This window comes from Gouania willdenowi, chromosome 6 (assembly GCF_900634775.1).
Source record: "Gouania willdenowi chromosome 6, fGouWil2.1, whole genome shotgun sequence".
NCBI lineage: Eukaryota > Metazoa > Chordata > Actinopteri > Blenniiformes > Gobiesocidae > Gouania > Gouania willdenowi.
The window spans coordinates 12,683,372-12,755,460 of NC_041049.1; the positions used below are offsets into that span (position 1 = coordinate 12,683,372).

At 38.9% G+C, this 72,089-nt stretch overlaps 2 protein-coding genes across 2 annotated transcripts; one reads left to right on the forward strand and one right to left on the reverse strand.

Moving 5' to 3' along the window:
* The first annotated feature begins 3,674 nt into the window (after positions 1–3,674).
* LOC114465683 (uncharacterized) lies at positions 3,675–10,034 on the forward strand. Its single transcript, XM_028450849.1, has 10 exons — positions 3,675–3,935; positions 5,575–5,658; positions 6,817–6,936; positions 7,026–7,100; positions 7,279–7,395; positions 7,484–7,576; positions 8,271–8,303; positions 8,383–8,454; positions 9,169–9,237; positions 9,330–10,034. Exons 1-10 carry the CDS (start codon positions 3,843–3,845, stop codon positions 9,849–9,851), a joined length of 1,278 nt encoding a protein of 425 aa, XP_028306650.1. The 5' UTR covers positions 3,675–3,842; the 3' UTR covers positions 9,852–10,034.
* Positions 10,035–12,405: 2,371 nt separating this feature from the next.
* On the reverse strand, positions 12,406–45,369 carry LOC114465680 (uncharacterized). Its single transcript, XM_028450841.1, has 24 exons — positions 45,213–45,369; positions 36,095–36,297; positions 31,256–31,360; positions 31,061–31,156; positions 29,435–29,545; positions 26,327–26,450; positions 25,771–26,197; positions 23,795–23,862; positions 23,472–23,715; positions 23,212–23,378; positions 21,611–21,833; positions 21,396–21,532; positions 21,192–21,283; positions 20,893–21,050; positions 20,672–20,823; positions 18,389–18,641; positions 17,724–17,833; positions 17,398–17,632; positions 17,179–17,318; positions 16,848–17,097; positions 15,686–15,858; positions 14,295–14,550; positions 14,096–14,202; positions 12,406–13,022 (listed from the first exon to the last, which is right to left on the reverse strand). Exons 1-24 carry the CDS (start codon positions 45,250–45,252, stop codon positions 13,015–13,017), a joined length of 3,879 nt encoding a protein of 1,292 aa, XP_028306642.1. The 5' UTR covers positions 45,253–45,369; the 3' UTR covers positions 12,406–13,014.
* Positions 45,370–72,089: the final 26,720 nt, after the last annotated feature.

Genomic DNA, 72,089 nt, shown 5'->3' on the forward strand with positions numbered 1-72,089 from the left:
CTCCCTTCATTTCTTATCTTTTCACATGTTTTTTTCCCCTCCACTCTCTCTCTCTCTCTCTCTCTCTTTCAGGAATGTGCTGTTCAGAGGCAGCTGAGTGGAGGAATGTTGCTATAACAAGCCCATACACAACCCCTAGGTAGGGAGGCTCCCACGTACACACACACACATACATGTACACACACACACACACACACACACAGAGTGAAATATTCCCACAATCATTCCCTTCATGCCGCTTGATCTTTGACTCTCGCCCTCGCTGCTAAAGGATAAACTCCTTCCATCCAACTCCTTTTGACTCTCACACACACACGTGTGTGTACTTGTAACGCATGAATGTGCATCAGATGCGAGGCTCTGCTGTTGGGGCGCCTGATGTGTAAAAGTGACTGGACGTGAACCTGCCTGTTGCAGTGATGCAATAGGTGAAAAAGTCCTCCATCGGGGTGGAGAAGAGACTCAGTGAGATGTTGTTGTGCAATCGCACCAAAAATAGTCACAATAAAAGATAAATCTGATGACTAAAGATGCTTCATTCCTATACGTGTGATGCTGATGTCTTCCTCATTGATGTGACACACCCCTGGGTGCTGCTGGGTGGTAGTAAATCAGCCCCAGTACAGCAGTCATGGGGAGAGGGATCAGTAAAGGCTATGAACACAATGACAAACATTTACTGCCCACACAGCCATGAAACCATTGCCTGACTCAAGACTTTGTTTTACATCATCATCACCTTCCGACCACATCATGAAGAAAAACCTGATAATAGATCAAAGAAACAATATTTGGTTTACATTCAGTGTCTGAATCTTTACAAATATCCCCAATGTCATATAGCATGGTTCCAGAAGTATTATTTATCAATTATTTAATCCAGGGGTTCTCAATCTTGGGGTCCGGACCCCATTTGGGGTCGCGAGACAATCATTTAACCAACGTTTATTATCATTGTCATTCAGAAAAAGAACAACAATTAAACTTTGTTGAATACAACAGTGTGTGGTATGTTGTAGAGTGCATAAATACCGGTGCAGATGCCCTTAGTAAATACCCACTGTGTAAACATGGCACAGCAACAATATATAGTTGTTTAAGGCACAAAAACAGTGACATTCTCTCTTGGCAGCAGCAAAGAGGCATCAATAAAACAGCTTAAACAGAGAATATGGTCAGAATTTGACATAGATGTAATTAACACTGGGAGGGGGTCGCCAGATGCCTTCAAGAAACTGAGAACATAGATTTTTTTTTAACAATTTGAGAGCATTTTTGCTTTTTTTAAACTGTTTCTGCAACTACACCAAACTTGTCATATTTTGCACATTTTTTTTTTTTCATTGTCAAGACATTTTCAGCACTTGCAAAACCCTCTCCACCAATTTTCACACCTAATGTCGCATACTTTGACCCATTATTGTCATTTTTAACCTTTTTTCACCATATTTAATGCTTTTTTTTTTTTTTTTTTCCTTTTTTTGCCAATTTAACTACATTCACAATCAGTCATGCCCATTATTTGCCAATTAAAACTAATTCCTACTTTTAAACCAATATTGACACTTTGAACCCTTTTTACCACTTTTTTTTCGGTCTGTTTTTGGCCACTCTAAATGAATCAATTTCTGTGTTTTTTTAAAAAATCCCATTTCATCACATTTTCCACCATTTTCGGTCACTTTTAACCCAATTTATTTCTGAAAAAAACAATGAATTACATCTTTAAGATGACTATATACTATGGCCCAAAAAATATATAAACTTTCTGCATAACAGTGGATATTATTCAGATAAATCAATAAATAAATGTGGCGATCACAGATTCATAGAACAATGGACCATCATTTTGCTGACTTTATGGATGGGCCTCAAAAATCTCTGACTGTTCTTCAATATTCAACATGCATCAGAACTAACATTTGAAATGCAGACAGAAATCACACCTGCATTCAGTCGACATACATTCTTAATCTGTAACCACCACTATTACTCACTATGTGACACAATGGCAAAGACCCACACGGTGACCCTAAAAAGCAGACATGGCTGCTGTATTTGCCCATGGGTTGATATCTCTTCAGATTTTCACCACTGACCCACATGCTCTGTCCAATAATAATCAATTTTGGGATCTTGAGTTGCACGTTTGAATATGTAAAAGTCGATATTGAAAGTGGAAGTCTGTTATATCCATAACCTCAAGAAGCCTTGCATGAATTTATATAAACACACACATAAATAAATCAATAAAATTGAAGTCATATTTAAAATTTGAATAAAAATACAAAATAAACAAATTAAACCAAGTAAAACACTTAAACAAAATAAAAAATATGTTTTTATACTTTGATAAAATACATAAAAGTACATATATTAAACAAACGTAGGATTTATTCAAGGCCAATACCACTGGCACTAGACACAGGAGTTTTTCTTTCATTTCTTTTTTTAGGTCAACTGGCGCCATCAAGCGGGAGATAAGATGCATGTCACCCTAAACATGATCTTCTACACAGAACAGCCTGAGCCACCATATTATATATTATTATAATAATAATCAGAAAAGTGTTTTTTTTTTCTTTGCACTCAAAAAAACTTTATTAATGCTTTTCTTAAATATGTGATCAGCAAATTTTACGATACGGAGTTTTGAAGATTAATCATCACAATTTTTACGTTTTTCCAAAAAAAAAATTCATAACAAAAAAAAAAAAAAAAAAGGAAAAAAAAAAAAAAAAAAACAACATTTTGTTGGGCCCTGAAAATGTTTCATGTTTCTAAAGAGAACCACTTCACAGTAATTAAAGCTCTTATTTTGAAATGCCGCATCAGATTTGGGTGTGACATCCTGGGATGATCTGGTATTAGTAATGGACTTTATTTTGGTAAATGGACTTGATTTTATATAGCGCTTTATCACCACACTGAAGCAGTCTCAAAGCGCTTTACATATCAGCTCATTCACCCAATCACTCTCACATTCACACACCAGTGGGACAAGACTGCCATGCAAGGCGCTAGTCGACCACTGGGAGCAACTTGTGGTTCAGTGTCTTGCCCAAGGACACTTCGACACATAGTCAGGTACTGGGATCGAACCCCCAACCTCTCGATCAGAAGACGACCCTCTACCACCTGATCCACGGTCGTGAAAGGATGGGTTAATGTTAATAATTAATAATGACGTTTAGATTATTATTATTATTATTATTATTATTATTATTATTATTATTATTATTATTATTATTATTGTCAGATAAAGGGTCTTTTTAAACTTACTACAATGCTCTATCATAGATAAAATAAATGTCTTTTAAGGTAAGAAAATATGACATTTAATATAAATATTTCAAATACAAGATACAAATTAAAATTTAAATATCACCTGAACTGATTTAGAAATGTTTTAGTTATTATTATTATTATTATTATTATTAGTGTTAATCTATGAATGAAACTGTGATATGCTACTCATCTTACACATTTAAAATAAACATTTTCTTATAGTATGTATTATTCTTAAGGAATTATTTTTTGAATCTGAAAATGTTTCGTGTGTTTAAAATGCTTTTATTTTCTTGGTGATAAATGCCGTTATTTGGGAAGTGACGATTTTCTGTTACCGTAATGCTAGTAGTAAAATAACGGTGCTGCTTTGCTTTAATGCTGGCTTTATAGCAGCCAGACATCTCATCTGTTTGTCTCTTTGTCCTCTGGTTTTACAATTACATTAACGGAGGAAGTGGCCCTGCCTTCTGTGGGCGGTTCATTAGTTTATTACAGTTTATTATGCTGTTGACTTCTGGTCAAACACAGCAGAAATAAAGCCCAGCTGAGACATGGCAGCAGAAACAGAGAGTAGCCCGAAAACTGTTCTTACGAAGCCTGACAGCCTGGTGTGGAGTTCAACAGCTGTAGTGACATTTCATCTGGTAAGATTACGACACTATTTCATATATTTTATAAAAATATATGTCTACTAACCCTAACCCAGTGGATGCAGAGAGCCTAGTTGTTCTGGTTCAAAGGGAGTTCTTTCTACCCACTGTAGCTGAAGCTTGTTCATGTGAAATTGTTAGCGGTTTTTTTTTTTTCTTAACAATTTAATATTTTGTGATGAGCTTTACAAGATGTACGGACAACAAACACAACCAGAAAAAAAAAATAAAAATATCTACGTCATAATTGTCTTAAATCATATATATATATATATATATATATATATATATATATATATATATATATATATATATATATATATAAATGCCAATGCATCCTCGCTAATAATAAAATGCTGTTGAAATTGACTCTGTTTGAAACATATATAAAATAAAATAAAATAAAATCACAAAAAGTTTATCTCCTTCCTTATTATGTAATAAAGTTATTAAATGAGGTTTATTACCCTTCTTTCCTTTGTCTGCACATGCTGTCGAATGTCAACACTACAAGAAGTGCAATCTTTTAGCAATGCATGTTTTGTTATTGCAATTAAATAAATGCATTTATTTTATTGCATAATTGTGACCATCAACAGCCCTCGCTAAGGAAGAAACACTTTATTATATGGAGGATGTTAAAAGAGAGGGCAGTGTTACACCTGGGTGAGGGGGAAGGGAACAGGGAGGAGGGAGTCGGGGTAGGAAATGAAAGGGGTGGGGAAGAGTTGACTGTTTTAAAGTGAGAGTGGTATGGAACACTCGTATGGACTGATCATTGGTTCACGGCTCAACTGGTCTGGAACACTGGTATGAACGATCCTTCTGTCCTATTCTGTTTGTCCCTCTGTTCACTAACCACAACCAGTCAAAGCAGATGGCTGCCACCTCTGAACCTGGTTCTGCTGCAGATTTCTTCTTATAAAAAAGTGGGAGTTTTTTCTTCCCACTGTCGCTAAATGCTTGTTCATGTGGATCTTGTTGGGTTCTTTCTTTCTTACTATGGACTCAATGTTTTTTGTTAAGCTAACCTACAAAGTGAACACAGGCGACCCAACCGAACACAGTCACAAACTGTTTGCTTCTTACCTAAATGAACAACGCCTGTATAGTATTACAACTAAATTATGGCTCCTACAAACACTGTTATAAAATAACTGTTCAATAGTTTGCCTTCATTTGTTTGCGACAGTTTAACCCAGTTTAGTCTTTCAGCTTTGACAGGGGAAATCACTTATATAATCACTAATATTTAGTCATTTATTTAACCAAAGATGATCTGTTTGAAGGTAAAATATATGATCTGTTTTTATCTGGAGAGCAACTCAAAGCAAATTCTTAAAATGATGCTCATTGTGGGTTTTTAAGGCAATTTTATGTGTTTTATTGTGCTGAATGTGTTTTATTGTGGTGAATGTGTTTTATTGTGCTGAATGTGTTTTATTGTGGTGAATGTGTTGCTGTTGTGACCGTATCAAAAAAAGTATTTAATATGCTATGCTATTCTGTCGTATTCTATTCTATTAACAGGAAACAATGTGTAAACATGAGGAAGTGGAATGATTGACGGTGTTTCCAACAGTTCAGTGTCCTCTATGCTCAGCTTCTCCATAACAGTATCATGTCTCTGTAGATCTTCTGTGTGCTGGTGATCGCATTAACTGCAACAGGACTCATCTTGAATGACCGGAACCTTGAGTGCGAGGCCAGCGTTGAGGTAAAACTGCTCAAACTCATCATGACCACATCACGTGAGCAACAATACACAATAATACAAGGGACTATGGATGCAAACTAACAGTCTTTCTTAAAGGTCCTCAGCATGAGGTAAGTAAAATATACCAACAAGCCAACTGCAAAGCATTCTGCGTTCTTATCCCAGATAGCATTGCAGACTTATGTTGTTCTTTTGACCCATCCAAAATAGAATTGAGCCAAAATCACTCCACATTTGATGCTGCAAATGTAGGTTAGTTATTTTGAAACCTATTTGGGCCAATTTTGGCGGAATTGTTGCAAGTTAGCGTCGACTAATACCTGGATCTGGATTTGAACCAATAGGCAAGGCAAGGCAAATTTATTTGTATAGCGCATTTCATACACAAGGCTTTACATGATTAAAAAGTGCAACAGACAACAGCTTAAAATCAATAAGAACATTAAAGTTGGCAGCAAAACTTTTAAAATGATCAGTAAAAACATTTAAAATCATCAACAAACATCACCAACAACATGACTAAGAGTCTCCCTCTCAATCATACTCAGTAGAGAAAAAAAGTGCCTTTAACTTTGATTTAAAAATCTTCATATCGGATGCTGACTTCAGCTCTGCTGGCAGTTTGTTCCACTTCTTTGCAGCATAACAACTAAAAGCAGCATCACCATGTTTACTGTGAACTCTGGGCTCCACTATCTGACCTGTGTCCATAGATCTGAGAGACCTGCTGGGTTCATACCTGACTATTTATACACCAGCAGCAGAACTTTAAAGTCTATTTTGAGGCTGACTGAGAGCAAGTGGTACCTTATATTTGAACCAATAGTGGCCCATATTTAAGGAACCATATCTATTTGCTCTGTCCTTGGCTGACTTTTGGCACTGTAATGGATTAGTTGGGGCCAGGTTTTGGCAAACAGCGCCCAAGTAGGCCCAAATTCCATGTGGAATGTGGGCCAGGTGAACTTGTCAGGTGTGGGCCCACTGGGTCAGATATGGACCAGAAGAATCTTTCTATCTGGGAAGGCTTTCCAGTCTTCCACTGTCTTTAACTCCAGTTGATGAGGAAAGTTTCACTTGATGCCATCATCTGTCAGTGTTCATATCCTAATGGCTGATGCGTGTTTATTAATGTGAGTATGAACCTCCTTGGTGTAGTTTGCCTCCTGGCAGAAGCTCCAGATCACACTGGTGTCCTCATGGGCTGGGTTGATATTTCTCGCTTGCATTTTGGTGCTGCTTGAGTGTTGGCGAAGGAACGGCCACACCATAAAAATGGTAAGGAGCTATGCTAAAGCTGTGTGAGCTTTGATTTAGCCTTCGCTCACCACAGACTAACCTTTTTTTTGCGTGTGGGGATTTCATAGATCGCAGGTGTGACCTGCGTGCTCACAGTCATCATGGTTTCTTCTTTGATTTACCTCCATAAAGCAGAGACTAAGGTGGGTTAATCACACATTATGGCAAAGATCACGTCTAATACTAGAGCAGGGGCGTCAAACTTGTTTTAACTCAGGATGTAGTTAGAATAAACTTGGAGAATTGTTCCCAGGAAGAGCATTAAGTGTGGCTTGAAATCGTTTCTGTTTGGATAAAAGTTTTAATTTTTTTGGCCTCCAGGAGATTCAACATTTCAGAGAGCGATACTTGACTTTCCTTCCTCACATGAGAAGAACAAAATACGTGAGAAACGCCACCTGCAGCCTCCTAACCAATGTCTACAGCTGGCAGACACAGGTAGAAAGCCTGTCACAGCTCCATAATGAAATGATGAAATTCACAGACTCACCTGGAGTTGATGTGTCTTTGTTCATGCTGTCTCCAGTTCCAGTGTTGCGGTCTTGAAAGCCACCAGGACTGGAATTCATTCATTCCAGACTCCTGTTTGTGTAACCGAGGGAGGAGCGAATCTGGATGTGTCAGTCAACCTTTTTTTTTTTTAATTATTATTTAAAACAGTAGTTCGCAACCTTTTCAGCCCAAGACCCCCAAAATGAAGGTGCCGGAAATACAATGGGTTAAAAGTGACCAAAAATGGTGGAAAAGGTGGCTAAAAACAATCATAAAAAGTGGTAAAAAGGTGAAAAGTATAGTTCAAATTGGCAAATAATAGGCATGACAATTCGTGAATGTGGTTAAATTGGCAAAAATAAGCATGAGATTTGGTGAAAACAGGTTAAAAGTGACAATAACAGGTCAACATGTGACATAAGGTGGAAACGTGGTGGAAAAGGTTTATAAGTGCTGAAAATGTTTTGAAAGTGGATAAAATGTGCAGAAAAGGCATTGGATGTTGATGGAGAAGTGGCGGAAATGGGAGAAATGTAGCAAAAATGCATTAAAAGGAGGAAAAATATGGCAAGAAAAAGTGATGAAAATAGGTTAAAATGTGGCAAGTTTGATGTCGTTGCAAAAAAAAAGGGTAAAAATGAGCAAAAATTTGCTGAAAAAAAAAGAGGTTTCTTAAATGTGACCCCCTCCCAGTATCTCGCGACCCCAAATGGGGTTGAGGAGATTGAGAACCCCTGATTTAAAAGAGAAGGAATTAAACAGTATGACATTATATGACGTAGTTTTCTATGATTGCAAAATATTTGTTCTTTGTGTTTCAGGTTGAATTTAAACACAGCCTGGTTTATGAAAAGGTATGATTAGAGCATAGAGTTTACCTACAGTATGTGATGCTTTTATCTTTCATTTGAAAGACTGTGTTTGTGTGCACAGCCTTGTCTCCCCACAGTTATAGATCTCCTCAAAACACACAACTACCCATTTTGGATCATCATGATAGTTTGGGTAATAACTATTTCATAATTTCTTTTGAATACAGTATTTATTGTGTTATTTTAGTTCAGTGAGCAGTTTGTTCACACTTTGTTATGGGGTGTCGAATGTAAAAACATATTTTGAAGCTAATTTTTCTTTCATTTGAGACAAATTCAAGTAAAACAGCATGTTCTATATCATTGATAAAAATGTGTAAACTTGAAAAATAAATATAAATGTAAATGTTGAATGTAAATGTTAAATATAAATGTAAAAGTTAAATATAAATGTAAAAGTTAAATATAAATGTAAAAGTTAAATATAAATGTAAAAGTTAAATATAAATGTAAAAGTTAAATATACATTTTAAATGTAAAAGATTTAACATTTATATTTGACATTTATATTTAACATATACATTTATATTTATTCACGTGTACAGTAAACAATCTTAACAATGATATAGAACATGCTGTCTCAAATGAAAGAAAAATTAGCTAAATGTCCAAAATATGTCAGCTATGAAAAAGTGACCACATTTTTACATTCAGCACCCCATACCCATACTTTGTCGGACAGTTTTTGAGCTAATTGTGTTAAAAAGTAAAAAAAATTTTAAAGTAAAAATTGAAATTGAAAATGAATGAAATATCTCCCAACCTCACATTTAAATCATTTTTTTAGTTAAAAAAAAAAAAAAAAATCATTTAAATCTATTCAAAGAACATTGTTTGCTTTGTTCAGGTTAGCATCGTGAGTTCCCCTCTGGCTATCACCTGTCTGACTCTCGCAGGGCTAATAATTTGGAGTTTTGTAAGTACTTTAACATTAATGGTCAAATATAAGTAACTTTTGTAGAGAATATTAGCTAACCCTAAAAAATCTGTTTTTTTGTGTGTTCTCAGTTTTTCTGTATGTCCTGGTTAATGGAAGACCAGATTGTTTGGTGCAAGACTTGTTGGAGAAAGAAAAGAGTTCCCGTGGTTTTCATCAGAAAGGAAAATAACAACCAAGCATTGAGCAGGAAGCAGAGCAGCAGAGATGCTTCAGGAGAACACACAAATACTGAGCAGGAGGAGGAGGAACAGAACACAGAGGACAAACCTGGTGTCAACCCGGTGAAGATGATTACTCTGCCACAGCTGAGTAGGCTACAGGAGGGGCTGGACCCACCTCCGGTCCTACACAGGGTACAGAACGGGCCCTGCATGTGTATTCTCCCCCCATCCACCAAAATCAAAGACTTCTACACAGTCTGGATCGAGGAGGGATCCCCATTACTGCCTGGAGACGCCATCTTAGTTGATGCTCACATTCCTATGAAAAATTGTTTCTGGGATAAAGGGCATCGTTATTATGACGTCAACGACATCGTTTGGCCAAAAGAGCCAGAAAAATCTGAGAAATCTGAAAAATCTGAAGTTTGAATGTCAACACTCACTGATTCCCAAATCGTTTTCTATTGCACCTCTCTGTGAAGAATGAAAAAACACTATTTTAAGTTTTATACATAAGGCTGATATTATGCTGTCATTATTATAACATGACACCTGTCATTAGCATCAGTAAGGTGTCATGAAGGCTGTAATTAAGTGCTGTTCGTTACACTAACCCCTAACCCTTCGTTACCCTAACCCTTTGTTACCCTAACCCCTAACCCTTTGTTACCCTAACCCTTTGTTACCCTAACCCCTAACCCTTCGTTACCCTAACCCTTTGTTACCCTAACCCCTAACCCTTCGTTACCCTAACCCACGGGCGACCGTGGCTCAGGTGGTCGTGGGTCGTCTTCTGATCGAGAGGTTGGGGGTTCAATCCCAGTACCTGACTATGTGTCGAAGTGTCCTTGGGCAAGACACTGAACCCCAAGTTGCTCCCAGTGGTTGAGTAGCGCCTTGCATGTGTCCTGTCCCACTGGTGTGTGAATGTGAGAGTGATTGGGTGAATGAGCTGATATGTAAAGCGCTTTGAGACTGCTTCAGTGTGGTGATAAAGCGCTATATAAAATCAAGTCCATTTACCATTTAACCCTTCGTTACCCTAACCCCTAACCCTTTGTTACCCTAACCCCTAACCCTTCGTTACCCTAACCCCAACCCTTTGTTACCCTAACCCTTCGTTTTTTTAAGAACCCTAACCTAACCGTCCCTCCCAAACCTAACCCCTTTCCTAACCCACTTTCCTAATCCTAACCCTAACCCTACCCCCCCTTATTTTTTTAAAACTTCCCCTCCCTACACCTATCCCTAACCCTTACCCTACCCCCTTTTCCTAACCCTAACTTCCCCTCCCTACACCTAACCTTAACCCTTACCCCACCCCCCCCTTTTTCCTGACCCTAACTTCCCCTCCCTAAACCTAATCCCAACCCCTTTCCTAACCCTAAACCCTCCCTCCCATACCCAATCCTACCCCTTACCCTGACCCTAACCATTTCCTACCTTAGTATTTTTTAACGTTCTTTTATCTAATATTTTATGAATTTTTTAGCAAGTTTTTAGAGGTTCCTATCACTGATTTATGAATTTTTTCCCCTTTTTTTACTATGATAATCAGGTTTCTGTGTTTGGACCACGCCCCCTGGTGCTCCTAATTCCCATGGGGATCCATGCCTCCTTTTATGTCCTTTTTATGGGTGTCTGTATGTTTTATTAATTTACTATTTTATTTCTTTTAAAAAAAATTTTTTTTTTACAAAAAAATGATAAAAAGGATATCTTATCGGGGGGGGGGGGGGGGGGGTTACTTTTAAGAACCCTAACCTTCGTTACCCTAACCCCTAACCCTTTGTTACACTAATCCCTAACCCCTAACCCTTAACCGGGGTTGGGGTCAATTTTATTTTTTAGTTATAATTATGTTTTCAATTACCCATGTTCAATTACAATTCAATTACTATTACAGTGACCAGTTTTTTTTTTACAATTACAAATAAATTAGAATACATTTTTATCCTCAAAGTCAATTACAATGGCCTTCTCAATTACAAAGTTCAATTACAATTACTAAGCCTGAAATAAATAACAAAAACAGCCTCTGGTCTGGTCCCAGTGGGAGTAGAACATATAATCTACTTTGACTTTAGTGCAACTTAACTGAGGTATATGCCTAGAACAACAAATAAATGCAGAAAGTTAGTACTTTCTTTTTAGATTTCTTTGAAAAAACTCAAGCTGGTCAACATGCCCACTGCCCAGCATGTTGACCAGCTGAAGAAAAAAATCGGTATGAATGCATTTTGAATCGATCCGATGTAATATAGCGATATATCGCTGAATCGATTTTTTTCAACACCCCTAGTGGATTTGTTTGAACTGGCTTGTTTTTGCAGCTGAAGCCATCTAGTATGGGACTGGAGCTTTGTGAAAAACACTTTGCTTACACATGGGAAGTAGGATTTCCTCAGAAGAAGAAGAAGAAGAAGAAAATTAAAGTTAGCAACGGGTTCGCAGCATCTGATCACCAGGCACATTAGTTTTTCTTTTTTGTTTACATGCATGGCTGAAATGTTCCTATGCTGATCATTTTACAGCTTTAGTTACAGTAAAAAATGATGAGATCAGATTGTCTGTTTGGGCTCAGGAAAAGATATGACGCTGGGAATTGTCTTTAAAAGTACACAACCTTGACTGGGAAACGAAGCACTGTTTACTTAACCTTATTAGTGCATCGGGAGCAGGACACTTGGCTGTTTACATAAAGGCAAAGAGCCATATGTGCTCCACAGTGAGCCAGAAGACTTTACCATATTTAGACATCTCATAGAAACCAGTGTCACCCTCACAGGAACACACAAAACCTGTTTGCCTGTGTTGCATTCATCCCTAATATTCTGCTTTGAGTAAATCATTTACAGGCCATGTCATTTTATTTTGAAAATACTTTTCCCACGCGTGAGTTTACAGTCTAGTTTTGACCCAATAATTCTCAAGTATGACGAACCTCGTGTTTAAATTATCTTTATTAATATTTAAAAATTCAAACTTTCATGGCACAACCGCGCTTCAATACAGATTGAAGTACACACATTTAAAAACTGAACACAGATTATTTGTAATGCACATGTAAATAACTTAAATAAATTAAAAAAGGAAAAAAAACAAAACAAAAGTGCTAACTGAACCTGTGTACAAAATAGGATGTTTAAATTTACATACAAGTGGAAAAAAAAATAATGTAAAAGTTTACCAAGTAAGACACAAATTAAAGCATAAATCTAATGTAAGGTGAGGTTATAGATAGACACCCAACATATGGTCCCATTTGCATGTGCTTTAAATTACTGACATAAAATATCAAACAATTACACAGTTTTTGGACTTCCACCGGTGTTAAGGATTCACCTTTTTCCTCTGATGCCGGATTGGAAATCATGGCTCTGTTACAAATAACTAAAAGACACTGGGGTTGAAAGACACACATGCACGCACGCAATGGCACACACTCACAACAGTCTGGAGTTGTACACGGAGGGGAACGGAAATGTGAGTGAGCCTCGACAGGTGCGTTCCTGTCTGGTGTAAACAGCTGAACAGCGACGTCCGTTCTTGTCCTCGCTCTGTCCGTTGGTCTTTGTCCCACTGGATCGTCTTATGACTCTGCGGAAAACAGAAAATGTTACATCATGAAAAAAATTAAAACGTTGGAGGCAAATCTTCTCAACCTTCGGGTCCGGACCCCATTTGGTGTTGTGAGAATAATATTTTTTCCCACAATTAGAGCCCATTTTTGCTTATTTTTACCATTTTTCTGCAACTACACCAAACTTGCCGTATTTTAACCTATCTACACCATTTTTCCTTGCCATATTTTTGCTCCTTTTAATGCATTTTTGGTACATTACTCCCATTTCTGACACTTCTCCATCAATTTTTAAAGCCTTCCCTCCACATTTTTTCACTTTGAAGACATTTTCAGCACGTATAAACCTTTTTCACTACTTTTCCTACCAATTGTTGCAATACGTTGACCCATTATTGTCACTTTTAACCTATTTTCACCACATTTCCTGCTAATTTTTGCCAGTGCATGATTTGTCATACCCATTATTTGCCAGTTTAAACTAAATGTTCCTACTTTTTAAATTACATTACCCTAAATTTACTATGAAATTTACTTTGATCTCCTGACATGCTTCGACTGCCAACTGTCAGTCTTCCTCAGAGGCATCTACTGATTCGTAAGGAAAGCGTCAAAACTTTTCTTATGAAGGACTCTTGAAAGCGAGGAGTAGATTTTCATGAGTAAGGAAGCCTAACAAAGTAACCAAGAAATGAGAAACAAATTAGATGATAGATCATATTTTTTGTGCGTATTTTACAGCTGATTTATCATAAGAGATGCTAACAGAAAGCTAACACAAGAGGAAGGTTAAGTTTTATGGGGTTATTTATTAAAGGCTCAGTAATTGTAATTATTTGGATTTCAACTTTAGTAATTGAGAATGTAATTGTTATTGACTTTCATCAGAAAAATTATAATAGTAATTTAAATTGTAATTCGAAACAATGCCCGTCACCATAATCATAAAAGAGTTGGAATTGAACATGGATAATTAAACACATAATTGTACTTAAAAAAATGTAATTGACCCCAACCCTGACAGACACTATATTTACAAAAACAGGTCAACAATCACATCAAATCAATAAAAATGACCGTTTGTACTTACCAATGACTTTTGCTGTATCATCAGCCAGAGCGTCTGAGTTCAGGACATATTTGTTGCCAAAAATCTGCACCATTTGTTCAAAAAACTTGCACTCCTGCTTCTCCCCTCTGCAAACATGAAAACCAGAATGTTCAACCAAAACATGACAGTAGGGACAGTTTGGATACACACTGTGAGGGAGCGTAAACGCTCAGCTTACCTTCTGCCTTCCAGGAAGTTCTTAAAGTTGGCCCTCAGTCTCTTGATGCGGCTCTGACACTGCTCTGGGGAGCGCATGTAGCCCTGGCTGGTCATGGCCTGAGAGATCTGGAGGAAGATGTGTTTGTTCTTCGTGCAGCCTTTCAGGTCCTCCTGGATCTCCTTGCTGCCCCAGATGCTGAGGAGGGCCTCGGTTTCCCCGTCACTCCAAGGCATTTTTGGGTTGTCAGACATCACCCATGAGTTAGCGGGGGCCGCTGTCAGCACAGATCACACATTATAACTACATTTATAACAAGAAGACATAGGTCAAGTAAGAAAAACAGCAGGAAAGTAAGAACGCTACGCGCAAACGACACTATGTTACCAAACCCGACCACAAGTTCTAAATATCTGTCCGAACCCGAGTCGTCTGGTGCCGTCGAGTCCCATTGGGCTTTAGTCGGGTACCCATCCTCTAGTCCCAGCATCAGCTGTGCTCCGGTCCTAAAGAGTTGATGCGTGCTGCCGCGGCAGCTTGGCTGAAAGCTGCAGTTACACTAACCACTGTGGTATCATAACCTTGCCTGCAAGATGGATTCTGGTGTTTGTGAACACCAGAATCCATCTTGTACAATTCCTGCCTTTGCCTTTCGAATCTGAACTGAAACAGTTAGAACCAATCATGAGGCAGTGTTGTGGTTTGGGGCGGGATATCCGGGTGTGACGAAGGCTGAAGCGCCGACGCAAAACTGGCGCATACGCAGTTACGGGAAGATGAACTAGCTGGGCTACCGCTACTAGCACAGCTCCGAATCAAAATAGAAAGATGTTGACGCAGGGGGATAGTTAACGTGCACTTAACGCACATGATGCTCATGTTGCAAAAGCCACTCAACGACATAATGACCTCAGCATTACTATCCCAAAAGAACATTTTCACCAGCGATGTGGAGAACTTGAGTTAGAGGGAGGGCTACACATTAATCTGGCTCTTGCCTGGTAAGTGGTGTCACTATAGAGTCTGATTTCTAGATCCTGCCCTATGCTCTTTTACATTTCCTTATTTTATGTTGTAGTGCTTTGCTTATTTGTCTTGAATCATATTTTGGGTATTATATGTATATATGTGTTTATCTACAGTATATATCCTATGTATGTCAAAGGTCTTATTTCATATATTAGCCTTGGCAATAAAATCCTATAACTGCTGCTCTGACTGAATAGATAATAAACTTTAATTACTGCAGTGCCTTTATAAATGATGTCATTAGGACTCTCCTCTAATGAGAAAAAGTAGTACCTAATACCCAACTGTGTAGAGTCGTGTAGAGCCATACCAGTACTGCGGATAGGAAATACGCCATAAATCAATGACACAAAGTGAGATGAATCTGAAGGTTCCTTCCTTACTGTTTGTTTGTGTGTTTATCTTTGTCCATGAAGTGTCGGCTGCTGTCCTCTGACTGTGTTCAGGCTCACAGTCGTCCATCTCCTCTGTCTGTGACGTGTCGGCCACTGTCTCGTTCACGCTCAGCTTCTTACTGAAGATTTTTTCCATGTCGTTGAAGAATTTGAAATCTTCTCTAGAATAAAACAAACGTGTTTTTAAAAAGTAGCACATTTGAGCCAAATAAAATAAATATATTAAAAAAAACGACTAAAAAAAACAACAACCGTTGGATGAATGTGTTAATAAAATCTAAATTCTTACATTTTTACGTCATTATAACTTTAAAAACTGATTTTAATACATTTTGACACAACGATAGACCTTGCGCCAATACATTTTGAAGGGGATCTGGATCAATATGTTGATTCTGGATCAGTTTCAAATAGTAAAGTATTACCGTCTCTCATCAATGGCGAAATTTCAAAAATTCCTATCTTTGTTCGTAATTAAATTTGACTCAGTTATGTTGAGTTGGTTCCTCATTTACCCCACTGCGTTTCATCCAGATAGGATGCAGATTTTGCATTTTATTCTGATTTTCTTTTTTTTAAATGGGGGGGCAGGCATACATTTAGACCTACTATATCATTATTGATGGGGAAAGAAATGTCTTCAAAGCCTTTTAAAGTGTAATTATGGTACCATGATTAGAATCACTGATCTAGATAAGTGCAAAGAGGATATTTGGTGCTTGGCGGAGGTTTGAGCTCTCTTTTAACTCTCCTATATTATCCCCATTCAATGTTTGTCATTCAAAAAAAATACTTGATTTAATTTTTTTCTTCTTCATATTTCATGACTTTTCCTAATTCAATGGGTACGATTGATGAAGCATCAAATTATCATGATGATACTTTTTCAATGTGCTGAACACATATTGCACACATTGGTGTTCCTCTGGGGTCAATTTGACTCCAAGCTTTTTTTTTAGCTGTGTAAAAAATATCTGTCTGTGTGCGACCTTACATCCCTACACCTGCGGGTGCAGAGCTGATAACATGACGTGTGTCCACTCACATCTGTGTGTGTATGTGTGTGATATCATCACAACAACCAATAGGGTTCATACTTTTGTGGTCATTAAAGAGGTCACAAAGGCACCACACGTGTGTGTTGGCTTACTTTTCGTGGAGAAATCCGTGTTTAAGGCGCTTGATTCTAGTGTAGCATTGCTCCGACGTCCTTATAAATCCGTGTTCGTTCATCTTCTCTGAGATGTAGAAAAAAACGTGTCGGTTCTTTAAGCAGCCCTTCAGGGTGAGCTGGACGTTGTCTTCACCCCAGATGTCGAGCAGCGTGCGCGTCTCCTGCACGGACCAGGGCGTTTTCCTGCTGGTGTCCATCAGCAGGTGGCTGGTCGAGGGCTGCTCGTCTGAAAAGAAGGGAAAACATTTTCGGTCACTTTTTATCAAGCTACTCTTCACAGATCTGGGGTTGGACATGTTTCACCTACACATGACAGGTTCTTCATCCAAAATGGGTTCTATGGAAGCATTAGTGAGGGTGTTCTCTGCCTCGACAACTGATGATTCATCACCAAGCACCGGGGCTAGAAGAGTGAAATACCGATAGGTGGCAGGCCGGCCCCCAGTTCTAGAAAAACAATCAAGAAAACCATGAAAAAAGTCACAGATATCACTTGACTTATGATCTACTTGTTTATTTAACATACTTCCGGTTATTGCAGAAGCGCCGGTAGCCCTTTTTTAGCCTTTTAACCCGACATTGGCACTGCTCAGCTGTCCTCATGAAGCCCAATGTGGCCATTTTTTCGGATATCTCGGCGAAAATGTGCCCGTTGTGGACGCTGGTTTTCAGGTTCAGCTGCACATCGTCAGCAGCCCAAAGCTCGATCAGAGTGGCTGTTTCTGGATCAGTCCATGCTGTGTTGAAACCGTTGACACTACCTGGGAAAGCACAGGGAAACTGCATGCTTAGTGCTCAGTGAAGCCTCGTCTGCTACAGCTGTGAGGGAAAAAAGAGAGAGAGGCACTTCACCTTGGTCCAGTTGTTCTTCTCTATCCTCCTCTTCATCAACAAAAACGGTCTCTGGTCCCAGTATTCGTTCCAGCTGGTAGTAGAACTTATAATCTACTTTTCTCCCACATCTGTAAAAAGCATATTGTATTTGAGGCAGGGTTGGGGTCAATTACACTTTTCAGTTCCAATTTTATCTTCAATTACCCATGTTCAATAACAATTCAGTTACTTTTACAGTGATCGGCTTTTTTCCCCAATTACAATTAAATTACAATTATCTTTTTATCCCCTGAAAGTCAATTACAATTAAGTTCTCAATTACCAAAGTTCAATTACAATCAATCACAATTACTGAGTCTGAATTAAATGATCCCATAAAAATCTAACCTTCCTCTTGTGTTAGCTTTCTGTTAGCATCTCTTATCCTAAATCAAAACAAAAAATACACCAAAAAAAAAGCATCTATCATCTAATTTGTTCATCATCCCAAGTTTTGCATTAAGTTAAATTATAATTGACAGATTTTATTGAATATTTATGCCAATTACAATTACAAGGTCAATTATCTAAAAAATAATACAATTATATATATATGCAAGTACAATTATAATTGACCCCAACCCAGATTTAAGGTATTTTAGGGTAAAACAAACAAAAAATCTAAAAAGAAAGATCATTCTCACTGCTTTCTGTCGTAGCATTGGCGAAAGTTGACCCTTAGGGACTTCACTTTCCAGCGACATTGCTCCGAGGTTTTGGAGAAGCCGAGGCTGTGCATCCGGTCGGATATCTCAGCATAAATGTGTCCGTTGTGGACGAAGCCCCTCAGTGCCTTCTGGACATCTTCTTCGCCCCAGATTCCAATGAGGGCCACGGTTTCCTCATCTGACCACAAACTGGAAGTAGTTCTTCCAACGGGCAGGCTGACCTCTTCATCTGACAATAGACACTACATTTCAGCCATGCAGGTCTGAGTGAGGTACTTGATTAAAGCTTAGCACTGAAGTAACACATTTCTATGGATGGTAACACAATTATTTAATATTTAGGCTTTTAAAGTACACAAAGGCACTGAATTTGTGTCGCTGCCTCAAATCCACATCATAAAAAGATGATAAAGATGTAAAAAAACAACTTTGTCATTATTTGAACTAATGTTACAAGACTAATGGGACTAATTTGGATAGAAAGAGTGAAAGAAATAAGCCTTATCATATTTATTCCAGTCTCTAAATTAAAGTAAATAATAATCAGGTAACAATACGAGAGAAACATAGGAACCTCTAACCTCACCTTTTTGAGTTGGTAGAAGGATGTGAATATTAAACCTCAATGGTCAGTCAAACTTTCCCTGTATGTTTACCCTAACTTTAACCATTTGGAGTCATCTTATGCCTGTTAATGGGGAACTCAGGTTCCCAAGGACTGACTCCCATTATAATCCAACCTTTATGAGCTCCAAATGGTCTTTAAAAATGCGATTGATTTGCAGTGGTTTGTGCATTGACTTTGGCTCTCTAGAACAAATGGAATAGAACATTCTAGCCCTATCCCTTAACACTATCCCTAACCCTTTACTTGACAACCCTTACTCCTAACCCTAACTGTATTACTTACCCATAACCCAAACATAAGTTTAGCCTTAAACACCATGTAAAGCAAATTCTGACATTTTCTTCTAAACACATTAATTAGGTCATAAATGTATTCCTTAAAACATGTACAAAGCCATTCAATCATTTAGAATGTAATTGTGGAGCTAGGCTTCACAAACTCTGTGTTCTGGATTTAATGGGCGGGTCAAAAATCAGGGACGAGTTACGTAACGGAGCCCTCATTAGCATAAACCCGTCCCTACTGCTGAAGCACACCAAACACCGCAGCCTCCAGCGGGCGCAATTTGGCCCCCAGCCAAAAACAAATCACATATTCGGACTCAGGGGACTAAAACGCGTCTGCTTGTGTTACATCCATGAGCACTTTTATACACCGCATATATGTTTTTCTTCTCTAGCGGGCCAGGTTCTGACTCTACCCGGGAGGGATGAACATATTCAGACTCGGGCGGAGCAGACCTTTACGTTGACACCTCGTTTGGCCCGATCCCAGCACTTTTGGAAGCACTATCAATGCTGTCACACCACCACGCTTTCACATTGCTCTCTCCCATAGACACTATACAAGGAGGCGCCCTTCCTGCGCGTGGGCGTGGTTCCAGTGCCTCTAACTGAAACGCCCCCAGCATTTCCGAGCAGAGCAGTGCTTGTTTTTCCATGATTTTGAGACCTAATTTTATATACTTAGCGATTTTTTTCATCTTTCAAATTTGGCTCAGTGGTCAATGACATATGTTTATGTGGTGTGACAAACTCATAGCACAAATTTGTTTCTGCTTTACACGGACTTTAAAGTTCAGTATTCAACACTGTATCCGATTGGGGCCACTAAAAGATGCAGAGACGTTGAACCGGCTCCCCGTCCAGTCGATACCAATATCCACAATATCTTTTCTTACACCAAAAACAACAATAGGATTATTCATATCTTAACAGGTCAGACAATTTATATTTTTTCTTATTAATACCAGTTCTGTCTTCCATATGTTTACATTGGATTGTTCAAAAAGTCCCCAAGACAACTTTTTCTTGATCTATGGGACACGAGAAGGGATAGGACAGAGCTCTTGGTTGTTATCCTGTTGCCAGTTAATATTTAGTAGTCCCCCAACTTAACCCTCTCGCTTTAACACTCTGTCTCTTACCCAAACCAAACCAAGCAGTTTTGGGACTTAGTTTCTCTCCAATTGAGCATTTGCACCCTCCATCTTACAAATAAGGCACAGAAAATTAAAGAAAACATTTTCAGCTCAAATATAACAATCCAGTTTATACAACACTTTGACTTCATCAGTGTTCAGTCTATACACATACTCTGAGGCCTGGACAGGTCACGGTGTATGTGTTTACCCTTGTCTGGTCCCGATTCGGCTTCTCCGTTGGAGTCTTCTGACACTTCGATTGACTCGGTAATAACAGTAGAGGATGATGACGGCTGCTTTTCCAGAATCTGCTCCAGCAGGTCGTAGAACTTAAAGTCCACTCTGTCAGTCCCTGATGAGCTGCAGGTGTTAGAGTGTTAGAGGGAGGTAATATTACCAAAGCAGGTTAATACAAAGCAGAGGGTTCACCTCATGTTCTCCTGACATTGGCGATAGCTGGACTTTAGTCGTTTGATCCGGGTGTGGCACTGCTCTGAACTGCGGAAGTATCCGTTAGCCTCCAGTTTCTCAGAGATCTCAGTGAAAATGTGGCCATTGTGTGGGTAAAGTCTGAGGCACTGTTGGACCTAAACATCACATCATAAAGAACAGCTTTACATCAAAAATCATCAGGATTCACATAATCAAGTGGAATTATGAAAAAAGAAAGAGCAGGTTTTATTATCAGATGAAGTGGGTGTGAAGCACAGGTTGCATGCTGAATATACCTGTGGGTCTCCCCACAGCTCCAGAAGAATGATCGTCTCTTTGTCCGACCAAGGGAATTTCCTCCTGTCCTCATGGGCAGCAGCAGCAGAATCTGAAAAACATGAACATTAGCCGAGCCAGATAACTTCTTACTCTTCCAGGAGACAATCACCTTCTATCAAACGTTCAGTGATCATATGCCATTGAAAACAAAGGGATTTTACCGAGGTCCTGATGACTGTAGACATCCTCAGGCTCCTGGTTTACTTCATTCACTTCTGGCACTGATGGGAAGTCCTTCACTAAAATTCTCCCCAGTTGGTTGTAAAACTTGCATTCAACTCGTTCCTCTCCTCTCAGGCTGCAAAACAGACATTACCAATATGTTTGATAGTTTGAAAATATCTTCTGTGATTCATTCTGCTGTAATTATGCATACTTGTTCTGGTAGCACTGCCTGAAGTTGGTCTTCAGCCTTTTCAGCCGAGTCTGGCATTGCTCAGCTGTTCTGGTGAATCCCTGCACAGCCATCTTGCCTGAAATGAGGGAATAACTGTGTCCGGTTCGGTGCGCTCCTCTCAACTCTTGTTGCATCTTGTCTTCGGCCCATATTTTAATGAGGGCAAGAGTCTCCAAGTCTGTCCATGGAACACTTCGAGTTCCTTCGACAGAAAAAGACATCAGTGGAAGATTTTGTTTTTTTGATTGGATTGCCTTATGCCATTAAACAAATGTCTGCTACTGTTAATTATAGGCTGCTGCTTTCCCTTCAATATAACAACGTTCCAGTGTGCACTTTGACATGTGTCACTCGAAAAAAGATCATGTGAAAGGGAAAAGTGATGCCTTTAAAAGGAAAAGTAGCCAACATTCAACAAACATGGAGTGGAAATCACCCGTTTCATGACGATACGATAAGATATCGATTCTACGATAATCTACTGAGAACTTTCCCACATCATGGGCATGAATGTGTGTGTGTGTATGTGTGACCTATTAATCACACCTGCCAAAGTATAACTGATATTTCCCACCTTGTGGAGGGCACGGTGTTTCCGCAAGGACATAGGTAGTTCATGCAAACTAAGGGAAGAGCAAACATATAAAAGCTTGCATGGCAGCCTATTATGCAAATAATTCCTCATTGTGCTCTGTGTGTATTGCAATCTGCACGGTCTCTCTCTCTCTTGAAATTGTCCTCTAGGAAAAGTTTACTGTCAATGAGGTTTTGGAACAGCTCTTTCACAGTGAAAGTGACGTACAGTAGAATGTGCCTGAGACAGAGGATTGTGTTGAGGAGCACCTTGATTTTAAAATCTTCTCATCTGATGAGAATGAATGTTGACCCTCCAGCAGACACAATCCCTTCTAAAAATGGAAAGACCAACATCAATCAATATGGTTCATTCTGTGAGAGTCATGAATGTGCAACCCAAATTAGAAAAGATTTGAATGAAATATTTTTAAGATACACTAACTCTAAAACTGAAAGTTTGACCTGATGGTGGCGCTGCAGGAAAGGAAGATTTACATGAAAACTATTCAAGTTAAATTCATTCTAATGTTAAGGCCTGATGGTGGCGCTAGAGAAAGGTCAAGGTTTCATTATCAAGGGGTTATTTATGGATTCAAAAGATAAACTAAATGCCTGACAAAAACTTGGTCAACAATTTTCTGAAATCCTTTTCTGGAGGCAAATAATCCTAGGGTCAGATTGACCGCAAGGGAAAAATGTTTTTTTTTAACAAAAATAAAAGACATGTGCCTTGTTTCACTGATGATGTTGATTGATTGTTTTAGTTTCCATTGATTTGAGTGAATTGTGGATTAACTATTCGATATGTTGTTCCAGATTGAATGTTACACCCCAACAGCTACACTGGAATGAAGTGTGGCCAAAAGATTTTAAGAATGATTGTGCTGATTGAGTTACTGGAGCAGAAGTTACTGTACATAAGATCAAGAACCACAAACATAAACATGTAGGATTCTGCTTTGATGATTTTAAAGGTACACAATCCATCACTTTCTGCAGCTCACCTGTTTCTGGCTGCTCGGTGTGACCAATAATCTGCAAGTCGTCGTCATCGTCCTGCGACTCCTCTTCCTCTACATTATAGGCGACGTCAGGGGTGGATGAGGAAGCTGAGGAGTCGAGGATCTGCTGCAGCTGAGTGTATATCTTCCGTTCTATCCTGGAGTTCCCTCTGGTGGTAAAACAGGATCAAAACAATCAGCTTCAGATATATGTTCTCACATTCTTAGCATGATTGTCAGAAACAGTGGCAGGGACAGGATACTTGTTGTGTCGGAGGCCAGTCTTCAGTCGTTTGATCCTGGTCTGGCACTGCTCCACTGTCCTCATGTGGCCTCTCTCGGACATTTTCTGTGCGATCTGAGTGAATATGTGACGGTTTTTCAAGCAGCCTTTCAAAGCTCGTTGCATAGAGTCCTTCCCCCAAATGTTCAGCAGATCCAGGGTCTCGTCATCTGTCCAGGGAACTTTAGTGTCCGAGGCTGCAGGGAGGGGGAGCTCCTGAGAGTCTGAGATGAGAGGAGGAAGCCTTAATGTAATATTTGGAAAAACAAACAACTGTGTGAATAAAACAGTGGCTGTACGCACCTGTGTATTCTCCCCATATGGAGATCAGAGGAGATTCATTGGAATTCTCATCGTCCAATGAGGAATCCCTGTAGAGGGTGGAGAACCAATAGATGTTTTAAAAATATATTATAGATGCTGCGCAGCAATGGTCAGGGCCAGGCAGTTTTAGGAAATTTTGAGCAACAAATAGTATAGAAAGATGGAAAGGAGGCATTCTAATGTGTATTTTACATCAGTTAAGGCTTGAACTCACAATTTCTGGCAAAAAAGACAACGCTCTATGTCACTGAGTTAAGATAGTAAGAGACAACTCTGTGGTACATATGTTTAAAACTTCTCCTCGCCCATTACAGGAGATCTACAGCTTTAATGATTAGTTAATAAATCAATAAGTCAAACATAATTAATTCACAACTACTTCATGATGTAACCTCCTCTATGCAACTGAGCTAATTAGCACATGGAAATGTCACCTGTAGCTTCACTAACTGACTAAGCCAGTCACCTGTGTGCAAGACAGCAGCTGTTAGCGTTTAAAGGCAGATTTCAACGGCTGTCAAAAACTCCATCATTAATACAAAATTGTACAAATTGCATATAGAGAGCATGGAGATGTTAGTAATTTGTTTTTAACAATGATTAACTCATTGAGTGCCATTCATGTCAACAGACGTTATTTGGTTTAGTAACGTAGCGTGCTATTCACGCTTTAAGACGTGAATTGTGTTTTTCGGCTGGGGTTGCTAGGAGACAGTGTGATGAAGGTCTCCCGTGAATATCTAACTTGTACCATGATGTAGTGACCAACTGGTGACATGTACAGTAGGTGGTAGCAGAGCACCTTTGGATGAGAGATCACCAGTGTTGGGCAGAGCTCAGAGGAAGAGGAAAGGAGTTTACGAGACAGAGAAAATGGCGCTACGAGAGTTGATGCTGAAGCTCCCAGCAGCTCACACTCGACCAGAGCATGTGTAGAACTAAGTGGACTATTGAGAGTGTGGCGATGGTGAGATAAAACGATAAAAACAGGGCAAGCTGTGACACTCGGCATGTCTGGGAGAAGGAAGAAGTTGCGTATGTGGAGAATGACGGGGGAGAGACTTGGAGGAACGCCAAAATACAGTAAGCAAACCATTAAACTCTGACATAGATAATAAAATAATAATCATTTTGCCATCAAAAGCCCGGTCTCAGTGTTGTTTTTGTAGTTTTATAGAAGGAAACTAATGTTGAGGTGTCCCTAAAACAAAACAAAAAAAACATGTTCAAAGTCACTAATAGGTTTTTTCAGAAAAAGCCATTTTTCTCAGCTTTTTGTCACAAACTGGCGATTTGTGTGAAACTTGTCTCTATTCAACTGCTGATTACGGAAGAACAAAACAAGCTAGAAACAAAATTATTCTTTCTGATGAAAGTAGAGAGTCTAATCTTTCAGAATCTGGTTTCAGATGACATAGTACAAAATATTCTGTGGGTTATTAAAAATCAGTCAAAATGCTCTAAAACGGCTGGCACTGAGGGGGGTAGAAATTCTGAAAATGGCTGGCACTGAATGAGTTAATTGGCTCCATTAATGAAAAACTGATGTTTAATAATGACATTTTTGCACTGACTCCAATTGTACACATGAAAGCAAAATTCAAAATGTGGTAAAAAAATACAAATAAAAACATTTTTGAGATAAAACTCTGATATTTCCCAAACATCAACAATGACTAAACATTTTGTAATATTTTAAATTGAACATTTAAAATGTAGTATGTATGCAAGTATGTTTACACCATACTGTATACAGTAAAACATTTTACTGCACTGCAACTATTTTACTACAATAATTAATATACTTACATTGATGGGATTCTACATGTAGTAATGCCTAAATGTTAACCAAGTCAAATAATTAATTAATTCATTCATTCATTACCTGTAAAAAACTAATAAATAAATAATGATAAACTATTAAAATAATAACATCATTGCTCAGATGATCTTACACAAAAGCCGAGGCCTCCTGCGTTTTCTTCGATGGAAAATCAACGCCTCCGCTTAGTTTCCTCTTCCTCACGGCCCATTCTGCCCTCAAGCTTCTGCTGCTCTCACAGGAGTCAGTATCTGCGTTCTCATTGGACGTGGTGAGGTCGATGGTGTCGTTGATTGGCTTGTGTACGCGGTTTCCCTCCTGAGCAGTGTTGCCAGGCTCCTTTGTGTCCTTGAGGTTTAGCCTGATGGCCTCAGAGCTCCTTCTGCTGGATCTATCCAGGCTACTGGTTCTTATGGGAGCACTCAGAGGCCTCTGGCGCTCTGAGGAGGCGGAGTCTTTGTGAGGAGGCGAGCAGGAGGCAGAGCCCATGACAGCTTTGACCCCGAGAGGCAGCGACAGGGAGGAGAGGATGCAGTCTTCCATCGGTAACAAACCAGGGTCTACAGTCAAGCAAAGAGGTGGAGAAGCATGGTGGAGCTTGGATTTACATTCTGCTGTCTTTGAAATGAAGATAATATTTAAAGGAAGAGGAATACAATGCGTTTAGTTTTGAAAAGCCATTGAAATACCTTTTTCCTGGAAGTGACCAAGGTTTCTGTGGTATTCCAGCGCTGACTTCATGTTCTCTGGTGGGAAAAGGCTTTGTAAACACTCCTGCAAGAACGACGGAGCATCTCCGAGCAGCATTGCCAACTGTAAAGAGAGACAAGGGCCAGACTGTGAATAATTCTACTGCATACAACCAACAAGTACATCTTTTTAGTGACTGAAGATGATTTATTCAGATAAAGTTGTAGAAACCTCATGCTGGGCCTCAAGGTACAGTATATTACAGTATAAACACTGACAACCGACCCAGTGAAATCAGTGCAACGTCACAAAACCATTTGATTCCCATCAAATATTTATTGAATAAATGAATGTAACCATTAAAGCAGTGTTTTTCAACTCTGGGGTTGTGACCCCATGTGTGGTCGCCTGGAATTGAAATGGAGTCACCTGAAATGTCTTTTAATTGATAAAAAAAAAGAAAAATACTGATTAAAATTACATTTTTAAATTATTTTTATTTTATTGTATTTATTATTTTCTTTTTCAAATAAAAACATTACACACAATCTCAAACAACTGTATTCTATATCAACAACAAAAAAATAAATAAAAAAATGGGGAAACCAGGCACTCCAAAATTGAAAAAATCTAAAATGAGGAAGAGGATACTAAATTACCTTTATTATAACGGCCAAATTGGTAACAAACAAACATTTGTGGTTGTTGTCACACCTATATGGAGACATCGGCTTATTAAAAGTAGTCATATGAAGCAAGCAAGGTGAAAGGGGAGCGTATTCTATACTTTAATAAAATGTAAATAACTAAATCAAAATATCCTTCTTTGGATATGTAGCAAACTGTAAAACAAACATTATCCAAATTAATTCTAGTGAAAAAAATGTCTCAAGCCTTGCCAGTAGTTTGTAATAAAAAATGGGGTCACGATCCAGAGGTTGGGAACCACTGTATTAAAGTATAGTTTCATATTGCTTGACATGCTGATCATTAATAATAAACATCACTTAGTATTTTAACTACCTAAGTAAGCCTAAGGGGCAGATTCACTAAAGGTTTAGGGGTATTAAAATGTGTGCAAATGTCACTCCACATGCTAAGCACAAACTCCTGGGAATCAGGACTGCGCATCTTCAGAGCGTCACAACGTGCCCCCAATCCATTTAGTGCGTTCCCCTCTAATGAATATGTAAAGTTGACGGATCGCATAAGGGGCGCAAAAAAATGGGAGGAGGACATGCAAATAAATTTATGCAGTGGGTGCAATTCCATTCATCAAATCTGGAACTGTTTGGGGTGATTGTTTTTGCACTGGAAAATAGTACGACTGACAAGCAGGTGCAAACACAGTAAATGTTGACACAAAACACAACGGAGATGGAAAAAACGGCTCCAGTTAACCTTTCTACTATAAGAAAATAATTCAAATAAAACAATAGTCAATATTAACATACACTGAATGAGAAAATAATGTGTGACGCACCGCCACTCGTGGAGTCTGGTGTGGCTGTGGTGGAGAGAGGATGCTGTGCATGGAGATCCATAGATGTCGCTATGGACACACCGCTCTAGTGATGTTTTGACCATCAAACTCTCGTGACGCGGTGATGGAAAGAGCATCAGGCTAGAATCAGCTGATCAGAGGCTTAATTTACGCAGTGATGGCACAATGTTCACTGAGTGTGGTGACACAGCGCTACTAAGGAGCTCAGACCTGCTGGATGATGGTCAGTAGATCATCTTCAAATGGTGCAGACTGACTGACAGAGTGTTTTGCTGTATTAACTCAGATCAATGGCAGATCAAATGGACGGTTTCTGTCCAAATCTGCCTATTTTTCATGGACTAATCAGAGCAAAGTTACAGGACCTGATGGAGAAGCCACATTAAATTAGGGAGAAAAAATATCATTAGGTTTTAAAGTTGTTAAAAAAAAAAATGAAAAAAAATTTTGTTTAGTTTTCTACACTATGAAATGTTTGTGCAGCAGACAGAGAAGTCCACCCACCTCCAATTTAACTTCCTCAAATGTCATTGTGTGCTTCTGTGCACTCATTGAATGAGAAAAATGCTAATTTAAATAGGGCGGTCTCCACCACTTCTGCATGTGCGCTAATCATTGCTGCAATCTTAGTGAATTCCTCACAGTAAAACAGCTTCATCAAAGGATTTAGGGACACTACTGGTTTACCACCCTTTATTTCAGATCTTAGTGAGTATATATATATATATATATATATATATATATATATATATATATATATATATATATATATATACAGTACACAATAATAGGGTAACTAAATACACAATATAAACATAATATTGTGATTAATTTAAAAGCCAACTAATAAAGCTAAGTTGAACTTTATCCACGCCTTGTCTATGAACATTTATTTTAACACCTGCACAATGTATACAATTAAAAAAAGCCATATTTTACATTATGAGTTACAATTAAAAAAAGATAAAGACAACATGGATCATGTGTAATAAGCAGTGAGGGAAAAAAAGACCTGTAAATACATCTGATATGTCTCTGCCAGGCTCTCTTGTGTATTTTACTGCTGTTCTTTTTTAACACATCAATCGATTTTACCAGTGGGTTATCATTTTAATGCATAACCTCACTCTACATTCTGTTGTATGTGTTGGTCTGAATGCTTTTCTTTAAGATCAGATTTTATTGTATCATAAGGTTTTAAGTGAATGCGATTTAATTCCTCTCTGCGATCACAACTAATGGAGCTCTGTTAAAGTGTTTCTATTTCAAAGCTAAAACGGGTCAGGAGGAGGAGGAGGAGGAGGAGGAGGAGCCCTATGACAGCATCCTTGAAACCCTTCACTCTCCATCAGTGCTGCAGACAGCTGAGCCCAGCAGCTGAGCTCAGGCTGTAAACACTGTTATGGTTAGAAGAATAAAACCAGAGCAGAAACAAAGAGTGTGTAGCAGATTCCATTTGTCATGTTAAAAAAACCACACAGGAAAAAAAAGCTGACGTGCAACAGAAATTTTTTTAGGTGTCACTACATCTCTTACAGGGCCTGTTCCTGACTATTTACTGCTACTGCATGTTTTACTGGGATGGATGAGAGAAATGGGTCACCTGTGTGAAGTCGGGAACAGGCATCAGATCCTCCAGCCTTGATATGAACTCCCAAACCAGCATCTCCAGTGCAGCGTCATACTTGGAGCCAAAATAAACAGGGAAGATCTCCTACAAGAGAGACAGAAGCACAGGAGGATCAATGATTATAAGACATAGAGAGGTGAAAAAGCCCCAAAGTTGGGGTCCAAAATAAAAATGAAGAAGTCACATAAAGAAAATATTTTTTATGTCCCAAGAAAGAGTAGACACGTAACAAAACACAGTTGGTGCATAAACTGCTCCAACTGCTTACATACTGTATAAATTACACAAGTTCTTTTAAAGATGCTCCACTGACGTACAGCAGGTACTCTGGCTATGATCATGTGTCAAGTGGGATAAGTTATACAGAAGTTATGTGAATGCAATGCCATTCATAGAAACCAGGGTTTAAAATCTTAATAGTTACCTTTTTTTTTTTTACTCTTTTTCAGTGTTACCAAATTGGGTGGGTTTTGATTGTTTCACAAGCAACATGTATTTTAGAATAACTTAACCCCCTACTATTGTTATGGGGGTCAATTTGACTCCATTCAATCTTTATCATTCAAAAAAACATTAGTTGACTTTACTTCTTTTGCTCCATATTTCATGACTTTTCCTAATTTGATGGGTACAATTGATTAAGCATAAAAATATCGTGATGATATTTTTTCAATGTGCTGAACACATATTGTATGCATTAGTGTTCCTCTGTTTTAGCTGTGTAAAACTTGCCGGTCTGTGTGTGACCTTACATCCCCACAGAAAACGTTTACCGTCAATTAGGTTTTGGAACAGCTCTTTCACAGTAAAAATGACGTAGAGGAGAATGTGTCTGAGACAGAGGACTTTATAGTGAATAACCCAAAATATGTTCCAAAAAAGAGACACAAATAAGTAAATAATTAGGTTTATGAAAGGAAAAGGGAGGGGGGGGGGGGGGGTCATTAACATCAATCAATATGGTTAATCATGTGAGTGTCATGAATGTGTACCCCAAATTAAAAAGGATTTGGATGAAAGCTATTCAAGACAAAATAATTCTAATTTAAAAGTTCGGCCTGGTAGTGGCGCTAGAGAACAGGTCAAGGTTTCATTATTAAGGGGTTACTTATGTATTCCACAAATACAGAAAGTGCCTGACATAAAAACTAACAATTTTCTGAAAATCATTTTCTGGAGGCAAATATCAGATTGACCCTAGGTGTAAGTGTGAGGATAATAGGAGGGTTAAACAGCTGCCATATTTACAGTGGTAATGTTACGATAACATGTGTGCACAGAACTTTATCAAGTTGAACATTTAATTGTTTAAAAATTGTTTACCAAACACAAAAAAATAAAAAGGAAACCAATCATTAGATAGGAGACAATGTTTCTCCTTTCCAAATGATACATTTGCAGTAACCCGTAAAACAGTTGAAAACTTTACATCTGACTGTGGCAGCATCAAACCAGGTGACCTGTGTCTGTCTCCATCTGATTGGAGACAGGCACAGGATGGACGTGTGGTGAATGTGAGCGACTCCTCTGCTCATACTCAGACAGCTGCAGCCATAACAGCCTCCCACACATAGAAAAACACACTGAGATGTGTCTCACCTGGAAAAAATACTTTCTTTCCAAAGGATCCTCCAACAGTGAATGGACCAGCTCCACAAAGTTCACCTCAGACTCCTCCACCTGGTTGATGGTCATCTGACAAACACATGTTACATCACGGTTAGTGCTTTTCCTCAAATCTACAGATTAAACAACAACAACAACAATAAAAAAACAGTTGTCAGTGGGACTTACATCGTGATCCTTGGCTGAGCTGACAGGAGCTTTGATCCGGTCCAGATGTGGCTGAATGGTCTGCATGTCCACTGGGTGCTCCCCTCGACACATCTCTAAAACCAGCTGGTGGAGCCCGGGGGGGGGAAAAAAACAAAAAACAACAACACAAGAGGTTTAGAATTAATTTCAGTAGACGTCAGGAACAGAAACTGAGCTTTATTTTCTTAACTTCATAAAAAAAATATCTTAATTAATGCAATTCCTTCAACTTTTAAGACTCAACTCAAGACTTAAGGTATATGACAAAGCTTATAGATAAGGCTGTGCTCTTTTCTAGTTCTGCTGTTATCAGTTAAAGGCAAGGCAAATGTATTTGTATAGCGCATTTTATACACCAGGCAACTCAATGTGCTTTACATGATCAAAAAGTGCAACAGAAAACATTCAACAGCTTAAAAATCAATGAGAACAGCAAAAATATTTAAAATCATCAACAAACACATTACATCAACATCATGACAAAAAATCTCTCTCTCAATTATACGCAGTAGAGAAAATGAGTGCCTTTAACTTTGATGTAAACATTTTGACATTAGATGCTGACTTCAGCTCTGCTAGCAGTTTGTTCCACTTCTTTGCAGCATAACAACTAAAAGCAGCATCACTATGTTGACTGTGCACTCTGGGCTCCACTATCTGACCTGTGTCCATAGATCTGAGAGACCTGCTGGGTTCATACCTGACTAACATCAAGTTTCTCTCTTGCAGTTGATGCTTTGCTTTCCCTTTCTCTCGTCTCAGGTTTTGACACTGGGACATCAGCATTTTACAGGGGTAATACAATTTAAAAAGTAGGAACAATTAGCAAATAAGGGGACGACAAATTGTGAATGTGGTTAAACTGGCAAAAATAAGCTTCAAGATGGCGCCGCGGATGGCTGCTGTGGTGTGTTGGTGCGCACTTTTTGGTCTTGTTTTTGTCGTAAAATCCGCAACTGGCTGCTCTTATTCCAGAGAAGAGCTCTTGAACGTCAGGGCAACAATCCCCAAAGATTTATTTCCCACTTTCATCGCTTCGTCTGTGGATTTACTGGACATTTTACTCAAAGGTGCGCTCACCTTTGCTCATGCAGTGAAGCGCCGGAGGAGAGGAAAAAGAGCTGGTGCGCTTGTGCGCCTCCGCCAGCGCGGCCGACGCACACCGTTACCGGGGATATTCCTCTCTAACGTGCGCTCACTGTGTAACAAAGTGGACGAACTCCAGCAGCTGTTGGGTAGAAACAGAGACTTCTTCTCATCTTCTGTTCTGTGCTTCACGGAAACGTGGCTGTGTGGAGCGGTACCGGACTCTGCACTGCAGTTGGCCGGCTTCCAACTTCACAGAGCGGACCGAGACGCGGAGCAACTGGTGTAACGACGTGACAGTGATCTTTCAGCACTGCTCTCCTCACCTGGAATCCTTGATTATCAACAGCAAACCCTTCTAATCTCCCCGTGAGTTCGCTTCATTCATCCTGGTTGGTGTGTACATCCCACCGTCAGCTGATGTGCGCGAGGCACAGCGCACACTCGCCGACCAGATCCTGTGCGTGGAGCGGACCTACCCGGACTCTTTTATCATTGTGCTTGGTGACTTTAATAAAGGGGACCTCTCACACCAGCTCCCCAAATATAGACAATTAATTAAATGTCCGACCAGAGAGGAGAAGACACTGGATCACTGTTACACCACACTAAGCAGTGCTTATCACGCCGTTTCCCGTGCTGCACTGGGCCTATCGGACCATTTGATGGTCCACCTGATTCCTTCATACAGACAGAGGCTGAAGCTCTGTAAACCTGTGGTGAAGGAATCTAAACAGTGGACCAGTGAAGCAGTGGAGAAACTCCCGGAGTGTTTGGACTGTACTGACTGGGATGTTTTCAGGTCTGCGAACAGTTCTCTGGATGAGTTTACAGACGCTGTGACGTCCTACATCAGCTTCTGTGAGGACAGCTGCATTCCATCAAAGACCAGGGTGAGTTATAACAATGACAAACCCTGGTTCACAGCTAAGCTCAGAGGGCTGAGGGCAGACAAAGATGTCGCTTTCAGGAGTGGAGACAGAGCCAGGTACAGAGAGTCGAAGTACACGTTTGGAAAGGAGGTGAGAAATGCCAAACGTTTGTACTCAGAGAAGCTACAACATCAGTTCTCTGCGAATGACTCGGCTTCTGTCTGGAGAGGGCTCAGGCAAATTACAAACTACAAGCCCAGAGCCCCTGCTGCTGCTAACGACCTCTGCCTGGCCAACAGTCTGAATAACTTCTATTGTAGATTTGACAGACAATGGGACAGACCTGACTCCAACCCCCCTCACACCTCTGACGAGCCTCACTCCAACACCTTCACCCCCCACATCAAAGCTACAGTCTCACCACAGCTGCTTACAGAGGCTCTCTCCCCTATCTTCCCCCCCTCCTCCCCCCTCCCACAGAGACACCTTTCTCCATCAAAGAGAGAGATGTAAATAGACTTTTCAGGAGACAAAACCCCCGTAAGGCTTGTGGACCGGACTCTGTCTCTCCTTCCACCTTAAAGCACTGTGCTAATCAGCTGTCTCCAGTGTTCAGACATTTTTAACACCTCACTGGAGACATGCACCGTACCAGCCTGTTTTAAGGCCTCCACCATCGTTCCTGTCCCTAAAAAGCTGAGGATCACAGGACTTAATGACTACAGACCCGTCGCTCTGACATCTGTGGTCATAAAGTCCTTTGAACGCCTCATGCTCTTCCACATCAAGGACATCACCGACCCCCACCAGTTTGCCTATAGATCCAACAAGTCTGTAGATGATGCTGTAAACCTGGCTCTCCACTTTATCCTCCAGCACCTGGACTCCCCAGGCTAATACGTCAGGATCCTGTTTGTGGACTTCAGCTCTGCTTTCAACACTATAATCCCAGCTCTCCTTCAGGACAAGCTTTCCCAGCTGAACGTGCCAGACTCCACCTGCAAGTGGATCACAGACTTCCTGTCTGACAGGAAGCAGCACGTGAAGCTGGGAAAAACCATCTCTGCTCCCCGGACCATCAGCTCTGGATCTCCTCAGGGCTGTGTTCTTTCTCCTCTGCTCTTCTCCCTGTACACCAACAGCTGCACCTCCTCTCACCAGTCGGTCAAACTCCTGAAGTTTGCAGACGACACGACCATCATCGGTCTCATCTCTGATGGAGACGAGTCTGACTACAGGTGGGAGACAGACCGGCTGGTGTCCTGGTGCAGCCAGAACAACCTGGAGCTCAACGCTTTAAAGACAGTGGAGATGATAGCAGACTTCAGGAAGAACCCAGCCCCCCTCACCCCCCTCACCCTGGGAGACTCTACAGTGAGCTCTGTGGAGTATTTCTGCTTCCTGGGGACCATCATCACTCAGGACCTCTTATCAAAAAAGCCCAGCAGAAGATGCACTTCCTGCGGCAGCTGAAGAAGTTCAGTCTGCCAACAAAGATGATGGTGAACTTCTACAGCTCCATCATCCAGTCCATCCTCTGCTCCTCCAGACACAAAAACAGCTTCTTTCCCTCTGCCACCATCCACATGAACACACCCCCAGTCACCCACTGAACCCCCCCCCACCCGATCACCACCTCCATGATGACATTATCTGCTGCACTGTATATATATATATATATATATATATATATATATATATATATATATATATATATATATATATATATATATATATATATATCCTATCTATCCTTTATTTATCCCTCATCCTTTATATTTATCATTATTATTATTATTGTTGCTGGGTTGTTCTTTGTTTTTTTGTTTTGTTTTGTGCACCAACTACCAAGACAAATTCCTTGTACTGTCCTTAAAACTGTACATGGCCATTAAAACACTTCTGATTCTGAAATAAGCATCAAATATAGTGAAAAGAGGTTAAAAGTGACAAAAATGGATCAACATAAGTGACATTCAGTGGGAAAAGTGGTGGAAAGGGTTTATAAGTGCCGGAAATGTAATGAAAGTGGGAAAACGTGCAGAAAAGGCATTGAAATTTGATGGAGAAGTGGAAGAAATTGGAGTAATGTTGCAAAAATGCATTAAAAGGAGAAAAAAATATAGCAAAAAAAGTGATGAAAATAGGTTAAAATATGGCAAGTTTGGTGTAGCTGCAGAAAATATTATAGTTACTTGAAGGCATCTGGTAACCCCATGCAGTGTCTTGCGACCCCAAATGGGGTCCTGACCCTGAGGTTGAGAACCCATGGTTTAAAGAATCAATACCATATCATATTGTTATGAAACTCGAGATTTACACCTCTACTTTTGACCTAAAATCTTTCTTTAAAACAAAACTCTTAACATTTTGTATGATGATTGGCATTAGATGACTGTTTTATTCAGGGCTACTGTATACAATTGTAATATAAAGTAGCTGTTTATTTTTATGTTTACTTCTGATATTTAACATTTTGTGTCTTTTTAAAGATTGGAAAGAAAATATTAGCCGATATTTAGAAAGTTTGCAAAAATGTAACTCCTTGTAATATTATCATAATAATAATATTATTATGATTAATTCCACTCTTACTCCACCACAAAAGAAAAAACCAGAATCAAACGCAATACTCACTGGTGGGTTATATATGCAGTAGCGTTTTTATACTTTTAATACAATAATTCTGTAGTTTATTATCATTAGAAATTAACGGGACAATGAAGCTTCAAGTTTCATGGCTATGTGCGTCTGTGTGTGTGTGTGTGTGTGTGTGTGTGTGTGTGTGTGTGTGTGTGTGTGTGAGTGTGTGTGAGTGTGTGTGTGTGTCTTTGATCGATACAAACTAAGGATTACTGACCCTGGCCCTGAGCCCCAGGATGAGCTGAGCCCTCTGACTATAGCTCATCAGCTCCGGGACCAGCTCCGTCACCATGGTGACAAACTCCTCCAGCATCCCATATTGATCCACGAGTCCCCGCTGCACGACTTGCCACACTGCAGCCGATAAAAGCTGCAGGGGCGGGGCCAGGAGGCGGAGATAACGAAGCGGGGGATCACTACCTGTGCGGTAGAAGAGGAGAGAAGAAGAAGAAGTCATTTTCTGTGTCACTTTATCTTAGACCAGATCAAATGTATTTAGTTTTGCAACGAGGACATTTCGTCAAAAGCTAATGAGGGAAAAAAGTGTGAGCATGAAGAAATTCAAAGAGGAGTTTATTTGAACCTGTAAAAACAGCAGATAAATCAGGACAAAGATTGAGTTGATTGAGTTTGCAGGTGATTTATTTCATTATCAGCCATCAAAAGTGGCCAAGTTTCATCACCACCAAAGTAGCCCTTAATGCCACATTCACCCATCCACACACACACCAACGGTGATCGAACATAATTTTCTATGAAAAGAAAAAAAAAAAAAAATCATAATCGCCACTTGAAAGTTTGTTATCATCCACATTGTAAACACTCGGTTAGTTGACATTTTCGTGCATTGCATTGTGGGCTGTGGAGTCACGGAGAAAAATGCACTAAAGCAGGGTTTTTCAACCACTGTGCCGTGGCCCGTTTGTGTGCCGTGAGAGATTGTCAGGTGTCCCATGGGAAATTATTTAATTTCACTTAATTGGTCTAAAAAACATATTTGAAAACTAATTAATTATTGTCTGCAAATATCCCCGTCCCAAAGCGCGCAGACATAATAATAATATATTTATATATTATACATTACATAAAATAATACAAAATTACATAAACTAAAAAAATAGATCATACAAAACAATATTTATCCGAATAAAGTTCAACTGTAGTTTTTTTAATCATATTTGTTTTGTTTTTTAAGACTTACTTATATCCCAACCCACGACATCAAGTATTAAGTATGCAAAATTTGAAAGATGATCAAATATGTTTGCTTTGTTTGATTTGTTTTAAAGAAAATTTGATAAGAATTGCTGCATATTGTTTATTGCTTTTGATTTGAAAAAAGAAATGTGAAAGATCATAATAGATTTTGTTGTTGTTGTTCATTTGATTCCTATGAAAACACTTTAAAAGAACGACTGCAGATTGTTAATTGCACTTTTTACTAGAATGATGAAATATAAAAGATCATAACAACTTTTTTATTCGTGTTCATTTGATTCACATTTAGTAAAATTTGGTAAGAATGACTGTATATTGTAAACATAGGCTACAGATTAACATTTTCGGTTGGGATTTTTTTTCAATGAAAAGATGTACCTTGGCTCAAAAAAAGATAGAAAAACACTGCACTAAAGTGTTATTTCTTCAACAAGGTGTCAAGTGAATCACTATCCACCTTTTCTAGTGAAGAAAAAAAAATACTATAAGAATGAAGTGAAAACAGAGTCCACATCCCACAATGCAATGCGCAAAAAATGTCAACAAACACTGTGTTTACGGTGGAGATGGAAAAACACTTTCAAATGGCGATTTCAACCTTTTTGCTTTCTTTATGGGGTAAATGATGTTGATCCAGTGATCTATGCAGCATACACTATGATTTCATCTAATAAAAAATGATCTGGGGTAGCAGCTTTAAGAACATTAGGCAGGTGATTGTAATGTTATGGCTTGTTACCAATAGAAATGCATCATCATAAGCCATCCTGAGCCTAACTGTATAATGTATCTATGGTGACACCCCTGATAATCTGATTGGTCATGATTGGCTATTTTTGGCCCAGACTTGAGAGACAGTGATGTAATAAAGTACTCATTAACCCATTACTCCACAGCACATGCAGAATAATGCACATGCACGTGGAGTGTGTGCACGAATGAACAGTGTTTGAAGCAACTCCAGTCTAAACCCTTTGAATCTCATTCTTTCTCAACCCAACCAGACAAACCAGTCCCGTGACATCCCCAAGCTACAGACACCATTGGTCCTTAAAGACTTCCTCTCTGTCTGTGTGTTTGGTTTGATCAGTAGCTGTAAATGTGCAGTTATTGCCATGGCAACACAGTGCTGATAAGGGTCACGGGTCACTGACTCAACCCGTTTCTCCTCAGGCATCACTTTCAAAATGGAAATAAGTAAAAGGTACATCCTCAGTCGTGTCGGTTTTGCTTCGATTGATCACAGATTGGAAGTTGCACAGACTGGAACAAAACCTAGCCGTAGACACTTTTATGCCACCAACTTTTGAGTTTTTGTACAAAAAAACCACTGTTTAACAAAATGCTAATAAAACAAATACAGAAGAAATAAATAATAACGCATATTTGTTTTGCTATTTATTTATGCAGCTTCTTAGCCTTTCCGCCCACACTATCCCACCATGTGTTACTATTGTGTGTTCATGTTTATGAGTCAGAATGGATGACCTAGGGAAGTTTGATATTAGCTTTTGCCGATATCTGATACTATATTTTTTATATTAACTGATACAGATACATTAATAAACCCCCTGCCCCCAAAACCTAATTTTAGGTCACATATTATAAATCTCCATTGATAAAAACAAAGTTAAGGGTACTTTTAATGCAATGTGCCACTGAATGCATTCCACAAATAAACATCATCGGTGCAAAATAAGAATACATATTAAAATATAGTAATGAAAACATTGCCATATGCGCTTTTATTGTTGCCTCAAACAACAACACGTCTGGTTTTACAATATCAGTGGAAAAACCGATAACGGATGTCAACCGATAATACATTTTATGGAAAATATCGGCAGATAATATTGCCCATCTCTACCTGAACCCTTTGGCCTTTACCATGTTTAAAGTGTTTATCAATGAGTGCTTAGCTGTTTATCCATCATATACTCAGGGTGTAAGAAAAAAAAAAAAAAAACATCGATCCAGAAAATGTCCAAATCAATTTTTTTAAATCAGGTTTTTTTACAAAAAAAAAAAAAAAAAAATGCATAGTACCGTACGTAAACGCTCGGTCACTAGATGTCAGTGAACCACATCAGACCTTGTTAAACTACCTCATTTCTCAATGCATTTTAGCTTTGAAGTTGATTGTGCGTAATCATCGCTGCCTGCGCTTCCATCCATTCGCCTGGCGAATGTCCGCTCACGGGAAAATAAGATGGATGAACTGCTGCTCCTAAACACCAGAAACACAGATTTTTGCCGATCTGCCGCCCTGTGTTTTACTGAAACCTGGCTCAGTGAACTCATCCCGGATAGCTCCCCACATCTACCGGACTTTCAGCTTCTCAGAGCTCACCACGTAAAAGAGCTATAAAGAGCTCTCTGGGAAGACGAGGGGAGCTGGAATATACTTCAACATTAACTAAGGTTGGTGCACAAATGTCCCAGTGTTGAAGTAGACGTGTAGCCCTAATCTGGAAAGTCTATCACTCTGTCCTCCATGCAGCTTTGAGGCTCTCTGATCACTGATTCACCTCATCCCAACCTACAGGCATAAATTCAAATCTGCTAAGCCTGTATTAAGGACTGTAAGGAGGAGGAGTCAAAGCAGGAGTTACAGGACTGCTTTGACTGCACTGATTGGAGTGTTTTTGAAGCTGCAGCAGACAACCTAGATGAACTCACTGACACTGTGACATCTTACATCAGCTTCTGTGAGGACATGTGTGTGCAGACCAGGACCATCTGCACAGACCTGAACAGCTTCTACTGCAGGATTTCACACCCACTCCTTAGCTCATCAGCATCAGCACATCACTCAGACTCTGCCCTTCCTGCTCACCCCACTCCCGCCCCCTTATCCTCTGATCCCCCCATCGGCTCTGAAGATCAATGAAAGAGATCTGTGCCAGCTATTCAAGGAAGAAAAGATCAAAAAGGCTCCAGGACCAGACGGAGTGTCTCCTTCCTGCCTGAGACTCTGTGCTGAGCAGCTGGCCCCCATCTTCACACGGATCTTCAACACATCACTGGAGCTGTGTGAAGTACCTCCTGCTTCAAAAGCTAACCCTAACCCAGTCCCAAAGAAACCTGCCATCACAGGACTCAATGACTATCGACCCATTGCCCTGATGTCCGTAGTCATGAAGTCCTTTGAGGGGCTGGTGCTGAGCCACCTGACAGACATCACAGGACCCCTGCTGGATCCCCTGCAGTTTGCCTATCGGGCAAACAGGTTGGTCGAGGATGCAGTCAACATAAGACTGAAGTACATTGTGCATCACCTCGACTCCCCAGGGACCTACGCTAGGATCCTGTTTGTGGATTTCAGCTCTACGTTTAACACCATCATCCCGAACATCCTTCACCAGAAACTCACCCAGCTCACAGTGCCGCCTCCACCTGTCAGTGGAACACCAACTTCCTGAATTACAGGAAGCAGCAAGAAAGGCTGGGAAGCATCACATCCAGCACACGGTCACTCAGCACTGGTGTGGCCCAGGGGTGTGTTCTCTCCCCACTGCTATTCTCCCTCTACACCAATGACTGCACCTCAGGGGACCCCTCTGTGAAACTCCTGAAGTTTGCAGACGACATCACCGTCATCGGTCTCATCCGGGACGGGGACGAGTCTGCCTTCAGACGGGAGGTGGAACAGCTGGCTCTTTGGTGTAGTCAGAACCATCTGGAGCTGAACCCGCTCAAGACTGTGGAGATGACAGTAGACTTCAGGAGAAGTCCCCCCCCAAGAAGGCATAGCAGAGGATTTGCTTCCTGCATCAGCTGAGGAAGTTCAACTTGCCCCAGGAGCTGCTGATCATGTTCTACACCTCCATCGTTCAGTCTGTTCTGTGCATCTCCATCACTGTCTGGTTTGGACCTACAACCAAACTAGACAGACACAGACTACAATGGATAAACAGGTCTGCAGAAAAGATCATGGGTGTCGAACTGCACCCCATCCAAGACTTATACCTGTCCAGGGTCAGTAAAGGGGCAGGTAACATCACTGCAGACCCCTCACACCCTGGACACAATCTGTTCGAACTCCTCCCCTCCGGCAGATGTTACAGATCACTGTACGCCAAAACTACCCGCCATAAGAACAGTTTCTTCCCCCAGGCTGTCACTCTGATCAACACTAACCAGTCAAAGAGTGTCAGACCTGTTTCTGTGAAATAACCCTGGAATTAAACATGTAACATCCCTGGAACCAACTGTCACTTGAATCTTCATGTACATAAACATATACTATTTAATTCAAATGCTCACCTGCACTACTGCACTATTAGCCTATTATTCTTCTTCTTCTTCTTATTATTATTATTACTATTATTATTACTATTATTATTATTATTATTATTATCTTATTGTATTATCTTATTTAGTTTTGCACATATTAGTCTTTTACTCCTGTTTATATATTTTCTAGTTGATAGTTATTATTTAATATTTACATTGTTAGAGAGAGCACAGTTCACCAAGTCAAATTCCTCGAGTGTATATATGTGTAACAAACATTACATGGTCAATAAAGTTGATTCTGATTGCAATTTATTTCCATAAAACATACTGGGCACTTTTATAGATGGTTACTTGAAAAACTGAACTGAACCAAATCATTTTCTGTTTTTAAAGCAAAAGTTCAACTTTTTTTGAAATATGTAATTTGTCAGTTTGATAACACTTGTTTTTCATATTGGTACTCAAAATACAGTTATATACCATTTATTTGTTCTCGCAAGTTTCAAAAAATTAAATTTCATACCATTTTGTACTTGTACAGGTGAAATTTGTAATTACTGATATTGCAATGTACTGTATATCTTATTGTTTAGTATCGGGATACAGTATTTAGTATCATGACATGCAAAACGTGAATCGTATCGTGTGATTCATGGCAATGCACACCCCATCATACCCTGTGACGAATAAGCTGAATAAAGACAAAAGTTTTATTTATTTATTTATTTTTATTTATTCCAAAAGAACGAATAAAAAAATGGATGAAAACATAAACGAATAAACAAATCTTAACAAAAATCCCTATGAAGTAAAAAATCAGTCAATTTAAATGAATATATAATACATTTGATTCGTTTGACAGGGGATAGGAAGAAGCCTATGCTTGTCAGTCATTATGTACCCCTTAGGGTAGGGCTGCACAATTAATGGAATTTTAATCGTGAACAGGATTTTGGTTGCCACGATTAAATTAACCTTATCGTCCGCATTATTTACATTTAAAATACGGGCTCTGCACTCTGTAATAGTGCATTTGTTTAGTTATCCTTTGGTACATTTTAAATTCTTGGGTTAATTTTTTATTCATTATAATTACATACTAAAGCTTAATTTTGCAATAAAAACAGATTTTTCCCTAATACGATAATTATGCTGATTATAATCGTGATTATCATTTTGGCCAAAATCGTGCTGCCCTACCTTAGGGTTACACGTACCTCTGTTTGAGAATCACCAGGGTGTCAAATACTACAACAAACTGTCAGAAATGTAGTCTAGGACAAGTCGGATTCACCTTCATTATCATTAAAAATACAAACCGTGTGAGCATTAACTACAGATCTCTGCTCCTGTATTGTTATTATTATTCTTAAACTGCTCTCAACATGCTTTTTCTTTCGCTCCCTCCCTCCCTCCCTTGTCTGCCCTGCTTGCTGCTTGGTCTTGTACTGTCTTCTGTCAGTATCTTATAAGAGCCTCTAGGGGTGTCCCGATCCGATATTGATATCAGCCCGATATCAACCAGAAAACTGCATCTAAAATCTCCGATATAAGCTCTCCAATCTGTTTGAATAACATCACTTGATCAAGCCTTTTCTAACATTCCACACTACAAAATAAGTAATAAAAGTATGTATGTATGATTCGTGCTGATATCGTATCGGTTCGATATTGGTATCAACCAATACTCAAGGCTGCAATATCGGTATGAATCGGAAGTGAAAATGTTGTATCAGGACATCCCTAGGAGCCTCTCTCTACATCTCTATCCAAAATCAAAATGATGGAACTGATCAGCTGGTCTCTCAATGCAATCGAACACATTTTTTGGACAAAAAGAATGGGCAGGGGAGAGCCCGCCTGTCCTGACTCCTGATGGAACGTTTGCAGCCGGATGCACGATGGACTCATGGGAGAAGTGGAGGTTCGTGTGCCTGTCTATTCTTTCCGTTGAGGACGTGGAAGACGTCTACATAACTGGAATTATGATAACAGGTATTCTGCTGATGGGAGCTGGCAGTTTTCCGATTTATCGCAAAGTTTGGATAACGTTGGCAGCTGTTTTGGGAAGGCTGCCTGTCATGACTGATGGATTGTGCAGGGCTCTTAATACTCAAACACATGCGATAAACAAACTCAAAAGTAAGATGCAACTTTTAAACGTCTACGTGAGATGGAATCTAACTTGGAGCATTTGACAGCCTGGCTTGGACGTTAATGGCCACCATATTGGATATATTGCTCCGAGACCCGGACTGAACACTGACAGAAATTGTGCTTAGCCTGGCCAAAAACAATCGGTATCTTCATTGACTTCACAAGACAATCAGCCGTCTCAAGGCTGGTTAATCTCTCTATTCTCCAGGATGTTTGTGCCGAATGACACTCCGTCCCCCTCCTCTTCCCATCACCGCTACCACCTGGGAACTTTGTTTCTGAATCAGATCTATCCAAGGTCGTTTCACATCATCAGTCGATGGACTGTGAGAACTGTGCAGAGTTGAAGCGAACGGGATCACGACTCAACGCCTTCTTTGGCCTGCCGCCCCCCCTCCCTGCCAACATAGTGGCAGCAGAAGCGGCGAGGCAAAGTGTCTCAGCTGCTCGCCCGACCCCGCCCCCCCAGCGGCTGGCTGCAATCCTTCCCTCCACAAGTCCCCCACTCCTGTACTCCCATGGTATATATGACTGTCTTTTTATGTTTTCTTATGCAGAATGTAACTGAAACTGAATTTCCCCTCAGGGATGAATAAAGTAATCTGAATCTGAATTATATAGAATGATAACATGGTGAATAATAATAATAATAAAAATGTATAAAAAAGGAAGGAAGGAAAACAGTAATGACAGCTGCTGTGAATATTTAAGAGATTGAATGAAATCTACCCACCTAGTGCTCTGCTGAGCAAGATTGCGTTTTGAAACAAGTAATTATAGATTTTGTTGTGAGGAAGAAACCACGGAACATCTCCTCTTCCACTGTACATTTTCACACACACTATGGTCTGATAATCATGACTGGCTCTCCTGTAAAGTCCCTCAACTAAATGAATTTTCCGAAAAGGATATTATCTTTGGTCTTATAATGAATAAGTCGCACCATGACTTCCTTATCAATAATATCATTACACTTACACAATCTTTTTTTAAATACACAAAGCAAATACTCAAAAATCAAACCTCATTTAATGCCTGTCACAACTCTACTTAACCAATGATCAATCATCTTTAAAAGCCCCATGTATGTATTTGTATGTTTTTGTCTCTATTTTGTTCCTCTGTACAGAAATTGAACTTGTAGTTTTGACATTAATATTCTATCCTAACTATTGTTATTTTGATCGTTGTATTTGACATTCAAGTGCCTTCTGTAATGTGTATATTCTGCACGTTTGCGCAATTAAAAAAAATTAAATAAATAAATAAATAAATAAATAAAAAGCTGCTGTGATGATAAAGTTAAAATAAATAGAGCAAATATTGTCACATTTGTGGTTAAACTTTGACTCACTAGTCTGTAAACAAACCAGTTACACCAGTGTGTCCCACAGCAGTTTGTGTGCATGTGTGTGTGTTTACATGTTTATAGTAGATTAATACACATGCTGAATAATAATAACCCACTCAACTCTATGAGAAACAAGTCTATGATGATTAATCAAAGGGAATAATGTGTGGATGATCTGTCATAATGAGATAATGAAGCAGCAGTGATGATGTGAGAGAACAGAAGCTCATTCCCTCACAATAAAAGGGTTAAATCGGTCATCCGTTATACAGAGGGAGTGTTAATTTCCGTTACCGGTGTTAAGGTCAGTGTGTGCACAAAGACGGAGCAGATAAACACCGAGCTGTGAGTAGCACCACATACAACGCACCTCTGCTGCTTCCCCCTTCAGTTCCGCGTTTTATTTCCATTTAGCAGAGAAAAGGTCCAGCAGCTGTCCCGGTCTGTGGCCGCAGAACTACCGAGCCGAGCCGGATCAACACATCCGCACCGGGAGGCCGAGCCAGCGCACGTCAGCCGGACTCATGGGTCCGTTCTTCAGGCTAGCATCGGGAGGAGAGACGGGAGAACAAAGGTTCCTGGTCTCATCCGCCTCAGTCCGGATCACGTCAAGCCCTCTTTCCTGGTTGGTTGGCGAAGACCGGATCCCGAGACGCAGTTTTACCGGATTCGCCGCTAGATGGCAGCACTGAAAGATCTACCCCCGCGTGACTTCCTGTTAGCGTTCAGTTCAGGCCCGCGTGTCAAAAAAGCAAAACACACGCACGCGCACACTTAAATAAATAATAACAATTCATATTCACTGTAGATAATTAAAGTTATGATCTGAAAATATGAGCATTTAATGAGCTATCTTTGCAAAAACACATAATAAACATGATCACATTTCACATGAAAATTATGTGCATTACTAATTGAGATTTTTGTCTTTATCGATCAAAAAAAAAAAAAAAAAAAAAAGAAAAAGAGAATGCAATGATTTGGGTTTAAAATATATATATATTTTTAAACTTTTTTCTTTGATTGAAATTATTATTATTATTTGATTGAAGTAAACCTTTTTTTTTGATTGAAAAGTTTTATTTGATTGAATAATAAAGACACAAATCTACCTCCATACTGATAGGCTATTTAAAAAAAACCAGATTTGTTTATTCACTGTAGATATATAGAGTTAGAATCTGAAAACATGAACATTCATTGAAATATCTTTGCAAAACCACATTATAGACAATATCAGATTTAATATGAAAAATATGTGCATTTCTATTTTACAAGAGTAGAGATGTCTCGATAGGCTATAAAAAACACAGATTTGTTAATTCACTGTAGATAATCAGAGTTGTACAATCTGAAAATATGAACATTTAATGAGATATCTTTGCAAAAACACATCATAAACAATATCAGATTTCATATGAAAAACATGTGCATAACATATTACAAGTAGAGATGTCCTGATAGGCTGTAAAAAAAAAACCCCACAGATTTGTTTATTCACTGTAGATAATTAGAGTTACAATCTGAAAATTTGAATATTTAATGAGCTATTTTTGCAAAAACACATTAAAAACAATATCACATTTCATTTGACAAATATGTACATTTGTATGTACTGATAAGTATGTCCTGATAGGCTATAAAAAAACACAGATTTGTTTATTTCCTATAGATAATTAGAGTTACAATAAAAAAAGAACATTTAATGATATATCTTTGCAAAAATAAATTAGTCAAGTCAAAGTCAACTTTATTGTTGATTCCACTAAATGTACAAGACATGAATATAAATATTTTCTCTGCCCAAAACATTTACAAACACAAAAACACGATAATGTAGAATATATAAATTATAAAGACAGAACAACAACAACAACACAGCAAGTATTTACAATATGTACAGTGAGTGTGTAGATATGAATATGAAAATAAATATGTATAAATATAACTATTGTAGATTGCAGTAGTGCAGAAGTATGGATTAAATTAGATGATAATTATAAACAATATAAGATTTCAGATGAAAAATATGTGCATTTGTATTTACAACTAGGGATGTCCTGATAATAAAAAAGCTAATATTTGTTGATTCACAGCAGGTGACCGATATGATATTAGTACAAATACAGCTGTAAGGATTTTCTGAGGAATAAATAATTTTTTGGGGGTGGTATTGTTCAAATATGTTAGAAAAACGTTTTCAAAAAGTTGTGTTGTCAACAACAACTGCTAATCTAGAGCCTTAATATTGTTTTTGTGTTATTGGCGAATTTCCCCAAATTCCCAAAATCAGGGAAATTTAAAGTGAAGATCATGCAGGGACTGTTATACCCACATACTTTATCATTTATACGTGAAAGTACAAACTAGGGTACACTAATGTTGAATTTGTTCTTTTCCCACCTAAATTGGTGGCCCACATAAGATCAACCATACAAACAAATGGTCAAAAATATGAATGTGTGTCTATGTAGCCACCAGAGGGAGACACACACTTAGTTATCTTAGAGCTGACTGGAGACAGAGAAAGGACCTTAATATTTCAGAACTCATGTATTTTATTGGAGATTTTACAAAGCCATAGCTGAGCAATAGCTGAGAATAAAAAGGCTAAATAGTAGGCTACACAAGAAAAAATGAATGTTTAATGACATCACATTGTTTTACTCCCTGTTTTCATCAATAACGCAGAGCTTTCAAAAATTAAATAATCTTTTTTTATGACCTTAATGCGATTATCCAAAGGATGAAAAAAAAGAGAGAGAAAATTCAAAGCGAACGTCTCGTTGTCCCTCCCTAAACAGCTCCACTTCCTCCCCCTGCCTCTGCCAATCTACCAGAAGCCACACCTCTACTTTGTGCACGCGCATCGCAAAACATACAATAATGTTTAACACGTAAACACATGTGTAGTATTGTTTTTCACTAAAAAAACACTTATGGTAGTTTGATAAAAACATGTTTATTATCTTTCCATGAAAAATGTTGCTAAATCAGGGTCAGTTCGGAAACTTTTTGAAAGCCGCAAGTCCCCTCCCCCTTTGAAAAGCACTCCGAGTTAAATTCTGTTGCGGTCACGAAGACGTTTTATCCGCAAACTTTGTACACTGACTTTTCTTCAGTTTTTTAGTAGAAGCTTTGGACTTTTGGAGCGCTCCTCCATGATGCTAACCTTGCCTGCAAGATGGATTCTCCTGGTGTTCACAAACACCAGAATCCATCTTGTACTGTTCCAATCCGAACTGAAACCGTTAGAACCAATCATGAGGCAGTGTTGTGGTTGAGGGCGGGATATCCGGATGTAACGAAGGCAGAAGCGCTGAAGCAAAACTGTCGCATGCGCAGTTGCGGGGAGAGGAACTAGCTGGGCTACCGCTATTAGCATAGCTCCGAATCAAAATAGAAAGATGTTGACAAAGGAGGATGGTGAACGTGCCCTTAACTCGCATACTCGTGTTGCAAAAACGGCAAAAGTCACCCAAGGACATACTGACCACAGTATTACTATCCCAATAGAACGATTTCAACAGTGGAGCCTTGTTGTTGTTTTTGTTGTAGCAGCACATGCTAATAACAACATCATCATTTGCCACCGTGTGATTGGCTAAAACAAATCATGGTGGACAGGCGCTTCGCCCAATCAGCTTCAAGCATTCTGTTCATGTCCCTCCCTGGTTCCGAGAGGATTTGCCACACACAGACCCAGATCCCAGATGTGGAGAACTCAAGTTAGAGGGAGGGGCTACACATTAAAACTATGCCCTTGCCAGGTTATTGTACGTTGACTTTTCTTTTTTTTTTTAGTAGAAGCTTTGGAGATTTGAAGCCCTCCTCCATGATGCTATGCTGCTCAGACGCGCAGTCTTGTTTCCGTGCACAGTTTACACACGCGCATTCACTTTGATTGACAGCCTCCGCTACAGAAAGTCAAAGCCTATTGGCTGGGCGATCGCGGAGCAATTTTCTATTTGTATAGGGGTCTATAGGACGAAGGCGGGACTTATATACATTGAATGAATGACCACCGGCAGTAGACCATAGTAAAAGACTAGTTAGGCATTTTTTTGCATTTCAAAGGAATGATACATGAAGATAGATTTTGCAGAAACTCCGGATATAAGCTTTAATCGCTAGCTTGAGTATACTAAAAAAATGCTATCCTGAGATCGATAGATAGCTGAGGGCATCCTATCCCAGACCTTCTCCTAAACAACAAACTCTACAGAACTCACTCACACGTGCTGTCCCTTAGAGGAGAAAAAGTGTTTGCTGTTTGTTAATAAATGCACTTGTGTGGCATTTTGCATCAGCAAATTTCACCCAGACTTTCTGGTAAGACTTTATTGAGTTAAAAAAAAATCAAGATTTACATAGCATATATCAACATTTTGAGAACAAATCAAGATCTCAATTATGGTTCATATCACCCAGCCCTATACATTACTAATCTCCATGCGCTTACAAATAAAGGAAATACATGGCGAACACAAAAGGAACTATATTTATATATTTTGTTATAAGTGGCCGTACGGTGGCTAAGTGGTTAGTACGTCTACCTGACAGGTGGACACTTGAGTCCTTTCTGTGTGGAGTTTGTTTGTTCTCCCTGTGTTTGCATGGGTTTCCTCTAGGGGTGCACCGATTGCAATTTTCTGGTCGATCATTGATCACAGATTTTTTAAAAGCCTGACCTGCCGATACCGATTTTTAGGCCAGGCTACCGGACTAAAAAAACTCCATTCTGTTGTTGTTGTTGTTGTTGTTGTTGTTGTTGTTGTGTACACTAGTTAGAATCACTACTCCACTGTAATTCCTAGGTATAATCTATGGACGTGTACGCATCGACGCTCTGAGCCCGATTTAGCTTGATTGCTAGCTTCAAATGCAGCATACTCAGCGGTATGGTGGTTTATTAAATAGTGAATGAGGTAGCGTTTGGTTTGCAACCCCACCAAGACTTTCTTCTGAGTTACAGAAATTACAAATTGCAATACATTGCTCTCTTTTTTTGTGCAATACTGCCGAATGCTAAGCAAACCATGCTCTCTGTGTTGTTGTTATCCTGTCTAGCATACACATACGCATGCACACACATGCACACATCAGCTGGTGGATGGGTCTGTCAGTCTTCTCACAGCAGAAGAGGATAGTGACTGACTTTATGACCAACTTTAAGATCTTTGCGGAGGTAGAAAAGATCGGTTTCATATGAAAGAGCCGATCCTCCAAATTAAGGGAGATTGGCCGATCGATTGGTGCATCCTTAGTTTCCTCCGGGTTCAGTTACTTCCGCCTACAATCCAAAAACATGACTGTTGTTTGGAGTCTCTAAATTGGCCATAGGAGTGAATGTGAGTGTTAGTGGTTGCTTGCCTATGAGTTGCCCTGGATGGACTGGCGCCCTGACCAGGGTGTACCCCTGCCTAACGCCCAATGAGAGCTAGAGATAGGCACCAGCATACCCCCGCAACCCTGAAACAAGTGGGTCTGAAAATGGATAGATGGGTATTATTACTGCACATGCCTCCTACATAACATATTTATTCAACATATTGGGGAAAGGTTTAAGGGTAAATCTTGAATCTGTCCGTCTCACTGACGTGTTCATCCAAAAGTGAAGAACTGCTTCTAATCTGCTGTTCAATCTAAAAGGGTTCAGTTCAGTGAAGCAAACTTGGATGACTGAGGATAATTTACTGAGATATTAACCTCATGAACGTAGACTTCTGCTTGTGTCGGGACTTCCATAGGTGATTTTGTTTGTTTGTGAGCGGCACGTGACCTTGGCAGCAGCAGCAGCAGCCATATTGGACAGGTGGATGCTCAGCCAGCCAGAGTCCCACTACATGCTCTGGGGGGCAGCATGTGTATGTGTTTGAGTATGATGAGGATGTATAGGCTGTGGTAATTACTTTTTTCTAAGTGTGTTTGTGTGTGCCTGTGTGTGTGTGTGTGTGCTGACGGGGATGATTAGAAATGGGTTTGTGGGTGGAGGGCTTGTCAGAAGTTATCTTCCCATCTCATCTCAGCATAGGTAGTCTGGCAGATTCCCTCGATGGCCGTGCTGCTGTCAATCGAGCCGTCAACGCCTGCAGAAATCGATGCCAATCTCCCTCAGTTTCTATTTTTATCCCAAGCTCAGCACCCAGGCCTTTGATAAGGACGCTGCCTTCCTTTGGCTCTCCTCTTCGCCTCGGATGAGCAACACCCCCACTCCCTCTCCTCACCTGCTGATTAGGGGTGATAAGAGACAGGCGAGATGGAGCTAAAAGCACAGACCTGCCCCCGACACTCTAAGAGAGGCTTTTAAGGTAGAGAAAATGATGATCGTTAGCACCACTGTGAGTTTTTACAGTTACACAGCTAGTGACATAACATGATTACATTTAAATGGCCTCTTATCCCGAAGTCGAGTAAGTTTCTCCCGCGGTGGATCTTCAAAAGCTCACAAAAAAATACACCATTACTGAGAATACTTCACTTGACTTCACCACAGAAACGTTGGAAAAACTCAAAGAAAAAAAGACAGAAGAAATTCAATCATCGCTATTACTTTTAGCATCGGTACAGGAGGTTATTATTCAGATTATGATTAGGTACTTCCCCCCTTCTCTGATTCATCTGAATATAACATGTTTTCAATTTCATGAGAGGGAAATGTGCACCTGCTGATTTGAGTCAGGGTTGCAGATGCAGAAGCCTATCAGAGCAAGACAAGGGCAAACACTGCAGAGCGAGGGCAATCAAAGACACACACACTCCTGCTGATTCAGAAACCTCAGTAATGTTCTTGTAGGTTCAACGGGATAAATCTGAGAAATCTGGAGGAGGCAACATCCTGTTGGGAAAAGCCATGGAACAACTGAAGAGATATTTTGAAGACTGACCACTACTTTGGTCATGGTTACCCTCAAGATCCAAAAACACTCAAGAACATTGGTTAAAACTGGTTGTTTAAAAAACCCTCGAGATCAGTGTTTTTCAAATGGGGGTACATGTACTGCTAGGGGTACACGATGGCACTACAGGGGGTACTTGAGAGAGAGAGAGAGGAAAATTAACAAATGAAAGCATTAAAAATATGGGGTTAAAAATGATAATCACACTAAATATTATCAGCAACTCACAAAATGACAACAAAAACCCAGAAACGACAACAAAGACACTAAATATGAGAAAAATACACAAAATACACAAAAATAACAGAACATACAAACGACATAAGAACAACCAAACGACACCAAAAACACACAGTGAGAATGATATGAATGATCCCAACAACACACAAAATAAGAGTAAAATATACTGAATAATAACAACAAAGTACAGAAAATGACACCAAAACCACACAAAATTGCAACAACAAAAAACACAAAATGATGATAGAAATTATCTTGATTATAACATGAACTGAAAATACAAAGGTGAGGTTGAGATGACAGGAAATTCTAAAAGCCATAGAAATAATCTATTCAGGAGGCACTAAATACTGTTTCATTCAACTTATTTTCAAATTAGATTATTTCAAATGTGTGTTATCATTTATTTATTCCATCATTATGCTCTATAGTTGTTTTTCACAGAATTCTGAGTAAAATGTTGAAGTCAGACAAAGGGGTAGTTGGATTCAGAAATAAGAGAATTGATTTACTTGAGCCAAAAAGTTTGTGAACCACTGCTCTAGATAACAGAGGAGGTAAAATGCAGTAGATGGAGAGGACATTTACTTTACTTTACTTTATTGTTCATTTGGAGAGAACAGTGCACATTAATGACACCAGTACAATCAATACTTTGTGTGAATGTGCCAGATTTAGCCATGAGCTATACTTTCCATTCGTAGTTCTCATACATTTAAAGGTATTGTGGAGGATGTTATTTTGGCTTCCAATTCCCAGTGGATCATCTAGACTATTGGTCCTCCTAATTGTCAATCATTCTGACGTAAGGCCATCGTACGTGCTCGTCCCCTGCTAGTTTTTGCCTGCTGCGCATGCGCACTAAAGGTGCGTTCACACCGAACGTGACTGAAGTGACTAGATTACATTCAAATCAATGTAATCGATGCAACCTCAAGCAGTGTGACTTGTGTGATTTGAGCAACTAGTCAAGCGTGACCTAGTCGCTCAAAGTTGAAAAATGTGAACTTTTTAAGCGACTTCAAGCAACAACTCCCCCGGCCGTCACTGTCTGTAAAGCCGAGGCAACAGCCCCTCCCAACAGCTACAGTGAGACGGCTGCAGCGGAGGTCTGCAGCAAGGACCTCTTGAATTTACCGAATTAAAGCGGTTAACTTATTGAATAAGCCTACATTCTACGTGAACTCATCCTTTAGAAACTCCGTAAGTTGATCATTTAAACCTTAAAAGTGGTGCTGTCTATGATACAGCCGGAGAAGACATAATCAACCCTTTCTCTACTCTGTCAGTGGCAGACACACGCACACACACACACACACCACACACACACACACACACACACACACATACACACACACACACACACACACACACACACACTCTTCCCTGGTCATCACGTCACTGGAGCGATGAAGCGACCAAAAAGCGCCACTATCTTCAAGCGACTCATCACGGGCGATTGATGTGACTGCAGTCGCTACGGTCGTGCTCGATGTCAACGCACCAGTGTTTATGTGTTTCGTGAGGTTCGGTTTCAGCCATTTATTGAAGCTCGCTGAAAACTGGGCTCGTGCACGCTCTCTCGCACTGGTTTAATAGGTGTTCCCTCTTGGGAGCAGGTAAAGTGTGGCACATGTGCATTTTTTCAAAAAGTGGAGAGGGCATTTCGTTTCTAAACTTTGGGAAAATCCTCCTCTATAGCTTTAAGACGATGAAGATACAAGATACAGACATGGACACAGTATACACGAACAACAGCACTCAGAGAGCACAAACCATCGTGAAGCACCAAAGCTCCTCTTTGCCAGATATTGGAAGTTATCTGGATCAGTGATCCTGATCATGGTACTATGATCATTCACACTTTAAAGGCTTGGAAGAAATGTCTATCCCTATTAATAACAACACAGTTGGTCCAAATGTATGGGCACCCCCGTTTTTTTTGGTTGAAAAATTGCTATGAAATGCGCAATCAATATCCAATCCGGATGAAACTGAGTGAGGTAATTGAGAAACCATCCCGACATATCTCAAGTCAAATTTCACAAAGATTAGTCAATTAAGAACCCAGATATACATTTTTTACATTTCTTCAATAATGAGAGATAGGGATTTTTTTCCATTTTTGAAATTGGCCCAAAAATCAGTACATTGATCCAAATCCCCTTCAAATTTAAATGGAATCTTTTATGGTGTAAGACAGCAGTCACCAGCCTTTCTGAGTTACTGAATAATCTGTAGGGTTACCTGTTTGATATTTACTGAAATAGTAAAATTTCAAGGTTTAACTTTAATTATAGGGAAAGATAATGAAGGATGACTAGAATTAACTTAAAAAGGTTGGAAATACTGAAGTTTCAACATACACCATTGTTGTTTTTCTTAATTTATGCAGTTGTTTCATTTTTAAATGACCGCTTCTGAAACATTTGATAGGAAATTGTAATGTTCCTTTCTTACAAGGCACTAACATCTTTTAACTAATAGAAACATGTTTTTACAATTTAACGATCATGAAAAAAATGTTTTAATAAAACTTTCCTTTCTGATTTTTTTTTTTTTAAAAACATCACAATCCAAACATTAAATCTTTAGCAAAATCCTGTCTGTGATAAACAAAAAGGTTTATTTAATATTTATCAAAACATTCCATTTATTAATGTTTTTTTTTTCTTTGCTAATAATCCCACACCACATTCAATATTAAAATGCATGATGTTCTCCCTCAGCTCAACAGATGTGCAAATGTTAGGCTTTTCTACAACAAACACCAGAGTCACTTTGTGTTTTCTCAGTAAAATTTACATGCACTATATCCGCGTGTCTTCAACATGACGCAATGTGTGTGTTGTTTGTCCTCCCACGCTACACACTCTTGTGTAGATGCGTTGGGATCCCCTCTCCTCTGCACACTTGATGCCTTTTTTTCCTTCCACCTGCACTCTGTGTTGTCTTACAAAGAGAGGAGAAAATATATTCCTCCTCTTCTGGATGTTGTATATTATATGCGCTATTGATATGCAGTCCTTAGGTCTGCAGCACTCGTGTAATGACAAGAGAGAGAGGAGTCGTGAGGCGGGTTGCTTGAAATCTATAACAGTGTAATTGTATCTGACGGAGCAGTTAAAATGAATGTTTGACTTTGAAACTCAGAGTTCTACAGTGACATTGTTGCTGTGTTTTACATGTGAAGAAGTTTACGGTTTTGTCACACTATTCCTCTGTGGTAAGGAGGTTAGCAATGCTGGAATACTCTTTCCAGGCCTCTGACTAGGATTTCCTAAATATTCCAATCTATACTGTATTTCCCAGAGGTGGGACCAAGTCATTGTTTTGCAAGTCATAAGTTAAGTCCTGAGTCCTACCATTTGAGTCCTTTCGAGTCCATCACTTATATTAATAATATAAAAAAAGGCAATGGCTATCCGTACGGTGGCCGTATCAACATTCTATCTGTACGCAGCGTCCCTTATTGGCCAGTTTAGGCCACGTGATAGGTCAGTCATTGGCCAAAGACTAAATCTAACTGTAAACCTAACCCTAACCCTAAGACGCTACGTGCGTGTACTTTGGTAGACGCACCAATAGCACCAGGGGTTGTCTGTACAGCAACAGTACGAATGGACATGTTCAATAAAAAACCTGCCCTGATTGCCTCAAAGTAAATCCTGGCAAATTACACATTCAATTTAATGGACTATCACAAATAATGGTAGTGTGTTTGTTTGTTATTTATAGTTACTGTTATTATTTCATAATGAATAAGTTCATAAACCCAACGTAAAAAGACAGTGGTCAAAATTCAGCTACCGTATTTTTCGGACTATAAGGCGCACCGGATTATAAGGCGCACTATCAATGAATGGGTCTGACTGGGTCTATTTTCATACATAAGGGGCACCAGTTTGTTATTATTATTATTATTATTATTATTATTATTATTATTATTATTATTATTATTATTAAGTTGGATTAAGCAAAATAAAATAGTCAGATAAGTCAAACTTTATTCAACTCATTAACAATAACTCTCAACATTGTTCAAGGTTAACACATAAAATACAGAACAATACACTCACTTTTTCAGTTCAGTATGTTGAAGCACAATAGTTAATTTCATATATGAGGCGCACTGTCGATTTTTGAGAAAATTAAAGGATTTTAAGTGCGACTTACAGTCCGAAAAATACGGTACATGCTAATGTGTGTGATTTTGTTTCCTGGTTAATTTTTATTGTAAAGAAAGAAAAGTGTATTAAATTGACCGTGTGTAGCATTCCACATGTCATGTCTCCGTATCCCACCAGTGGGGCGCGTACCACAATTTGAGAAGAACTGAATTTGTTAAAGGAGGTTTAAAAAAAGACAAACCTAATGAAATCAAAGTTAGTTTTAGTGTACGCTATATCAAGAATATTTTCACTGCTTCACTTTGCTGTCAAACAGCACTTTTGGTCAGAAAACCTACGGTAAGTTGCTTGTTAAATTCACGCTCTACAGCACAACAGAGTCCCATGACAAAACAGCAATTTTACCTCACACCACACAGAAATTATTGCGCAGCTTCTGCTTCAATAATGATGGTTCTTTGCATTATTTAGTGCTTTCAGTGTTTGTTGAGCTTAGTTGTGAATAAATACAATTACAAAAAATGGTCCAAACAAGACAGAAAAAAACAGAACTGCTGTATGCCGCAAAGTAAAATTGCAGTTTTTTAAAATGGAATCTGGCGTGTTGAAGAGAACACGATATATAATCTGACAGCAGGCTAAAAAGGTAAATACATTCTTAGTAATGATTACCTATAAAACTGACTTTGATTTGAAAAGTTTTGGTTATACTTTAAGGTGTTAAGTTGGTGGGACTATTTTACAGTTTTAGAGCTTGTTTCGCCATCTTGAAGTCACGTGATCGAGGATGCCACCTGGCCTCAATGCCTGTAAACATCTCATTGTTTTCTATTAGAGTGAAGCATTCAGCCTGATTTTTAGATCGTTTTGCAGCTTTTTTTGGTGAAAATGTCAACTTGTGCTGCTTTGGTTTGAAGTAAAAAATCAGGAAAAGTTAAAGATGCTGATATAAACCTCTTTTGTTTACCGAAAAAGGATCAAAAACAGTTGTGACCCAAAGAAAAACTGTGACCGCAGGGGGCGACAGTTCCAACTCTGCGGTTTCGTAGTAGACAATGAAGCAGAGAAGAAGAGCTTTTCTTTACTCTACCTTAAACAGTGCGCGGCTGACGCTCTGATGGCTGAAGTTCGTGAGTAATTATAGGCTTTTGAAGAAATAAACCCTGATGATCGATAGATAGTCCTTAAGGCTCTAAATCTGTAAAAGAATTCCATTTTGAAAAGGCAATAAAATGAATATGGTGCTCATGTTGGAAGAGCCTCCTTGGCTCAAAGCTTTACATTTCTGCTCCAAATAATCCCAAAGGTGTGTTTTCAGGTGAGTTCAGGACAGATAGAGAAAGGCTAAGCTCACACACAGCAGATTTTAATCATTCATCTTTTGTTTTTTTGAACTGTTGTGCAGTTATGTTGGAACAGAAAGGTGCTATTCCCAAACTGCTCCCACAAAGTTGGAAACAGGAAATGGTCCAAACTCACTTTGTATGCAGAAGCAGTTAGTGTTCCTTTCACTAGAACTACTGTAAGGAGTAAAAATCAATCATGGAAACATGGCCTCACATTGTAATCAACTCAAACGTGCCTGTTCGTACCATTGTTGACCAAGAGGGACAAGTTCAATCTGTATTTCTCTTTTAGCTCTAAACATCTTTTCTTGAACAAGTTTAACCATTTTCACATCAGATTATGTTTCATTTATTCAGACAACTGTTCCTTAGGAAATCCACTTTGATCTCCTGACATATTTCGACTGACGACTGCCAGTCTTCGTCAGAGGTGTCTGCTGATCGCTTTGATGTTTCCTTTGAAGTTCCATTGACGTAGAAATTCCAGCAAGATTCTTTTTGAATAATATATTATATATTATATTATTAAAAAAAGAAGACAAAAATGAAAAAGAACAGACTTATTACTGTGCAGCACATTTATATTTATATTATTTAATCTATATGCGTTTAATTCCTGTAAGCTCTGTTCTGTGTATTTTTTTGGATTTGTTTTTAAGTGTTGTATTTGTTACTGTAGTATGACTGGCATCATATTATGAACACGTACACTTTATGTTTGGAACATTTCCCCTTTTTGCCTATTGGCAAGGGAAATGTTACAAACATAAAGTGTACGTGTTCATAAACATCAAAGCGATCAGCAGACACCTGACCCATCATGGCCTGTATTTCATTAAACCTCTGAAGGTTGGCAGTGGTATATAACACTGAAACACATTGGGGGATGTTGCCTTCATCCAAGGTGAATGCATTAAAGACTTATCAACAAATCAAAGAAGCTTTATTGCATTAGATAGACGTATTTTTATGGCTGTTATCATAAATAAGTGTGTAAAAATAATTATTTCATTGTGTTAAAGTAACGTCCACATGACTGGACACCGATGTCTCGCCATAACAATAAGGCAGCTCTTATTAAACGTATTCAAACTCATTTCCTTGCTGCAAACACACCTGTTTTGATGAAAACTTGTTCCCTTGTTGAACCGACCCAATGCACGTCTCACACACACACACGCACACACACACACACACGCTCAGATGTCATAATGAAGAGATAAATTGTGTTTTTCTCTTTAGATATTGGGGTCATAATGTTATAGCTGATCAGTATGCTGTGATAAGAGTGCCTCTTTATTCAAAGTGCACAGATTTTGCTGTAGAAGTACCTTTATTTCTTGATTTGAATAAAAGCAGTGTGCAGCAGCTCAAAAAAGCACTTTAAGTACCGGTATCTGACAGCTTTGAAAGTCTAAGATAACATAAGTAATAATTTCCTGTCACTGGATCACGGTGAGAAAAAAATCTTCTCGCACATCTTTAAGTCTTTGTGAAAGTTGTTGGCAGGGCTCTATTAAAGTAGTTTCCCCTCTAATTGGGTGTTTGTGTGGAAGCAGGATTAATCAGCTGCAGGGTATTTAGAGCTGTTTGGGCAGTTGAGAGGTAATACAGCCAAGCCATTAACATATCATTAAAGAGTCGTGAGCACTGTAATTGCAGGCAGAATGCTGAGGCTACACTCTCACTAAGTGGACCCTGAAAGGAGATGTCTCATTGTGATGGCTTCTGCTGAGATGTGGAGGGAAACGTCTGTGCAGCTCAGCATTATTTTTTTTTTTTTTTGTCACACTGGGATTTGTGACAATGCAAATTAGGAGAGTTTTTAGGAAATCCACGTGGACCCATGACGGTCAGACAACCTGCAACTTAAAATATTAGCTGTGATAATCAAAGTAATTTTTATGTCGACAGTGACAATTCAGTCCCAAACAGATCAGCAATGATTTGCTTTGACTGGAAATTATGATTTTGTCTTTATTTCAGACTTATTTTAGTTGAAGATTGAGCGTTGGTTTACTAATGATCAGTGTTGGGAATCAGTAACTGAATTACTCTATAATAAAAGTAACTTATTACCAAGGAAAGTAACTGTTTGTGTTACTGTAAAAAAAAAAAAAGTTACTATATGTCAAAATTTCAGATTTTTTAGATGCGTGTGTCGTGAGGTGCTTCATTAAATTCGAGTTGCTTACAACGGATGTCGACAAAATCTTCTCTCCTGGATATAATGAACACTTCACATGCACGTTCTCGCCTTTGACCATAATTAATTAGTGTTTGTATCGTCACTGCTCAACGCTCACCATCTCTGCTGCACTGGCTCTGATTGGCTACCATGAAGCATGGCGCCGCCCTAGCCAATCATAATCACTCACCTTGTTTTTAAACCACCTCCTCACTACAGCTGTGTATGAAGCCTGGGGTGCTTTCGGATCACAGTTTATTCAATCAATACCTGTAACACACCGCATTTAACGTTCAGTAACGTTAACGGTGTTGTAACGGCGTAAAAAGTAATTAGTTAGATCACCCCGTTACTGAAAAAAAAAAACGCAGCTACCTAACGCCGTTATTTTAAACGCCATAATTCCAAACACTGCTAACTCCTGCGTCCTACATAGGACATCATGTGCCATTGTCCTTATCTTAATTCTATGTGTCTGTCTGTGTCTGTGTCTGTGTCTGTGGGTTTGTGTGATGTTGGGGTTGCTTGTGGATTGCTTGCATTGGGTATTTCTTAATTTATGTGAAATTTTAATGACGTAAAGCACTTTGAATGATATTTTATATATGAAAAATGCTCTATGAGTAGATTTGATTTACTCTTAAGTGGATCATTTATCATCATGTCCCGCCCTTTTTTACACAAACTTGACATTTTTTTCTCTAATTAAATCTTTTAAAATTTGTTTTTGGAAGAAAATGTTCTGCACTAATAGTTTTGGTTTGTATTTAGTCTTTGCCTAGTTTTCATCAGGTGAAAAATTACTATACACTGAATTTTATTTGATTTATTTTAATGTATGCTTTTTTCCCCCATGGTTTGTACATACTGTCAGTTTATAAGACTGACTATGTGTCTGAAATATCTATCTATCTATCTATCTATCTATCTATCTATCTATCTATCTATCTATCTATCTATCTATCTATCTAACACAACCCATCAAAACCATTAAAATGGCCAATTTTTATTGAACCATCAAATCAAAGACCCAAATTTAAAGCTTTTTAAATTGCCAACCTGCCATATTAAAACATCTCTTAATAGAGCCATGTAAATTATAAATTGGCTCCAATAATTGTCAGACACATGAATATGTTATTTGAAACTGGCTCGTGCAATAACTGGGTAATGTATCTCATCTCAAGTGACTTGATGGATGTGGAGTCACTGATCTACTTATACTATATACAGTATACTATATATTTATTTATATATTTGAAAATTTGAAAGTGGATGTAATTATCTGTATCCTGGCAAATGCTTCATTTTACTGTGTACATATTTGTATTATTTTAAAACTAAACTGCACATTAAATTGCATTGCACAAAAGCATTTTTTTAGGGGGACATTAATATAAGCATTTATGATTGAACTCATATTTACTATAGGTGTATCTGATGGTTGATTTGTTGCCACTTTTGCCAATGTCAAACCAGCACTGTATGGAATTCAGTTACATATATCTCAACATCATATTTGCCATTCCCCCCCCCCCCCTCCCCATATATAAAAATACATTTTGCTCTTCTTGAGCACAAAGCTGTGGACGTTTTAAAAACTTGCTCATGAGTGTTGATTTATTCTCTGCAACTATGTTTTGGAGGACTCATCTGTGTCAATATTTGACAGATTTTCCAGCTTTAATTACCGATTCCCTTTTGTGTGCGCTCCCAAATTTCAGGGATTATCCAATTACTGGCTGCGTGCTGACAAACAAGGAGGCCTCTTTGCTTTTCACTAATTGGAATGAGGAGATGTGCCAGAGCTCAAAGGGAGAGTCCCATCACTGAGAATTCTTGAATACAGTTAGAAGGGGAAAAAAGAGGGAGAGAGAAAGAGGATGTGTGGCCTGCCTTTGGGCTGCTCGTGGATTTCCTCTGATTTCATCAGAAATAAAGATAGCTGAGGCGATTCCCCTAGACATCTGCCAGCTGCTGTGCGTAGACGAGAATTGGTGCCCGAAATGTCTGTAAAGAAGAATGTGGAAGAAAATCACGCTGTGCATCTGCAATTCATCCTCTGCATCCAAACAGGCTTTCAGCTCGCCCGCTGTTTGACAACTTTGTGCGATAACGCGGCGCAGTCAATAATCGTTCTCTTTTTTTTTTTTTATTGTGATAGTTGTTTAAGAAAATTTTCACAGTCCTAAGCAGCCAACAACGAGTATATAAAAGTGAATTTATTATGCCTTTATCTGGAATAATTTTAAATACCACAGTGTGGGTATTTAAACATATGTTATTGTTATGCTTCGATAGCTTTGCTGCTTTTTTCCTGCTGTTGATTGATTATCATTATTATATTTTAGGTGACTGGAGAGCCAATGTCTATTACATGTACATCTTACTGTTATATTTCCTGTTTCCTACATAGTGTTTATGCCTTGTATTATTTAATTCTATTGTATTTTTTCTTTCTTTATTTAATTATTGTTTGTTGTTTTTGTGTTTCCTGTTTCCCTGTTTTTTTGGAGCTGCTGCAACATCTAAATTTGCCCCATTGGGGGATCAATAAAGTTTTATCTCATCTTATCTTATCTTACTGTCACAGATACTGTATGTTTGTGGCATAAATATCCACAGCCACACAACGCAAGTAGTCGGACCAACGAATGAAACATGAGACGTACGGCAGGTGGAATTGGTGAGATTCATCATTTATTGAAGTTGCAACAGGGAACCAATGAAGCACACAGCACAACAGAGCATTATTTATTACAGGAGAATCAAGGTGTAGCTAGAGGGGCTGGAGATAAAGTAGCACAACACTCAAACTTTCAACATGTGTACGCACACGCACACGCACACACACACAAACACAACTTGGTTACTTCCGTCAGACGAAAAAAAGAAGAAAAAAAATAAGAAAAATCCAGGTATTCTCAGCAATGGTGGTTTTGTGTTTTTTACCTTAGTTGGAGGATTTGTTGACCTTTGGGAGTTCTGTCAAAACTCCAGGAGTCTTGCATAATTTATAATGTAAAAATGCACAGCTGTCAGAGTGAAAATGAGGCTATGCTGTCTTATTTCACTCATCATTTTGACATTTTGGAAATGTAAGCTGTGCTGCACAGTCGGATCATAACTGAAGAAAAGGCGAACGCGCCCTTGGGCCAAATAGCGGCTGATGGCAGCCATTCATTCATACCACAACTTCCCCTTCATGCTGCAGAGCTTTTTTTTGAATAATGCAAGGCAATTCCCAGATAAGTCATGATGCTTGATTCCTACCTCCAGATTCCCATGGACCCCTGCTGGTCGTGGATCGAATCCCTCCCAGCTTTCTCTAATGTGCATCACTTGCTCTGCTATTCTGTCAGACCTCCTCTCATTTCTACATGGTCGAAAGCAAAAGACTATGAAGGAGTGAGAATCTGAAAAATAAATTAAACCAATAATGCTCGTAAAAGAAAGTTCCCAACCCACCAACCTGAATATCAGATCATAACTACTTACAGGCTTAAATAAATCATTAAACCTCCGCAGACCTCATTTATTACAATTTATACTGAATAAATTACCCTCCGTATAAGTAATGATCCACAATTGCAAGCATGGTTCAATTTCTTGTAATATCCCCTGAATATCATTGGGCTTTAGCTTCTGACAACAGCTCTCCTAGGTTGTATGAGCTACCACATTAGGGCAAAGCTCATAAATACCATAATGAGAATGAAACAATATTCAGAGAAGGATATTCGCTATGCACTTCATCTAAATCTGAATTTCAGGCCTGAACTCAGTCCGCTAATTACATGCGAACAATGGCTAGAATATGTCATGGTAACATGGTTGTAAATGGTGTTGTAGGTTATTTTTTGCACTTTATGAAAACATGTGAGGCCATTGTCGGAGCTTGAATAAATGTGATTCTTGGTGTGTGTTTCACTTCTTTAAACACTAACACTATAATATTCACCTGTGCACTCAGGTGTAATAGTGGAAGTGGACCTGATGCCAGACGGAACCAATGCCTGAAGGTTTGGACAGTATTGAGTCATTATTGAACTGCATGTCCACTACAGGATTCAAGTTGATTGCGTTTTGATAACTGCGAACGCTAGCCAGCAGTAGTGTTTAGTTAGCATGTCAACATAATTAGTCATGCACGATATTTCAGGTATCTGCAAGTTATCTGCCGATCATCATCATCATCATTTTTCCCCTTCCAATGCTTCTGCGGGTTGGGTGCCAAGGATTCGCTCCACCAGAGGCAGGAACCTTGACTTATCTTGCATTTCCCTTTAGTTTTTACATATGTCATGCGTATACGGTTTATTATTAGAGCGGAACAGAATTGGCTTTTGCAGGGCTGAGTTAGGAAGTGTAGTTATATGAGTAATGTACTTAAGGTGTTGGACAAGACAGAAGTTAAGGATCGGTGTAGAATGCGTGAGGCAGAGTATGTTGAGATTGGTATATTTGAAGAGCCAGTCTACATTGTCTTCTTCTAAAGATGGTCTTGGTGGTGTATTGACACGTTCGAACACATTTCTGGCAAGTTTTCTAAGAAAATCAATCCATGTGGAGTCCAATTTTGCCAGCTGTGAGGCGTTAAGATGACAGGCTTGTACTGTACGTAAGACGGCTGCGCACACGCCGTTCGAAAATTTTCCTGGGTGGACAGATTTATCCGACGATGTGTGAGCACGGTTTTACTGTATATCTTATTCCATTTCTTATGAGCTGAAGCAATACGCTGGACAGTAAATGCAGAACAAGCTTCCACATTTGATGTGACATGGCCAAGGTTTGTGAAGCTGGTAACATTCTCAACATGTCTCCTTCATCCTAACAAAGGACCTCAGATCTTTTTCCTCTTGTGTAACATTGAAACACATTGTCTTTGTTATTGCTACGGGAATTGTTAGCCCACACCTAGTAAACTCTTCATCAAATATACTCAGCATATTTCCTAGTTCAGTCGTGCTCTTACGAAACATGACAATGTCATCTGCATAGCTGACTTGGATAAGGTGTGTATCTCCATTACAAGCGTGATCCCTTTGTTGGCTTCTATTAGTGCAGGTAATTGGGATTGCATACTTTATGAGGACAACAGGATCAGGGAGTTCTGATCTTCTCGGTCAAGAATATATCGCAGAACAAAGTCAAGGAAAATGTTAAAAATACATGGGGATTTGAGGCCTCCCTGTCTGCAGCCAGATATTGTTTCAAATGCTGCTGTTGTCTGGTTGTATATGCATTTCAGTAGTTTGATAAGCATTTTCGCTCCAGTCCAATCCATCAGACCCTAAACATTTGCCATTTTTAAGGCTCTTCACAATCATTTTTAATTCCTTTGCTGAGGGAGGGCTTTTGTCAACATCTACTGTACGGCAATCATCCTTTGATAATGTATGCTGGTGATCTTGGGGATTGTTGATTTCATCTGGCAGGTTAATAGAGGGGTGGTTGAAATGCTCCCTGAAATGATTATCGAGTTTAGTAGATGGCATGAGGATATTTTGCATCTTCTTGGTGGCACCGATATCGGCTTTAAAATGAAGCATCATTGGCCATTCCGATAATGTATTTAACTGATAAAATAACAAGCTTTCCTTCAACCCATAGACATCATACACGTAGATGCCTCATCACCATTGGAAAGGAATGACTAAGCGCCACCACTTTGTGCTTGGGAGCAGGAATGCTTGTAAATCAACAGAGGTACTAGGCACTCAACAATGTCAAAGTAAAATTCTTCACTGAATTTACAGATTTCCGAACAGTTTTGATGGATATCGGTTTACAAAATATCGTCCAAAAACCCAATTTCGTGCATCTCTAAACCTAATCAATTTGAGTCTAATGTTTAAGTGGCTAAGTAACAGACTGGATACTATAAAGAATATAGTGAGTCTACTTTGTGGTCTTGATACTCAGTCGTTATGTTTACGTGCAAACAGATATCAAGCTTTGCTCACTGGTTGATTAGGGATGTCTCGTCTTGTCTTGAGTGTTCATGCAGGAAAGAAAACCAAAACTCCGGACAAACTCCTTCTGACATTGCCTCAATAGGTGGTGCTGTATTCTCTACAAAACAGTGTATGTTGAAGTAGTATGTATTTCCATGAGTTTTATGGATCAAATCAGCACATGTTGACATTCTACTTGGTCACTTTCTCACTTAAAATGTTTTCAGAACTTTCAAAGGTGGTGAAATATTGCTTCTTGTATTTGTTGTTGTAGGTTCGAAATGCAACCTAAGAAGGTTTTTCTCCCATTCAGGTATTTTAAGATATTTAGCTGCTTTAGTTGTAGCAGCATGAAATTGTTTCTTCGTCCGTTTCAAAGTTTTTCTTCTGCTTCTCCGTCAAGAAGAAGAGGAGAATTTGTGATGAGAAAACATTGCGTTCACACCACCCTTAAAAGTATGTGTATCTCCCAAGTAGGAATAACTGGATAAAGAGACTAAAAGAAGCAAAACTCTAGGGCACTTTAAAAGAATGTATCAAGACAATATCTTTAGGAAATATGCTGGAGAATACTCATAATTTTTCATTATTGTACGGTGTATTTATTTTTGTATAACTATAAACGATAAATCCTTATTTGAAGACTTTATACGACCATAAAGGGAAAGTCAGATATGTGCTTTGTTATTTATATGACTTAAATTGTGCTTTTCTTTTTCCTTTGATTGTACGACCATAGCATAGACTCATACTCATAGACTCATGTGTTGTTTGCATGACTATATGCTGAAAGTTTGTCTAGTGATGATTTAAATGCACGAGAGAGGAGGGGTAGGTTTTTATAACTTCTTTGAACTTCTTCCTGCTCCTTTTGAGCACAATTGTTTTAGTTTTGTTATTATGTAAAATAAGTTTGTAATATGCTGCTCAAATGAATAAATACATGAAAATGAAATGAAAAAGTGCACTATTAGCTTGATTCTCAATCACATTTTCAATGTTTTTATTAAGCGAAGGATCCAATTAGCCAAATGTCTGTCATGTTTAAGTGCATCATTTTTTTCCTTTAGGGACAGTGTGTTCACAGGGTTGCATCAAACAAGTACAAAGCACAGATTCAGAGGGAAATGTAACCTTTTTAAACACCTACCTCTGGTTACAGTGTGATTTCAGCTTTGGCATCTTTTGATGTCTGATCTCACTTTTAGGAACTGTGCAATAACCAGAGGGAGAGGACAGAGTTGGAAATCTAGGACACGTACAGCGCGCAATCAGCTGGGAAAAGTAGGTCTAGTGGGTCAGACTGGTTTGTCAGTGCAAAACCTATTGCGAGCCCCGTGCAGCTGTTGTGAAATCCACTCCTGGGTGAGACAATTAAACCAGAATGTTCCCTTTTTTCCCCATTCACAAGGCAAAACTGTGGGCAGTCGCTATAATCGTCTACTACTGAAACTGTGCCAGCGATTTGTGTTGACGTGTGTAACGTTGATTGGAGCTTGGCAGCTGTCATATCCACGGGTAGCTCGCCGCGTGCGTCGGCCAGGGGTGTTGAGAACTCGCCGCGTGTTTAGTGGCTTTTACTCCTACATGAACCCATCTACCAATCACGTAGGAATAAAAAGCCATAAGACACGACGGCAACACTGAAGACGGAGGAGAAGAGGAGCAGGAAGAAGGAAGGCAAGTGTAGCCGTGGATAAGGAGGGAGGAAGTCATTGCCTTAGCGGGGAAGGAAAAAGTGGGAGGAGAATCCAAACTGGAAGAAAGGTTTGGAAAGGTGGGGGAAAAAAAACGAGCAAGCAGCAGAGGTAACTCACTTATTCAATGTTTGATTATGTGCCAGATGAATATGCATCCGAGCCCATTCAGGAATTCCTCTGTGTGTAAACTGCATTGGTTATGCTGGAGGCAAAGTAATGAGATGAGTCTAACCAAACTCCATCTGTTCTATTTCTAAACACACACACACACACACACACACGTATATACTTCAACCACTCGAGTATCCTCTCCTCTGATGTTTGGCAAATAAATACCTACATCCTAAAAGCAGACATGCTCCTGTTAATATCCACCTCACAGTCCGTGTCCACGGCTCTCCTGCAGCAGAAAGCCAGTCACGCCTGCATGCAGAGTTAGAGCAGCTACAGCGTATACTCGAGCGTGCACGGCCAAGTGAGGCAGGTCCAGATAAATATGCATGACTCCACCACCACGGTGGGCTTCCTGCTTTGTATGCTAATGATCTTATTCAAGTTTTAATAATGCAGTGGAAGCGCAATGAGGGGAGAAGGAATATGATGGTTAATGCACCAATGAATGGCCTCACGAGACGCGGAGGAAAACGTTTACATGTAGGACTTTGGCTTCTTTGTGTGAAGACTGCAGATTTTTTTAATAAAGGCTACGGTATTTGTGAAGAGACAACTTTCACAGCAATGATTTGCCTTAAATATTCATTAGACTACAGTGATTTCTATGCAGATTTAGGTGCGACAAATGTTACACAATGGCAGAGGAGAAAACATCATCAAAAGTATTGAAATGCTTGTCTTTAGAGGCCTATAGGCTTTGTTTAGCTAAAAAGTATATTAAAAATATCAGATTAGCTACATATTTGAAGTTTGCACAATGTAAACTGATTATTATATTAGTTTAATACAGCCCACCTAAAAATTACTACATAGATAAGATATACTCATGAAATGCAGTTATTTTATGATTTGGTTTATATTTTCAAGTAAATTAACATTAGAATAAGCATAAATTTATAGATAATTCCTCTATTGTCATTTGCACATTTGTTGTTTTTTTTCTGCTGCTGTTGTTGTTTTTCTAATTTATGTATGTATGTCCTACATTTTGTATTATTATCATATGTTAGTATTTATTTCTGTTCTTACTCGCTGTTCTTATACTGTGTTGCTGCAAATGAGAATTTTCCCAATAAAAGGTGTATTCTATTCTATTCTATTCTATATATACATTATCCCTGTATGAAAGCACAGTAACTGCATACTTCCTTCCAGGATTTATATTTTTACCACAGGTTTCATGCAAAAGCCTTGAAATTAAAAATGCTCTAAACATACACATAATGATTTTTTTGTCTCTATGGGAAGTTGAGATTTATGAACAGTTGTCTGTAAAGGTGAGAAATATCGAGAAAGTGGGCGTGTAACAGTGTGTTCACAGACTAAGCTGTAGTGCTAATGGGAGAGAAAATTAGCAACTGTTTTGATTTTGATGTGTTAACTGGAAACAATTTAGAATCAGGCAAGGATATGTTTTATTGAACACTTTAATTAATATATATAAATAATATTTTATATTTTGACCATTTTTATTTGACTTTTTCTGAAAGCGGTTTGTTTATATGTCACTATAAGGCCCTTTTTTATTTATATATTTGATGAAAATACAGTAAAAATGGGGTTTTTTGCACACAAACCAAGAAATAAAACACAAAAAAAGATGCTTGGATCTTTATTCCCGAAACAAAGGCTTGTTAGTGAGAATACTGAATGAGCACATTTTTGTTAGTGTGTTTGTGTGAGATCATTAGTCACTCCCTGTAATCTTCTCTTAATCTCTGCACAGGGGTTTCATCGCTCAGGCCTTTGTTGCTGGAGGTCTCTGCATCGACTCCTTAAGACCTCCTGCATCACAAGGAGACACAAAAGGTTGACATGTCAGATATGTGCAGTAAAACAGACAAACAAAAAAAAAAGCCTCCTGTTGCAGTGCAGCTGTTGTCCTGGTAATAAATGAACGGCTTCATTAGGGATCATTACTGATAACTGTAAAAAAAAAACGATGTGCAGAACCTGTGGGGGCAGATGTGGAAAGCAAGGGTATAGTTTCTGTCTTCACTACTGAAGTAAATTGACACACACACACCAACTGACGCACACAGCCTTAAACAGCTATTAGGAATGAGCCAACGCTGTTGAGCCGCTCCAACTTGTTGATGACTTGTGCAGTTTACGTTGCCTAATGTAAAATTAATAGCTTTGCTGCACCTGCTAACATCTCTGCTGGGGTCGACAGAGTACTGATATATCATCATACTCAAGTAGAAGTACTGTTACTTGATTGAAATTGTACTCAAGTACAAGTACAAGTAAGTCGTCATATATAAAATACTCAAGTACAAGCAAAAAGTAGCTCAATTCAATAGTACTCAAAGTAGAAGTCACTGGTTATCAAGGTTGGGGTCACTTATATTTTTCAGTTACAATTATGTTTTCAATTACTCATATTCACTTTTAACAGCATGTGCAGACAAAAAAAAAAGCAATAATTTGCTCAGTAATGGTTGGGTGTGGAATGTAAATAAAAGCTTTACTTCTTCTAAAACATACTTAGGTCCAAGTAAAATGACTGATTTTTAGAAACATACTCAAAAAAGTACAAGTACACATAAAAGCAACTCAATTACAGCAACATGAGTACTTGTAATCCACTACTTTCACCTGCTAACATCTGGTGAGAGGTGATGTTTAAGTCATAATAATACCGTTTTTGGGAGATTTGTGACTATAGAGAAAGTTGTGGTTTCTTTAGAGTTGCACACCACACAGTGAGCTGTGACATCTTCATTGAAAAGTGATTGATTGTGCTGCCAAGCAGAGGTGCTGTTTGAGAGACGGATCACTCAAACAGTCGAGCAGTAAAAGCCCAATAATATGATGAATGGTCTATTTACCCAGCAGATGAGGAGAGACTGGCACAAAGATTAAAACGTGTAATTTTTCCTTTTTTTTTTCTCCTGGTCACAGAATAGAAATTTGAATAATATATTTGTGTTGTATTGTTGAAATTCATTTAAGTTGCGTCTCGAGTGATATCCGGGTGCACATGACGCCGCTCACCTCATTTATCACCTTTGGTTGTCGAGAAAAATGGGTTTATTGATTATGAGGCACGCACGTCACACCTGTGTACATCAGCACCTGCAGGAATATCTCACAGACGGGCCACCAAAGTTTTTAAAGATGACAAAAAAGTGTGCAAATTTGTGATTAATCACTTCTACTTTTCTATTTTTTAAAGCCTTAATAAGTTTACGCTACATAATTGGCTCCATTATTCTCCCTGGGGACGCTCCTGTGTCCATATCCTCATGTATCAAAAATAGAGCGTTTAACACCTACAGGAACTGTGTCTAAAGGTAAGCCACTAATCACTTATCTAAACAGCGTCTCAGTGGATCGCAAGTCAATTCCTTTCACACACAGCATTTATAATTGATGCGAATACCTATAGCCGCCTCAGATCTGATAAGGGCTCGGCTCTGATGGATGTGCAGATAGGCTTTCACGGGGAGAACAGATGTAGAGTCGTGCATCAGAGAGAGACGGGGTTGCCTGGGATCGTTTCCACCCTGCAGCGAACAAAATAGCCCTCATATATCCCTGTAATCTGCATTAGCACCAGAGAACAAGCCAGGAGACAGCACAGAGGGGGATGAGTAATGGGACTTCCACGGATTTGGCAGGTCGAGAACACACCTTCAAACTGAAGCCTAACTAGTGAGGATGAGGATGAGGATGAGGATGTCAGACATGAGCGTCTCAATGCAGACACTGTTACTACTACACATACATGTCACATGTTTTAGAAAAGCTGTGGATGGGTGTCCTGCTTCTGTGTTTAAACAACTGATGACATTTGTTGCTTTGAGTCAGCTGCCTCTGAGGAAGACTGACAAAGTACATTTCCTGAAAAAAGTTGCCTGAATAAATGAAACCTTAACATATTGGTACGAGTTGCCATCTTTAGCAGGTTGTCTTTTTCAAATGAGTGTTGTTAATGTTTTATTTGTGGATTCTTCATTTTTCAACATATTGTCAGATTTTTTATTTTTACAATGCATATTTTTCACCGTTGTTGTGCATTTTCTTGTTTTTCTGTTATATAAATTATTTTTATGGAAGCCCGTTTCCACCACAACAAAAAAGAAAAACAAATCACTATGGAAAATCATAATTATGAGTTAGTAAATTGATAAATATGAGATAGAAAGTCATAATTATGAGAAAGAAAGTCTTGATAATGAGAAAGAAAGTCTTGATAATGAGAAAGTAAGTCATAATTATAAGATAAAAAGTCAAAATTATTAGAAAATAAGTCATAATTATGAGATAAAAAGTCAAAATTATTAGAAAGTAAGTCATAATTATGAGGAAAAAGTCATAATTATTAGAAAGTAAGTCATTATGAGATAAAAATCAATTATAAGAAAGTCATAATTATGAGAAATAATATCTTGATTATGAGATAAAACGTCATATTATTATAAAGTAAGTCATAATTATGAGATAAAAAGTCATAATTATAAAAAAGTCATAATTATGAAAAAGAAAGTTTTAATTATGAGAAAAATGAGAAAGTATTGGTTATGAGAAAGTAAGTCATAATTACGAGATAAATAGTCATAATTCTAAGAAAATAATATTTGAGTAAGAAAGTCATATTATGA

Excerpts from the sequence above, each read along its gene's own strand:
- LOC114465683 (XM_028450849.1), top strand. The coding sequence starts at position 3,843 with ATGGCAGCAGAAACAGAGAGTAGCCCGAAAACTGTTCTTACGAAGCCT. Across the intron at positions 5,659-6,816 it reads AGTGCGAGGCCAGCGTTGAG|TTTGCCTCCTGGCAGAAGCT; the intron begins GTAAAACTGCTC and ends TCCTTGGTGTAG. Across the intron at positions 8,455-9,168 it reads GGATCATCATGATAGTTTGG|GTTAGCATCGTGAGTTCCCC; the intron begins GTAATAACTATT and ends TGCTTTGTTCAG.
- LOC114465680 (XM_028450841.1), bottom strand. The coding sequence starts at position 45,252 with ATGGAAATAAAACGCGGAACTGAAGGGGGAAGCAGCAGAG. Across the intron at positions 23,379-23,471 it reads ACTGGCCTCCGACACAACAA|AGGGAACTCCAGGATAGAAC; the intron begins GTATCCTGTCCC and ends TTTTACCACCAG. Across the intron at positions 21,051-21,191 it reads AGCTGTGGGGAGACCCACAG|GTCCAACAGTGCCTCAGACT; the intron begins GTATATTCAGCA and ends TGTGATGTTTAG.